This window comes from Primulina tabacum, chromosome 4 (assembly GCF_025594145.1).
Source record: "Primulina tabacum isolate GXHZ01 chromosome 4, ASM2559414v2, whole genome shotgun sequence".
Taxonomy (NCBI): domain Eukaryota; kingdom Viridiplantae; phylum Streptophyta; class Magnoliopsida; order Lamiales; family Gesneriaceae; genus Primulina; species Primulina tabacum.
This window is the reverse complement of record NC_134553.1, coordinates 638,405-699,352: the sequence shown is the minus strand read 5'-3', so window position 1 is coordinate 699,352 and position 60,948 is coordinate 638,405. Positions and strand designations below refer to the sequence as shown.

The 60,948-nt window shown below is 39.1% G+C and overlaps 8 protein-coding genes and 1 pseudogene across 17 annotated transcripts in view; 4 read left to right on the top strand and 5 right to left on the bottom strand.

Annotated features, from left to right (window-relative positions):
- Positions 1–1,851: 1,851 nt before the first annotated feature.
- Positions 1,852–3,975, top strand: LOC142542140 (protein SIEVE ELEMENT OCCLUSION A-like). Its single transcript, XM_075648609.1, has 3 exons — positions 1,852–2,093; positions 2,177–2,656; positions 3,258–3,975. Exon 3 carries the CDS (start codon positions 3,369–3,371, stop codon positions 3,885–3,887), a length of 519 nt encoding a protein of 172 aa, XP_075504724.1. The 5' UTR covers positions 1,852–2,093; positions 2,177–2,656; positions 3,258–3,368; the 3' UTR covers positions 3,888–3,975.
- Positions 3,976–4,367: 392 nt separating this feature from the next.
- On the bottom strand, positions 4,368–9,496 carry LOC142542135 (ABC transporter B family member 15-like). Its single transcript, XM_075648601.1, has 7 exons — positions 8,833–9,496; positions 8,665–8,719; positions 8,332–8,516; positions 7,783–8,240; positions 7,123–7,663; positions 5,109–7,042; positions 4,368–4,980 (listed from the first exon to the last, which is right to left on the bottom strand). The coding sequence occupies exons 1-7, from the start codon at positions 9,022–9,024 to the stop codon at positions 4,608–4,610; spliced, it is 3,738 nt and encodes a 1,245-aa protein (XP_075504716.1). The 5' UTR covers positions 9,025–9,496; the 3' UTR covers positions 4,368–4,607.
- A 104-nt stretch (positions 9,497–9,600) lies between these two features.
- Positions 9,601–12,651, bottom strand: LOC142542136 (D-cysteine desulfhydrase 2, mitochondrial). Of its 4 annotated transcripts, XM_075648603.1 has the most exons (8): positions 12,492–12,651; positions 11,760–12,080; positions 11,344–11,386; positions 10,908–11,252; positions 10,596–10,725; positions 10,283–10,462; positions 9,977–10,203; positions 9,601–9,765 (listed from the first exon to the last, which is right to left on the bottom strand). In XM_075648603.1, exons 1-8 carry the CDS (start codon positions 12,519–12,521, stop codon positions 9,749–9,751), a joined length of 1,293 nt encoding a protein of 430 aa, XP_075504718.1. In that variant the 5' UTR covers positions 12,522–12,651; the 3' UTR covers positions 9,601–9,748. The 4 variants fall into 4 exon arrangements, with proteins under 4 accessions (XP_075504718.1, XP_075504717.1, XP_075504719.1 ...); XM_075648602.1 differs by lacking the exon at positions 9,601–9,765 and having other exon boundaries at positions 9,826–10,203; XM_075648604.1 differs by lacking the exon at positions 9,601–9,765 and having other exon boundaries at positions 9,826–10,203; positions 10,908–11,237.
- A 7,927-nt stretch (positions 12,652–20,578) lies between these two features.
- LOC142541302 (protein ANTAGONIST OF LIKE HETEROCHROMATIN PROTEIN 1-like) lies at positions 20,579–21,611 on the top strand (annotated as a pseudogene).
- A 3,235-nt stretch (positions 21,612–24,846) lies between these two features.
- LOC142542134 (two-component response regulator ORR26-like) lies at positions 24,847–28,183 on the top strand. 4 transcript variants are annotated; one of them, XM_075648599.1, is made up of 5 exons: positions 24,847–25,159; positions 26,297–26,449; positions 26,623–26,979; positions 27,082–27,158; positions 27,274–28,183. In XM_075648599.1, the coding sequence occupies exons 1-5, from the start codon at positions 25,027–25,029 to the stop codon at positions 28,129–28,131; spliced, it is 1,578 nt and encodes a 525-aa protein (XP_075504714.1). In that variant the 5' UTR covers positions 24,847–25,026; the 3' UTR covers positions 28,132–28,183. The 4 variants fall into 4 exon arrangements, with proteins under 4 accessions (XP_075504714.1, XP_075504715.1, XP_075504713.1 ...); XM_075648600.1 differs by having other exon boundaries at positions 25,023–25,231; XM_075648598.1 differs by having other exon boundaries at positions 25,023–26,449; positions 27,085–27,158.
- Positions 28,184–28,442: 259 nt separating this feature from the next.
- Positions 28,443–31,331, top strand: LOC142542132 (protection of telomeres protein 1b-like). 4 transcript variants are annotated; one of them, XR_012819475.1, is made up of 11 exons: positions 28,444–28,682; positions 28,757–28,893; positions 28,971–29,157; positions 29,555–29,622; positions 29,720–29,808; positions 29,971–30,252; positions 30,342–30,415; positions 30,552–30,610; positions 30,718–30,755; positions 30,845–30,908; positions 31,009–31,063. XR_012819475.1 is itself a non-coding variant. In XM_075648592.1 (10 exons), the coding sequence occupies exons 1-10, from the start codon at positions 28,553–28,555 to the stop codon at positions 31,192–31,194; spliced, it is 1,365 nt and encodes a 454-aa protein (XP_075504707.1). In that variant the 5' UTR covers positions 28,447–28,552; the 3' UTR covers positions 31,195–31,331. The 4 variants fall into 4 exon arrangements, 3 of the variants coding, with proteins under 3 accessions (XP_075504710.1, XP_075504707.1, XP_075504708.1); XM_075648592.1 differs by lacking the exon at positions 30,718–30,755 and having other exon boundaries at positions 28,447–28,682; positions 30,756–30,908; positions 31,009–31,331; XM_075648593.1 differs by lacking the exon at positions 30,718–30,755 and having other exon boundaries at positions 28,558–28,691; positions 28,830–28,893; positions 30,756–30,908; positions 31,009–31,331.
- Positions 31,332–31,412: 81 nt separating this feature from the next.
- On the bottom strand, positions 31,413–32,971 carry LOC142542133 (protein HHL1, chloroplastic-like). The gene is made up of 6 exons (XM_075648596.1): positions 32,629–32,971; positions 32,223–32,360; positions 32,059–32,145; positions 31,906–31,953; positions 31,662–31,813; positions 31,413–31,571 (listed from the first exon to the last, which is right to left on the bottom strand). The coding sequence occupies exons 1-6, from the start codon at positions 32,890–32,892 to the stop codon at positions 31,556–31,558; spliced, it is 705 nt and encodes a 234-aa protein (XP_075504711.1). The 5' UTR covers positions 32,893–32,971; the 3' UTR covers positions 31,413–31,555.
- A 7,124-nt stretch (positions 32,972–40,095) lies between these two features.
- LOC142541301 (uncharacterized) lies at positions 40,096–41,649 on the bottom strand. Its single transcript, XM_075647859.1, has one exon. It carries the CDS (start codon positions 41,647–41,649, stop codon positions 40,096–40,098), a length of 1,554 nt encoding a protein of 517 aa, XP_075503974.1.
- Positions 41,650–46,524: 4,875 nt separating this feature from the next.
- Positions 46,525–60,948, bottom strand: part of LOC142542131 (lipoxygenase 6, chloroplastic) — a 20,194-nt gene continuing 5,770 nt past the window's right edge. The window contains exons 7-9 of the mRNA XM_075648591.1: positions 48,133–48,434; positions 47,731–47,997; positions 46,525–47,453 (exon numbers count right to left, since the gene is read on the bottom strand). Coding sequence (XP_075504706.1) covers positions 46,694–47,453; positions 47,731–47,997; positions 48,133–48,434 — 1,329 coding nt within the window. The 3' untranslated portion in view covers positions 46,525–46,693. The remainder of the gene's footprint in view (positions 47,454–47,730; positions 47,998–48,132; positions 48,435–60,948) is intronic.

The window sequence follows — 60,948 nt, the reverse complement described above, 5'->3', positions numbered from 1 at the left end:
GAATTTGATATGTGATTATACATTTGATGTATATTATGATAATGAAATTGAGAAATGAATATTGTATAGGAATTGACGTTGTAAGAGCTCGATTGGAAAGGCCGGACGCCAATATAGTACAAAACTAAATAATTGTACAGAACGAGTGGCGCCCGGGCGGTAGAAAATGACCCCCCGAGCGCCAATGTAGAAATTTTGAGTCTTCGGACAGAACATGCCGCGCCCGAGCGGTAGTTTTTGACCGCCCGAGCGCGGTGCATTTGAAAGTCGGGGGCAGAATGTCTCGCGCTCGGGCGCGAGAATTCTACCGCCCGAGCGCCGAAGCGGTGGAAGATAAGAATGCTTTCTTTCTTCTTTTCCTTCGTCATTTCATTTCAGCAACTTCGAGGGAAAGTTAGAGAATTCGATTTCTTTCGTCCGAATCGACTTCGAAACGCTGTCTAAACGCGAAACAAATTATATATTTGTGATCTTCGCGTCGAGGGCTTCTAACTGAGGTAATTTTCTTCTAGTTCCAGCAGCTTGAAAGATCAAAGTGCTGGAATAGCATGTATTTGAAGTTGAATTTCTTATATGTAGTAGAATAACCGACAAGAAACTCATATTCGAAGTCGGAATTGAATTATGATATGATTTGAATTTGATATGAATTATTGAAGTTTCAAATGATATTTGAAACTCATATTAATGATTTTGGAGTATGTTATTGATTGGAATGAGTATGTTATTGATGTAGATAAAGTATTATACTAATATCTTCAAGCTACATCGACTGGAACGAAGAATTGAGGTATGTTGCGACCGGGTAACATACGACAGGTATCTGTATTATATGATATATGTTGGATTGATTGGATTGAGAATATGTGTCTATATGCCTACTTGTTGATTAATGTGACATACATGACATGGAGAATTGAATATCGATGTATAAAATAAATGTTTTGTTAACACACATCATTTTATGCATACATCGATACATGACATGCACGTTGAGCTATGATCCTTGGATACCCTGATATGATTGGATTGGATTCCGGGGTTGGTGAACACAATGCTATGTTTGGTATTACATGACCCTTAAAACATAGACATTTGTGGCCCCATATGATTGGATATGAGATGTGGGATTGATGGCGCTTCGTCGACGCTATCATACGTGTATTCCCATATCGGCCGGTGTGCCAGCTCGAGCATTGATTTGATTTGATAGCGATTCGATTGATTCTGACATGTGCTCAGTGGATGGGCATTTGACCTGATACCTCCACGACATACATGCATTGCATACCATATATCATTGTTTAGATATCTGTGGTATATATGATTGGTTGTTCCATACGGAGCTTTGCTCACCCCCAAGGGGGGCTGTTGTTGTCTTTGTGTGTGGACAATTGCAGGTACTCCAGGATTTCAGGAGGCCAGAGATGGTACTTCTGGAGGGAGCCACAGCTTGGGCTGAGGTTTTTGGTTTATGTCTTGTTCCCAGTATATATGTATATGTATCTATATACTGGGGCATGTCCCGAGGATATGAGATGTTTGTATGTGATTGGTTGTGATTACGTATGGGCGTGTTTTATGATTTAAGATTAAATACTATTTTTAGTATTATAAATCTAGAAGAGATGTTTTGGGCTCGTCGTAAAAGAAATTTTAAATCCGTTTTCCGCTGTGATTAATTAAACCCTAATCAAATTGTGTTGTAAAAACGATTAGGTGCTAAGGGCCCCACACAAGGGCGATAGGATAGAAATATTTTTGTTCACCCTCGAATTCACACATCCGGTAGAACTCGAACCCACAATGTATGTCCTTAAAAAGTCCTTAAAAACCAAGGCTTGAGTATTTGGTTGGTCTCTAACACACCAGAATGATGAAATACTTCAAACTGCACAAAAACGTAGTGTGATACCCACGTCGCATCGATCATATTGTCATGTATGCGCAGTTAGGAAGAAGTCTGAAGATTCGTACACTGCATTCAAGAGAGTTATGGAGACTACTCATATTGACAATATGAAAGTACTCAAGGGGATGATTCGTGCCCAGATGAACAAAGGCCACTATATGATGGTTCTAAAAGATCTAATGTTGGTTCTTTACTTTTACCTGATAAAATTTCAAGATATCTACAACTTAAAACTCTGAGAAGCTAAAGTTCTTTGTGTTACAGGAAAGGATCGATGGACTGAAAGCGAAGTATGTACTACTGCTGATTTCAGATCTCGACCTGCCTCACGAAGAGCTAAACATCCTTCATATGATCTACAACCAACAACAAATGAGGCATGAGTACGAGGTTTTATGGCTTCCCATTGTCAACCGAACTAACTCACTTTCCCAATCACAGGAACTACAATTTAAGGAACTGAAGATCTATAGTATGCCATGGTATTCGGTGGACCACCCTTCATTGATTGAACAGGCAGCCATCAGATACATCCAAGAGGTCTGGAAATTTGTTCACATGCCGATGCTCGTAGTATTGGATCCCCAGGGGAAACCATCCAATCTTGATGCTTTACCTATGATGTGAATTTGGGGCAGTTTAGCTTTCCCCTTCACTAAAGCCAGGGAGACGGCTCTCTGGTCAGAAAACACCTGGAACATCGAACTGTTAGCAGATTCCATTGATCAACGAATTCCCGACTGGGTATGTGATCATATGTCTATATCATGCTATCATATGTCTATATTTTCCACGACATGTCAATGAATGCGATATTCACAAACAACACTCAGAACAAATCCTACTGATGTAGCTAAAAATGATGATTATCCAAACTATTCTGCTGGTTCGTAAACGAGTCCAAGTAGCTGGTGGAGAGAATTTTTGTGGGCTATCACCTACGTCAGAAACGAAACGTCAGAGGCGTCGGGGTGGATACTCCGACGCTCAACAAGTAATTGAGAGCCAAAAGGTTTTCGTATCCAAAAGTCTTCCTCCTTCTAAATAATGAGAATACTCTCCTATTTATAGATTTTTTTTGGAAAGTATATAGTGAGTTTGGGCTTTTATAATTAATAATAATTGTGGGCTTGGGCTTTTATACTTGATTTGAGCCTCATTACCCATCACCTACATAAGAATCAAAGAAATGTGTGTGTTCTCCTATTCAACACCCCGAAACATCGGTAACTGCACCGCCCCTGTTACATTTTAAAAAAACATTTGTTCAGTAAGACAAGTACGTAATACCAACCCAACTGGTACTGCACGAAGCTGATCACGGAGATTTATTTTGGTCTGACAGATCAGGGACAACAGAGTGATATGCTTGTACGGTGGGGAGGACATTGACTGGATCCGTAAGTTTACTGTGTCAACCAGAGCAGTTGCAAGTGCCCTAAACGTACCTCTGGAAATGCTCTATGTGGGCAAGCGCAATCCAAAGGATAAAGTCCGACGGTGCCATGAAGTAATTGATCGGGAGAAACTGAGCCACATCTTCTCACTCAAGGAATATTACGACTATGTCTGGTACTTCTGGGTGAGGCTGTGGAGCATGTGGAACTCCAAGAAAAACACTGCCTTAAACGTGGACAACGACCATGTGATGCAGCAGATCACGGAAGTGCTGGCATTTGACAGCAGTGACGAAGGGTGGGCAGTTTTCAGCCGGGGAAACAATGAGATGACCAAGGGAAAAGGAGACATATTGCTGCCTGTTTTAGATGACTACATTAGTTGGCGGTACAAGGTGGATCATCCCGACAAGTTTGTCACCGTGCTGGATGAGGCGATACGTGGTATACACCGTGAACACCACTGTAACCGCTTGATCCTGCCGGGGCATGCTGGATACATCCCTGAGCAGGTGGTTTGCTCAGAGTGTGGCAAGATCATGGATAAGTACGTCATGTACAGATGCTGCACCGACTAAGGAACCATGATACATCCCTTTTGCTAGGAGAACTTGCTCCGGTTCTTCTACTTGTCCAGAATGATGACAAATCTTCTACTTTAATAACTTGTGAGACGATACATTTCACACTTTTTTTTAATGTGTTTTGCGTGCTTTTTAATTTACTCTCTTGTTAAGGAAACAAATCTGGCGTGTGCTTGTAATAAGGCAATGCCAATTATATCATTCAATAAAACTGCATGTATTTGTAAGTTGCCAAGTAAATAAAAGAATCCTCCGACTCCCAATAAAATAGTCAACATAAAAATTAGTTCCTTTCAATTCACTCAATTCTGGTGCGATACGTCGGGTCAATCTAATTAAAGGAAGAGTAAAATAAAATAAGTATTAAAAAATTTGGCAAGCTTCCCCCAACAGCCCCTATAGCTCATTGGTAGAGCGTCAGTCTTGTAAACTGAAGGTCTGTAGTTCGATCCTGCATTTTTCATTCACTATTTTCTGTCCTCTCCTTTTGCCTTGAATCCCAAAATCAAGAATCTTTTCTAGACCCTCGACCACGCTTAGAGAGATGAATGTACTCTAATATCGTCTTTTTAAAAAATATAACCCGCTGAAACCGTCATATAGATAATATGTATTTATTACGAGATTTGTTTATCATAAGCATGGATTCGATGTGACTTGAATATATGTTAATGCCAATGAGCAAGATTTAACCTCCGCGTCTTACTACCCCTTCTAAGGAGTGTAACAATATTGTTGCAACTTGACTAGGTCAAAATATGAGCCTTTGTCTCCAAGAGCAAGTAGCTCAGAATGCGATCCTTCTTCCACAATTCTACCATTCTTGATCACTGCAATGGAATCAGACATTTGTATAGTCGATAACCTATGCGCGATGACCACACAAGTTCTTCCCACCATCATTTTCTCCAATGCTTCTTGCACTAGATTCTCGGACAAACTGTCCAGTGCACTTGTCGCCTCATCTAAAAGCAAGATTGACGGATTCTTCAAGATTGCTCGTGCAAGTGCTATCCTTTGCTTCTGTCCTCCCGAAAGTTGAACTCCTCGTTCGCCGCAGAATGTTTCGTATCCATCCTTCATTGAACTGCACGTGAGGGAGAGATAGGGATGATTTAGAGTGCCGATTCATGCATATTACTTCCCATATTGGTATCTTACCAACTAGAATAAAATGTGTGTGAATGTGACTGATAAATGGAGGTTGAAAAATACCATATGAATTCATCAGCGTTAGCAAGTGCAGCAGCTTCTCTGATTTCAGCTTCTGTGGCATTATCTTTCCCATAAACTATGTTTTCTAGTACGGTTCCCGCGAAAAGAGCCGGTTCTTGACTCACTAATGCAATGCATGATCTTAAGTCTCTCAAACTGTAATTTCTGATATCTTTTTCATCTATCAGAATTGTCCCTTTTACGGGATCGTAGAATCTTTCTATCAGTCCAATCACGGTGGATTTTCCAGAGCCACTCTCTCCAACAAGTGCCATTGTTTTTCCTGCGTCAATCTTGAGACTAAGGCCATGAAAGATGAACTGTTCAGGTCTTGATGGATAATGAAAGTAAACACTGTCAAGTTCTATAGTTCCTTTCAGATTTTTTGTAGCTTCTAGACCTTCAATTTTGTCAGGTTCAATCTCACTTTTTCTGTCTAGAGTTGCGAAAACTGATCTCACAGCACTACTACCTTTTAACAGATCAGATGTCATAGTTCCTGCATCTGCTATCGTTTTACCGGTACTCATCAAGATAAAAAAAGTTAGAAAGAGCTGTTTTACACTAAGTAACCCCTTGTTCATGAGTGTCCCACCGTACCAAAATGTCATAGCTACAGCACCTATGGCTAGGAACTGGGAAATAAAAAGTCCTAAACCAGAAATCCATGACTGTCTCGTGCTTTCTTTTCGAGGGTTTTTCAGCGTTTCTTCGAATAGTTCAATGATTCTTTTCTGAGATGAAAATGCGGTTATAGTTCTGTGGTTCAATACTGCTTCACTTGCCAGCTGGCTTCCTGAATTCTGTGTGTCTTTGGCATTTTCAGACATTTGTTCCATCAAAACGGTTTTGTAATAAAAACTGGCTATAATAAAAGGTTGTATTGCAATCATCACTATGGCGACTTTCCAGGCAATGACTAGTCCAAGAACGAAAGATAGCAAAGCGTTTGTGAATACCTGAACCAGTAATGATATCCTGTCTCCAACTAGAGACCTAACCCTGCTCGCTTCGCTAGAGAGACGAGAACAGATGGCAGCACTCGTGTTCTCTTCCTGATCGAACCAGCCAACCTCGAAAGTTAGAATATTTTTCAAAACCCTTTCGCGAACCTTTTTGGTTAACCGTTCTCCCATGATTCCAAAGTTGTAATGCTGGAGCAGGTTAGAAAAGAAGGTGACGACAGCTATATTTAAAAAGATGATACTGTAGAATCTTGTGTCGGACTTTATTTTTGAGTTTTGGTTAGTGAAGTAAGCGGAAACAAGAGCACCCATGTAGTATGCATTCACTGGCTGAACAGCCCCAAATAAAACAGCTCCTATAGAGCCAAGAAACGCCCTCTTCCACTCTGGTGCATTCATTTCTAGTAATCTGTATAGTGAAGGATTAGGGTAAGAAGTCTCTGGTTCTTCATCCCTTTCGAAATGGGAACTAAACGAGGAAGCCGGGCTATTCTGAATTGAAGAAGGAACTAAACTCAAAATCAGTGGTGGTGTGAATCCAGAAGCAGAACTATTCAACGAGCTAGATCTGATATAATGAGGCGATATAGGGCTATGCCTATGAGGTGTTTTTTTAGCCTCATTTAGCACTACCGATTTCTGTAATCTCACCATTTGACTGTAGATTCCACCTTCTCCGCTATTCATTTGCATCAGCTCATCGTGCGACCCTGATTCAACGACCCTCCCCGACTCCAGTACCATAATTTTATCAACATTTCGTATAGTAGAAAGGCGATGGGCAATGGCAATCGTTGTCCTGCCTTGTGAAGCTTGGTCAATCGCTTCCTGTACCATGCTCTCAGATTGTGCATCTAAAGCACTAGTAGCTTCATCAAGCAAAAGAATCCTTGGATCTCTGAGCAGTGCTCTTGCTATAGCAATACGTTGCTTTTGACCACCTGATAACTGAACACCTAGCTGACCAACCTGAAATTTCGAAACAATACGATCTGTTATGTTGAAATAAACAACCTACTAATCACATTTCAGCATATGAAATAACTTACTTGAGTGTCGTATCCATCTGGGAATTTGACTATGAAATTGTGGGCATTTGCTGATTTAGCAGCATTTAATACCAGTTCCATTGAAGCATCCTCCTTTCCAAATAGTATATTTTGCTTAATGGATGTGGCAAACAGAATTGGATCTTGATTCACCAATCCAATCTGAGATCTAAACCATTGGACTTGGAGTCGTTTTATTCTGTGTCCATCAAGCAGAATATCTCCTTTTATGGGGTCATAAAATCGTTCGATCAAAGAAACAATTGTCGATTTTCCAGAACCACTTCCACCTACAAGGCCAACTTTTTTACCAGGTTTCACCTTAAGATTTAGCCCTTGAAGGATCGGTTCATCCTTTCTTGATGGATAGCTGAAATGAACTTCTCTGAACTCGATTTGTCCCTTTACAGTAGCCAAAATTTTCCCATTCTCGTTTTCAGAGTCTATGTGAGGAATACGTTCAATCATCTCAAAAATACGCTTTGCAGCAGCCGATGCCTCTACTATAAATGGTACATTAGGAAGAGAGGACATACAGGACCTGATGAAATATCAAGACCGTGAATCAACTTGCAAGAGTATATAAACAAAATCTAAATCAGGAGTATATATATAGATTCAAATAATCTAATGCGTAGATTCAAGAAAAAGAGGACTTACAGTCCTCCAAGAATGATACAAATGCCTGCTATAAAAACATGGCCGCCACTTTCGCCCTTTTCGGTTACTAAAAGGCCACCAACCCAAGCTTGAAATGCCCAAGTCACAAAAATCATTCCCATGCTACCTATCATCAAACCCTTCATTAATCCTTGTTTTATTCCAAGATTAGTGCTTTTCTGGAGTGAATGGCTGAACCTTTCAACAGTTTTTAGCTCTCCCACGTAAGAATAAACAGTTCTTATATTTGATATTGCTTGTTCGACAATTCCACCTGCGACCCCATAAGCATCCTTACTCTGGACTCCTGTGTTAATCATTAGCTTTCCGAATCCAACCCCCGGGGCTATAAATCCAATAGCAAATGGAACAGAAGCCAATGCCAGTCGCCAAGAAAGTAGGAATGCAACTAAAAGACCAAATACGAGTGAACAGAGTTGAGCTAGAGAGTTGGGAATCTGCAGCAGAAGAAAATCCTGATTCAACTTTCGTAATATACAATTTAAGATCCAAAAAGCTGAGGACGACAAAGTTTGAATGAATCGTGACCTTGGAAGCTATAACGTCTTGAATGGAATGCGCATCAGTGGAGATATTTGAGACAGCTTGGAAGCTGGAGAAAGAGTCATCTTGGTTGTCAAAGAAACCGACTTCTTGTCTAAGTATCGACTGCAGGTATTCCATTCTTATTCGAGATGTCTGCCTCTCAGCAGTTTTTGTCCAGCAAAGTCCTTCTGCAAATATAGATTGCAAGACAAAAATAACCGCAAGTCAAATACCACCAAAGTTAGCTAGTTCCTCAGGCCAACGATGATTTCAACTTTCTATATAACCAAAGTATATTTTGCCGACAATTTATCATTTGCGGAGGATCAAATATACCGATAAAACAAGCAAATCCGATCCCAATAGCAACATAAAGTAGCCTCAGCCCATACTGCAAAGGAAAAAAAATGGCAGAAGCTTCAAACTGTGCTGTTTTCCTACATCTCAGTAAACTGTAATTCCAAATTCTTGTATTAGAAGGTGAAATGTATTATACATGGTTACCTTGTTCACCGCCCCATTTGTAATAGCCCGATCAGCCTTCCCGAATTCATCTATCGCTCCACTCAACGTATACATGGTAATGGGAGAAGCAAAACCTTCTGCAATACTACCCAAAATGCCAAGAAACATCAGTAACTTGTCGACACCATCAGCAAACCGAAAAATCCCCCCTTTCCTCCCCATTTTTTCCATTTGTAAGCCACGAAAATCCCAATTATGACTGATTCTGTTACTTCCCTTTTGTCCCACGGTATGTAAAACAATTTGAACTTTTTCAAGAAGCTCAACTAGCTTTGTTTGTTTCCAATTATACCTACTTGATATCTTCGTTTCTTTAAATCGATCAGATGGCTCCAGGTTCTGTCCTAGAGCAATTTGTCTTCGATGGGATATTTGATAGGTGTGTTTTTTATGTAAACGGCTTGGTACACGGACAAGGCTACACCTAATATGCAGACATCATATCGCTATTGGCCTAGATTCGTGACAAGAGAATCAAAGTAAAAAAAATAGAATCTGAAATTGTCTTAAAATGGCCGGCCACATCACTGCCACTGCCCCACGAGAAAAATGCTTCGAAATTATATATATAATTTCATCCGACACTAAAACTGAGTTCTTTACATGGGTTAACTTGGAATAAGCTGGCCGGCTGTGCTGTACACCGAAGATAATAATAATCCAAAAATCAAAAGAATTCGAGAAGGAACATGTAGTAGATGTAAGCGCCTGTCTCTTCTCATTTTAAATTCGTAGGGGAAACCATTGGATCCAAATTGAATATCACGAGGGAGCCTAAATTTTTTTCGTCAGGAAGAGCTGGGCGGCCCAAGTCACACTGGAGGGGCAAAATGATCTATAATGTGCTAAAGTCTTTTCACTTTAATATAAATTTAGACAGTCTCAGTTTGCCCTATTACACAATTCCTTTACCTGACAAAATACAAAACACAGATAAAATGTGTTAAGGACCATCCTTATTGGGTAAATATGTATGAGCGATCGAAAGTTTGTATATAAAATTCAATGCTGTAAGACTTGGTCCGCCTTCACTCAGGCAGAAAAAATTACAAATCTTGGAATGTGATAAATTCGTTTCGGGAAAGGTCATGGCTTCAAAAGTTTGGACTTGTACTATTGACACCTTTATCTGGCATTTTAAAGTGAGACTTGCACCGCTGCGCCACTCCAAACATTCCCAACGTCCCTCCAGTGTGAAGCAATACCACTTTTGCATCGTCTTCCCCGTTCTCAGAAAGTTGTGTAGCAAGATCCCAAGCCGATAGAGTATATATAGGATCTACAAGAATACCGGTTTGCTGTGCTATTCTTTGGCATTCTTGAACTTCCCCTTCTAATATCTTGCCAAACCTGCAAGGACGCCACAAGTGTGTTGTCATTTGGAGCCATATTTTGGGGACTAGAATAACTGAAAGAAAGACTCGATTACTTTCTTGGTAAGCTCCGTTCCACCCAGTTTACGATTACAAAATCTACTCCACTTCCGGGGGGGTAGTCACCAAGGTAAGACATAAAGCATGCAAAAAATTCAGATATCAAGTTTCGCTCCATTTTTCTGTATCCGTCAATATCATCAGCCAGCATTATGGCAATAATCTCCCATGGAAGCCTGGTTCTCAAAAATGGCAACCAAAAAAGAATCTCGATAAGCTGCTTGTTCTCAACAAATTTGAGTAAAAAATTAACATAATTCGGATAAAGATATAACTTAAATGGTATTAAAAAATAAGGTGGTCAATCACCCTAAACATAAAACGCCAAGACCCAAACCAATAGCTGTAGTCCCGCTGCCAGCATCTACAACAATTTTTAGAGCTTGCTTTTTTCCAAACAAATGGTCCTGGGACAAGTACCGAACCAAACGTACAAGTCCTATAAGGAACAACGTTTTAATGACATCTCAGCAAAGCGTCTGATAAAATAAGAATGCACTAGAGGACATGTAAAACTTTTGTGCACGCAACTAGGGGAAATTTTTAAATCAACCTGAAAGATATGCTCATTTCTTAAAAAGAAAAAAAAATCAATAATTGCTCCGAAAAACAATTGGATACCAAGCAATGCTATGGCATCTCCTGCGCCTTCATTGATAATAATAACTTTCCTTGTTTTTTCATGATATTCAACAGCATCTTCTTCTGAGGACTTGTAATTACTCGCCAGATGATATAAGGAGAGATCCTTAAGAAAATCCCTGAGCCAATAAGTAGAGCCATTACAGCCAAGAACCAGCTCAGCATGCCTTGTTAGCATTTCTTCTCTCTTAGCGTACATAGATCTTGGAACATAAACAACATTTCCATACAATTTAGAAACCAGATTGTAGCCCGTTAGAATTTCAGGTTCTTCTCCTCTGAGTAACAAGTGGGATTTTAATCCTCTCTCTGCACATGAAACAGCTGCATGTTCATGAAACAAAAGGTTACGACTGTATCATATATGGTTCCAGAAAAACAGCAAAGGACTTAAAAATAAAAGCATGGGACATACCTACAGCTGCTGTGTGCGCACTTTGGCAACCACCACAGGTGACCTAAAAGAATCCATTCTGGCATTATCCAATTTTTACAAGTATTTTAAGAAACTGACTTTTTCGGGTGTTTTTAGTTTATTACCAGCAAAATACTCAAGTCACCAAATGATTATTTCATAAATAGTCGTCTGCAGCAAAACAAGGAAACAAATGGAAAGCGAAAATTGTCATTAAGTCAATGTGAGTGACCAAAAAAGCCACATAACTTTTGTTGCTGTTTTTTTTTTATACACTTTTGTTGCCGTTTAAGATTATAACATTAAAATTTACAGATACATAGGCCATTCCAGCAAGATTTATAACCAAAATTCACAACTTAAGGCAGAAAGAGAATAAGAGAGCCACATGGAACTTCAAAAGATCGTGATCTCACCACATCAGTTGCAGCATTATCTTCAAGGACTGGAAGTATTGCGTCTAATTTCCTGGCCTTGTTACCATTCACCAATGGATGTAACAAGTCGTCTCTCACAACATAAAATGATGGAAAAAGGTGACTCTTTTGCATCATCCCTTCACCAAGACAAGGATTTTTGATGTTCTTGAAAGAATTGTTCCCATATAATCCACCTTCTTTTCGATACAAAGTCATTACTTGGTTGATTTTCGTGTCTGGGCTGCTTAAGGCCCACCTTCTTTCAAGCAATTTAGATACAAACTCGTCATTACCCAGATTATGCTTCAAGAAAACACCCTGAATCAAAGGTGCCAAATTTGATTGAGATTATCCTCAAAACTACTCAGCATATAAAATAGACAAGTACGTGCTGATTGCTAAATTTTAACAATAGACTCGGCTTGTTAAAGAACAAAAATTACAAATGAAATCCGTAGATACTCTCACATGGGAGAGTGAGAGTGAATCTCGCAATTATTTTTATAAATACAAATACTAATATTTCACCATTTAACTCTAACAACTAAGGCACCGTAAATTGCAAAAGAAAATTTAAAATGTTTAGGATAAAACTCTTCAAGAAAGATCCCATCGACCAATAATTATAACTTAAAAACAAAAACAAAAACAAAAACAAAAAAGAAAAAGAAAATGCTTCACATAACCAATTCTAATATTTATACAAAGAAGATTAACAACAGGACTTACAGGATATCTGGGCAGCATCTGAAGTCTCATACTTGGCGTCCGAACATCAATCAAGCGAACGCTGTGTATGAAGACCGAAGAGCCGGGCTTCGGCCTTTCTCTAAAGATAAGAGGGACCGTAGTTTCTAATCACGGTGCCTAGCCGGAAAATATATTTTTATATATATTTTTTGGAAAAAAAAATAAATAAGGGCCCGCCCCACCCCGCCCCACTAGGCACGTTTTTTTGGTAACATGTATAAAATAATTTTGACAAAATCTTCTGTGAGACGGTTTCAGTGAGACAGATTTCTTATTTGAGTCATTCATGAAAAAAATATTACTTTTTATGTTAAGAGTATTATTTTTTATTGTGAATATCGATAGGGTTAACCCGTGTCACAAATAAAGATTCGTGAGACCATTTCACAAGAGACCTACTCAACATTTAGGGTGTATTCAATCCAGAGTTTTGATGACTTTTAATGACTTTTTCAAATGATAGACTTTTATGGATTTGATAGATTTTTATTAACTTTTACAGAATCTCACATATTTATAAACACATTTAAGTGGATTTATGTAGACTTTTTTACAAGATTTTTATAGACTTTTGTGGACTTTGTTTTATAGAATTTTATAGATTTTGTACTTAATCATAACATATTATTCTTTTATTAATTTATTTGAACCAATAATTAATTGACATATATAACATATTCAGTTTGAAATTATTTTTCAATATTTATATTAATAAATAAATTTACTTATTTAAAAGTTAAATCATTTAATCATTACATGTGTATGTATATATGTGGGTTTGTATGCATGTTTGGAAATTTTTTAAAATACATCAATTGATTAATCTGTAACCTTGTTTTTAAATTGATAGTATACATGTGAAAAGAATATTATTATTATTGTGTGAATATAATTTTGTGTAAAAATATCATAGCTTACATATTAATTGAAAATGCTAAAATGAATTAAAAAATCATGGTTGTTACGAGACTATTCAATTATTAAAAATTAAGCAACATTTTTTTGGATAATCTTTTATTATTATCGAATATTACATTAATTTGTATAAATAATAATTAAAAATCACAGAATCAATTCTACAATTCAAAATTTCCTGTGATATTAAAATAAAAAATTATGACTGAACAATCAACCAAAAATGAAAATTTTGAAAAGGAAAGATAAAAATATATATAGATATACACTTCGAAAATTTGATAGAGTGATAGAGATATATGAGAGAAGAGAATATAAGAAGAGATGTGATGTCAATCGACAGAGAGAAAAATAAATAGCTTGTGTATGAGTTAAAAGTTTTAAAAATTCATCCAAATCTTTGGGTTGAACCAAATACAATTTTTTACAATTTATAGTTGTACCTTAGGCTTTAATGTTTGTATGTTAACGAATTCCATGAAGTTATTAAAAGTCTATGAAAAATTTGAATACCTATAGACTTTTATAGAGTTTTTAGAAGTCAATGTTGAATATCACTTGACTTTTTAAAAGTCTATGAAAGTATATTTTGAATACCACTAGACTTCTATAGAGTATGTAAAAGTCTTAATTGAATACATCTAGACTTTTAAAATTTACATAAGTAATTAAAAGTCAATAAATTTCCTAAATTGAATACACCCTAAATGTCTGTTTAGTTGGGTTATAAAACTTGATAGGATTTTATAAATATATAATATTATCATTATTAAAATATTTGAGTAGGTTGAATGAAATTATAACATTTTCCATTTGATTGATTAAATTTTGAATAAAATGACATATTTATTATAAAAGTTCAAAAACCTACCAGAAAAAGGTATAACGAAATTATTCTTCCTAAATAAGGTTTCGACTTATTGTAGCCGGATATGTAATTTGCACGTTCTGACTATCTTTTGTACAAGCTAAAATAGTCCTTGTAGATGAGCCGGCTCCACACATGAGTTGTTACAAAATGGTGCCGAGTAAACAAATATGTAAGAAAAGGCAATAGGAAACAAGACCCAAACGCGCTCTCGGATGACTCGTCAGAGCTCGACTACCGGATATCATGAATCAACGACCAGTAGGCATTATGATGATGAGACAAGTACATGAGTAAAGAGGTCAAATAAAAGAGTTAAATAAACCAAAAATGAACACATCGATGGATAATCACATGGGACCTATGAAATTTTAGCTACTTTCGAATGTCACAGTATATTCCAACAATACAACGTCCCTAGTATCTATGCTTCACATGGTCAGCGCTTTTCAAAAAATGAAACGCATCATCTTTTCTAGTTATGTCATTACCAAAATCCATCGATTCGATTTGCTGTTATTCTCCATGGTCTGGGAATTAGACCAGATGTATTCAGGGACTTGAAATGTGACCTGCAAAGCCATGCTTAATGTTTGTCCGCAGGTGCCTTAAAATGTATAAAACTTCCCAAACATTTATTCACCTTTGTCTTCATCGGACTCATTACTGGTTATCCACTGTTCAGACTCAGCATCGATATTGATAGCAAGATGATCACTTGAACCCTTTCTCGTAGTCCTTGCATGAGCAGCAGATGGAACAAGAGGAATGGTGTTACTCGTACCACGAGCTCCCTGAAAGTTTAGAAGCAACTATCATACACCAATTCACAAAACTGTTTATAAGTTGATGAGTAAAATAGCACGATTAGATTATGTTAGCAAAAAATTGTTGGATCTGGGTTTTCTACACGCCCAAACGCGGCGGAAGTTTTAAAATTTTATTTATTTTGACAATCAAAATATGTTTTGCTTTGGGCGCTCGTATGATTTTATCATAAACATTCATAGGATGTTAGGATTATACCTTTAGTGAATTAATTCACTTGGCTCCAACTACTCCGGTATTATCGGACGTAGCTCTTGTTGTAAATCCCTACGAACATACGTCTGAGGTGGTGGGCACCGGCAATGTAGTACTGAAGATGACATCGGGTTTGGAAGTAACCCTTGTTGATGCACTTCATGTACCGGACATAAGAAAGAACCTCGTGTCGGGGTCTCTGTTGGTCAAACATGGGTTTAGACTAGTATTTGAGTCTAACAAAGTTGTATTGATCAAGAATGGTCATTTTATTGGAAAAGGATATCTCGATGAGAACCTTTTCAAGTTGAATGTAATGGCTATACGCCAAAGTGTTGTTGAAAGTAATAAAGGCAAAAAGTTCTATTTACTTGCTTGAGTGTTCTCATTTATGGCATGTTCGTTTAGGACACGTAAATTTTAATACCTTGCAACGTTTAATGAAACTTGAATTATTGCCTAAACACAACGTCGATCCAACACAAAAATGCGAGATATGTGTTGAAGCAAAAATGACCAAAGCGCCTTACCACTCGATTGAAATATGTACGACTCCTCTAGAATCAATACACACCGATCTTGGTGATTTAAAATTTGTACAAACCAGAGGAGGGAAAAGATACTACGTGACATTCATTGATGATAATACAAGATAATGTTACGTATATCTTTTGAGGTCGAAAGATGAAGCTCTTGAAGCATTCAAATGTTATAAGACCGAAGTTGAGAATCAACTAGGCAAACAAATAAAAAGAGTTCGAAGCGATAGAGGGGGCGAATACGGAGCACCGTTTGATGAATTCTGCACATCTGTGGGTATAATTCATGAAACGACTGCTCCTTATTCACCACAATCGAATGGAATTGCCGAAAAAAAGAATCGAACTCTGAAAGATATGATGAATGCTATGTTAATAAGTTCAGGACTACCCCAAAACTTATGGGGGGAAGCAATACTATCGGCTAATCACATCCTGAACAAGATACCCCACAAGAAAAATGACAAGTCACCTTATGAATTGTGGAAAGGTCACAAACATTCCTACAAGTACCTTAAAGTGTGGGGGTGTCTAGCTAAGGTTGAAATACCAAAGCCTAAACAAGAGCGGATTGGACCAAAGACGGTCGACTGCATATTCATCGGATATGCACATAATAGTAGTGCCTATAGGTTTATAGTGCACAAATCTGAAAATGCAGAAATGAATACGGGCATGACAATTGAGTCAAGAAATGCAGTATTTTTTGAAAATATATTTCCTTGTAAAGAGAGGAAAGAAAATGGTTCTAGCAAGAGGAAACTTGAGACGGAGAATGAAGGTCAAGTACCTACACGTGATCCAACTCTAAATGAAAATGCTATACCATTGGAAGGTTCTTCAAAAGAGCAAGAGGCAAGAAGAAGCAAAAGGGCTAGAATCTCAGAGTCCTTTGGTCCAGACTTCCATACTTTTATGTTGGAGAATGAACCAAAGAACATACAAGATGCTCTGGCTAGCCCTGAAGCTCCTTATTGGAAAGAAGCCATCAACTCTGAAATGGATTCTATTTTGCAAAACCATACTTGGAACTAGTGGATCTTCCACCAGGTACCAAGCCATTGGGATGCAAATGGATAATGAAAAAGAAAATGAGAGTTGATGGAAGTATTGAAAAATACAAAGTCAGGCTTGTGGCCAAAGGCTATAGACAAAGAGAATGTCATGATTTCTTCGACACGTATTCACCAGTTTCAAGAATAACATCCATTCGTGTGCTCATTGCTATTGCAGCTTTGCATAACCTTGAGATACATCAAATGGATGTCAAAACGACATTCTTAAATGGTGAACTTGAAGAAGAAATATATATGGAGCAACCTGAAGGCTTCATAGTTAAAAGACAAGAAAGAAAGGTCTATCGTTTAATTAAGTCGATATACGGACTTAAACAAGCGCCCAAGCAGTGGCGCGAAAAATTTGACAACGTAGTATTGTCAAATGGTTTTAAGATTAATGAGTGTGACAAATGTGTTTACATTAAAGGCACTCAAGAATCTTATGTGATGGTATGTCTATATGTGGATGACATGCTAATAATGGGGAATAACCAAGAGTTGATTAAGGGTACAAAGAAAATGTTGACAAAACATTTTGACATGAAAGATATGAGTATTGCTGATGTAATTCTAGGGATTAAAATCTTTAGAACTCCAGAATCAATAGTCTTATCTCAATCTCATTATGTAGAAACAGTGTTAAAGAAGTTTAACGCTTATGACTCTACCCCAGTAAAAACGCCTTTAGACGTAAATGTTCATTTGGCAAAGAATCGTGGAGAACCAGTTTCCCAACTGGAATATTCCAAAATTATTGGAAGCCTTATGTACATCACTAATTGTACTAGACCTGACATCGCTTGTGCAGTTAACAATCTAAGTCGGTTTACAAGTAATCCTAGTGATGCACACTGGAAGGCATTGACAAGGGTGCTTAGATATTTAAAGCACACGTCAGAATATGGACTAAATTACACAAGGTATCCTGCAGTGCTTGAAGGATACTGTGATGCAAATTAGATTTCTGATATCAATGACTCCAAATCCACAAGTGGCTATGTATTTAGCATTGGTGGAGGAGCAGTCTCTTGGAGGTCATCGAAACAAACTTGCATTGCTAGGTCTACTATGGAATCGGAGTTCATAGCGCTAGATAAAGCTGCAGAAGAAGCTGAATGGCTTCGCAACTTTCTAGAGGACATTCCATGTTGGACAAGTCCAGTGCCAGCAATCTTGATACATTGCGACAGTCAGTCGGCAATTGCAAGGGCACAAAACAGTATGTACAATGGCAAGTCTCGACACATTCGTCGAAGACATAATACTGTGCGACAGTTGATCTCTAATGGAGTTATATCTGTTGATTATATCAAATCAAAGGATAACTTAGCGGATCCGCTTACAAAAGCATTAAATAGAGATCAAATGTACTGTCTGTCAAGAGGAATAGACTTAAAACCTACTAAATAAAGTTTTCATAGTGACAACCCAACCTTGTAGATTGGAGATCCCAAGATCTTGGTTCAATGGGACAATTAAATTATGAGAACTTGTGGAATCACTCCTCATTCCTAAGACGATGAGTGAAGTTCCCTACAAAGGTAGTGAGGTTAAGTTCTGTACTTTTAATGATTCCGTAGCTTGCAAAAGCGGGGTAAGTAGGATACACCCTTTATACAAGGAGATCACCTATGTACGTGTGAGGACGGGCCGCCTCAATGAAACACGTATGAAGCCAAGATGTGTTCCATGGCCAAAACGGACACAACCGATAAAACAAAATGGAAATGGAAGAAAGGTTATCATGTGTGTACAGTTGTCTGGTTTTACATGAACAGCCAAGAAGTTCAAGACGTCAAGTTCACTTCGTGGCCTAGTAAATCCGATTGTATTCCACTAGGGAAGGTTCAAAGCCAAAAGCTACCTCTCCTGATGTGATAATTTTTCGTATATACTCTCTCTTATGCATCACGAGCATTCATGCATTAATTTCATTCATGTGGGGGATTGTTGGATAAATTTGTTGCTTAATGAATGAAAATTAAGCAAATTAATCAATATGTTTGATTGGAAAAATTCGAAACGAAGAACGATGCTTAATGAACGAATATTAAGTTCGGTGGTTCTGAAATAAACTCGAAACGAGTTCATCGAATGTTGAATGAACTTCAACGAATAGTCGGAACATGTAAGGGACGGAAAACGAATTGAATGAAAAAAAAAAAATAATTGTGCGCGTGAACAGTAACTGGCGCGTGGCCGCGCGCAGAACAGCGCGCGACCGCGCGGCCGAGCCTGCCGAGGGCAGGAGCTGGCGCGCGGCCGCGCGCAGGCGCGCGCTAGCGCCTGCCGAGACAGAGGCTGGCGCGCAGCTGCGCTGGTCTGGGCGCAGCCGCGCGCACCTGCCGAGCGCTCTCGGCAGGAGCGGCCGAGCGCTCTCGGCAGTGCTGCACTGCCGAGAGCGCTCGGCAGCCCGGGTGCGCGCGCACAGATGCGCACCAGACGCGTCCCTTCGGATTTTTCTGACTTTTTTTGACATTTTTTCATTTCTTTGGCATTGTTTGATGGTTGTGATCAGTTACAATGGCCAAAGGACACCCCATGAATGAAACATCATGTCTTTCTACATGAAAAACAAAAAATGTTGATTTATTTGAAAATCAAAAACACATTCAAACTCATACAAGCATTAGCATATTCTCCTTCTTCCTTTCTTCAACAAGAGAAGTTCATACGTTTCCTTGTGAAAGAACTTGAATATTTGAGTGCTCATTATTCTAGTGTTGTAGTTGTATCTTGGGAGAAGATTGCCACAAACTCTAGCACATTGTGAGGGCAAATTCTTCTTAAGAACAAAGTATTCAACACTTGCCTCTACAAAGCCATTTTCATTGTTTTCTTCTTGTTTTCCCTCAAGTTTTTGATACCCCAAAACAACAACAAAAACCAATCAGAATTCATAAAAAAAATCTTGAACTAATGTGCAAACACACACACCTACACACTGATACACATGCATGCATACAAGATAAAACCAGGAAAAAAAACGAATGAAAACCAAATTAAGTAGAATAACAGATTTTACTTTGGAATTGTTAATGGGTTTTAGTTGAAGAAGAGTTACAAGGTCCCTCGGATTTTGCAGCGGCGCATAACACTGTAAAGATTGTGCATTTATTCAGTTACTCTACCAGCCTTCACAGGGAACACAAGCTGACCGTGATTAATTTGCTCATACGATGTCGCATTTGTGAAGCCAAACAATTTGTTTTGTCTTTTCTTCAATAATAAGGACACCCACAATGGGGTGTTAAATGGGTGTCCTCTCCATTGTGAGTGGGCGTTATAGAGGGTATGAGGCGTTCAATTCTTTGAACGCCCCTGTGTCAGTTTATTTTTTTAAAAAAATTGGACAATTAGCCGCTGATTTGCTGACACGCGGGCCCCACGTGTTTTGAATTATTTTAATTATATTTTATATTTTATGAACGCCCCTCTGTCCGGTTATTTTTTTAATAAAATTGGACATTTAGAGACGGTTTTGAAAAATTCCACAACCCGTCGCTAAACGTTGTTTCCTTATTTAATGTTATTTAATGTATTGGTTTAAAGTATGCGTTGGAATATAGCCGTTGCAAAGTAGCCGGGCATGCGAGGCTCTTCAATGATTATTTCTCCACAAATCCAGTGTATCCAGATAAAATATTTCGAAGACGATTTCGCATGCGAAGAGAGTTATTCTTTCGAATAGTGAATGCACTTGAAGATCGTTCACCGTATTTCCAGGAAAGGGACGATGCTGCGAGAAGAAAAGGCTTGTCACCACTACAAAAATGCACGACTGCAATTCGTCAATTGGCGTATGGAGTCCCGGCCGACCATCTTGACGAGTACCTACGCATGGGTGAATCAACTGCCATCAAGTGTCTTTTCAAGTTCTGCGGATATGTGGTTGAACTATTTAGTGATCGATATTTGAGAAGGCCAAATGCTGATGATGTTCAACGTCTTCTTCAAATGCATGATGAAAGGCACGGGTTCCCTGGAATGTTGGGCAGTCTTGATTGCATGCACTGGGAATGGAAAAATTGCCCAGTTGCTTGGAAAGGCCAGTTTACAAGAGGCCATGGGTCACCGACAATCGTGCTTGAAGCGGTCGCGTCTCAAGACTTGTGGATATGGCATACATTCTTTGGTGTCGCCGGTTCACGTAATGATCTTAACGTGTTGTACGAATCTCTCATATTCAATAACGTCTTGCAAGGAAATGCACCAGAGATTAATTTCATGGTCAACGAGACTCAATATACGAAGGGGTATTATTTAACAGATAGAATATATCCGGAATGAGCCACTTTCGTTAAGGTTTTTCCTTGCCCGGAGGATCCAAAGAGGAGGCTTTTTAAGGAAAGACAAGAGTCTGCAAGAAAAGATGTTGAACGAGCATTTGGGGTGCTCCAAGCTCGATGTGCAATTGTCAGAGGTCCAGCTCGTTATTGGTACAGAAAAAAAGTTAAAATATATTATGTTAGCATGCATTATTTTACATAACATGATTGTCGAAGATGAGGGGGTTCACGTGACAAATTGGTACAACGATGAAGGTAACGAACCCGCACAACCCGTCCAGGGCTCAAACCGAGGATTTCATGAATATCTCCGAATAAATTCCGAAATACGTGACACTCATGTGCATCACCAACTTCATGCCGACTTAGTTGAACATATTTGGTCACAATACAACAACAATCCTTGAATTAGTATTTTGCATCTTCTCTTAAGTTTAATTTATTTTCTTTTATTTTTATGCAAGTATTATTTATTATTATATGTTGTACCGTTTTATTTTAGGTTTATAATAAATTTCTAATTTTAAATAAGTGACACTCATAAAATTAAATTATTTTACGTACTAAATATATAAAAACATATTATTATTAATATAAAATAATAATAATTTAAATATCTTAAAAAATTTGAAATTGAATTTATTTAATTTAAAGTAAGAATAAGATGAATGAGTGGACAGCGGGACCTACAAATAATGAGTGTGAATGTTAAAATGAATGTGGGAGAATAGATGTGTTAATGTAATGTGTATGTGGACCCTACAATTTTTGATGACGTCGGGTGCTCTAATGACATCCTGTGAACAAAAAATCAATGGACCCGATCCGTATGTAGGATGTGGGTCAGAGTTACACACTAAATTGGTTACTTGGCAACATTTATATAAGTTTTGGGCTAACAAGGCTGACTACTCGTCAGTGTTGGATAATAGTTTACTTAATTAAATGGAAAAATATTAATTTTAATAAAAAATATATTTTCATAATCATCTACTTTCAAAATCATATCATAATACTCTTCTTACATGACTATCCACACAGCAACTAATTCGTTGAATTTTTCATTTGACAGGATGATTACTTGAAACTTCATGAAGAGTCAGGTGTTGTATCGTTAAAACATTGACAATAAAACCGAGTGAGAAAAATTTAAGCGAAGGAAAAAATAGTATAACAATAAATAATTCTCTTCGTATATTCTCTTGACGATGGACGCATCTCATTAAAATATTACTAGGAAAAATCCGATAAGACAAAAACCCGATGAAGTAAAATAGTATGACATCTCTTACTTCTTGCTAACCGCCTCATTAAAACCTCGTTAGAAAAAATCACTTGGGAATATTGATCAACAAATAATAATGCGTATAGTTTGGATTATCTTAATCCTCGTAGTGCCTTTTGTTATTTTATTGAAAACATAATATTTGAGGTAAAATCTAATTTCATTTGATAATTCAAAACATTCAAGAAATATTTTTTTTATATCACTGTTTAGTCGCACACATCCATAACAAGTGAGAACATTTTCTCATAATCGACACGCATGCATATATGATGAATTTTATTTGATTAGTCAATATAATGAATATTATTTAATTATGTTTTTTTGTAAATATATATGTATAATGAGAATTTTATATATTGATACCATTAACATGATATATGCATGGGTGAAACAAAATGACTTTTTACGTAGTTAAATTTAAAATAATAAATAATTAATCTATACATATCTAAATTAATAAAATCTCATGGTCTCGAACATTATTATTTTATAACGGTTTTACTTTATGAGAATGTAATTTATAAGCCACGTCTATCGCTTAGATTTACTTTAAAAAATTATAAATAAGGATATAAGTTAAAGGCATCTTCAATGTCGTTAATTGAATGGTTAAACGAGCAATAATCAGCATGTACTTTTGAGTAGAGAATAAGAAGATTTTGGTGAAATTCTTGCTTTTGAATAAACAAATGAAAAGGGGCATTCGACTTTTGGGAAATTGTAATTATATTTCGGAAAGGTGGAGAAAACATTTATATTGTGATATTTTTCAATAAATCAAATATCATAAAAAAATTAATAATAGTCTGTCTAAATCAACTTATATCAAAATAAACATATATACATGTTATTTATATGTCAGTGTGTGATAAATCATCCAAATGAAAGATCGACCTATGTGGGCCGATAGAGGATTTGATTTCAAATTATTAAGCAAATAACTAAGAATAACATGTGAGAAATATCGTATCCATATACTTGAACATCAAGGTAAGTTGAATTTTTTGAAAGTATTTCGTTTCAGACCTCTCCATCCAAATACAACCTGAGATTTTGTGTTTATGCCAAGAGTCTTATCTCTATCAAAATTATGTTTTTTCTTCCCCAAAAAAGGAACATATTAGTGGGCAAACCCCCTTTTTTCAGCCATTTTCTTTAGAAATCCTATTTCTACCCCCAACTTGCAAAAGCTAGGCATTAAATAACTAATCTCGAAACAAAAAGTGAGGAGGGATGGAAGGAAAATATAGTAAAGTAGATCATTCTTGATTTCCAAAACCCGTGAAAATTTATATATATATATATATATATATAAATTAAAATTACAGATCTTAAATCTTAGAGGTTATGGTTCGTATTGGCGATATTAGTCTATTCATGAACATGATTTTTGAATAATAAAATCAGTTAGGAAAAAAATAGCAATATTTCAATCCTCGATGAACCACAACGGACACTTGTCCTTGGTGTAGCAAAGTGAAATCACCATGTTTCAAATTCAGAGAGGATTTAGTGCTACCCGATCATGAATTAATTAATTAGTCATCATTTTTTAATATAGAATATGGCTTTGCCATGTTCAAGAAGAAGATTCTTAATTTATGTTCGTCTCAAATCTATATTTAGATTTATTTCTCAGTAATATTAAGAAAACACAAATAGACCGACCCATACATATGAGACGAGGGAGGATAATTTAACTAAATTTATTTATTAAAAAATAGAATTAAATTTGTATCATGTTGGAGGAAAAAAATAATGTGTTGTCCTATTTACAGTCCAACATGAAGACAACTAGGGACGTGTTGTCCTATGTCGTAAGATATTTGTAAATTTAATGGTACACTAAAGTATATTTATGCATTAACCACACCAAGTACACTAAAAGGGGCTTTATTGGAATTAAACAGAAAAGAAATGATCTTTAGAGTGAATGATTGACCTTTTTTGCAAGTTAATTAATTATTTATTTATATTAGTGTCTGTCGAAAAAGCAAGGAATTGCTAAAAGTGCTCAACAAATTGTTTGTCAAAGTCTTGAATAATTTTAATTGTTGTCACGAAATCATAAGCAACTAATATTAGATTTTCAAGGAAAAGAATTGAAAGCATACAAAAAAAAATCAAATAAATTATAAAAAATATTGTATCACGCGTGCATCGGTAAATTAATACTGATTATTGATTGTCATGTTATGTTAATCTAATTGTTTAACTGCTTTTCTAATTTAAAACCTTAAAAGAAAACTGACTGACTGTCTATCAAAAAAGAGTTAATTATTAATGTAATATGGAATACGAAATTTTGTTTGGTACTTGTTGAAATACAAAATCATTTTAGAAAAGCAAAAGTGCGGTGTGCTCATAGACCGTTAACTCTAGCCGGCGCCATATATTCTTTGTTCGCTTCTTTCTTCCCTTAAAAAAATCCACTATAAACATTTAATACATCCATTATTGTGTTTACAAACGGGAACACACCTTGTGCGCGGTTTCAGTACTGATCAGTCTTTTGTCTCAATATCCCAACTTTAATGATGGATTTAAATGGATTCTCTTCGCCGAAGCCTAATAGTTTTCCTGCGGGTCTTCGCGTTCTTGTTGTGGACGATGATCCCACTTGGTTGAAGATTCTTGAAAAGATGCTTAAAAAGTGCAGTTATGAAGGTTTCTTCTCATGCAGATACGCAATTGCTCTTTTCTGTTTGTGTTGAACGTTTTGGGGGAATGATTTTGTTGGTAAAAATTGTTTCTTTTTGGCTGTGATGCATCAGATGTTGCTTTTGATTATATGTTGGGATTGTTGTTTACTATTTTCTTCCCTTCTACTAAAAAAAAAGTTGTGGGTCGAATTGTTTTTAAAGCTGCTCTCTGTTGGAAAGGTGGAGGTGAATGAGTTGAGTTTTCCGAGTGTAGCCAGGTGATGAAAAATTTTAAGTGTATTTGCCGCTGAGAATTCAAAGTTCAGACTATATACTCGTTGCATTATTGGATTTTAGATTATGGGAGATGGCAGCTTGTTGGATCTTGAAAAATTATGCATATTTTTTATTTAAAAAAATCGTTTGAGCGTGAGTACCATGCACTAAAGTTCATGTAATATTTTCTACAGTATGATGATTCCTAGTCAACTGCAGTCAAAAAATCAAGAAGCCTTTGAATTTGAAACTCAAGCTTTGTTGATTTAATTGTCATCCAGGTTAATTTTCTATAGAAACTCTACAAAATCAACTAGAGGTGGAAACTGTAATAGTCCCAAATTTTCCTTTCATTTCACTGTTTATTTTTTTATGTAATGGGAATCTATTCTCCTTTAAAATCATCACCCATTTAAAATGCAGTTATAACTTTGATGAGACTCGTTTCAAATTTAATTTGGCATCTTGAACTGTAAGGTTTGCTACTTTTGAGTGGAATATGTTTGATTCTGTTTGAGATATCAAATCATGCTACATGTGTTGGGTTGGGCCGTTGGGGTAGATTTTGATTATCTATGAGTTGGGAAGAGAGTAAACTTCAAAGGTACTACTCAGAGATTAAATCCTAGTTCAACAAGAGCTTAAGTTGCCATGGTTGAACTTGTCCAGAATAATCCTACCTGTCCCTAATTTTTAACAAACTTTATTCGGAGTTCGCATACTACCCTTTCCCTGCTCATGTTCTGCATGGTTAAGACCTTTCCAGAAGGCTTTGGGTTTAATCGTATCTACATTGTACTTGGCAGCCGTTTCTCCTTGATTGCGAAAATCTCCAATACTTCTTCTGACCCTTCTCCAATTTCTTTTTCTTTTTTTGGAGTTTCAGTGATGACTTGTAACTTAGCCAGAGAGGCTCTGGACTTGCTACGAGAAAGAAAGAACGGTTTTGACATCGTAATCAGTGATGTCAACATGCCTGACATGGATGGTTTCAAGCTTCTGGAGCACGTTGGCCTGGAGATGGATCTTCCTGTTATAAGTAAGCTACTTATCTCCTATTAATGCTTACAAATCAGTAAAGTCTTCCTATTTTGTCCAATTGTTTGATATGTTGGTATCAGAAGTGAGAGATTGGCTCGTTACGACTTTTCTCCAAAGTTCGAGCTCATGGATTTTACATTTTAACAAGACTTAATCTATGATCATACACAGTGATGTCCGTTGATGGAGAAACAAGCAGGGTGATGAAGGGGGTTCAACATGGCGCCTGCGATTATCTTCTGAAGCCAATAAGGATGAAAGAGCTTAGAAACATATGGCAGCATGTTTTGAGGAAACGGATGCATGAGGTGAGAGATATGGAAGGACACGAAAGTGTAACTGAGCAATTTGATGATGTCTACTTGTTTGGTGGAGATCTGATTTCAGGAAAGAAAAGAAAAGATGTTGATAACAAGCACGATGGAAGAGCATGTGATGACCCTTTATCCGTGAAGAAAGTAAGGGTCCTTTGGACCGTTGATCTTCATCAGAAGTTTGTGACAGCAGTGAATCAGATTGGACTTAGCAGTAAGTTACGATCATTCTTGTTTCTCATCTGTAAAATAAAGTCTTTTTCCATCAATTTTTTGTGAATCAAATCAAATGTTCGAATGTTGAACTGTGTGACAGAAGTTGGCCCAAAGAAAATACTCGACTTGATGGGAGTGCCATGGTTAACGAGAGAGAACGTAGCTAGCCACTTGCAGGTAAACGTAAGAAAGGGATGGTGGTAATTTTAAAAATATGCAGTTAAATCTTTGTCGGATAAAGAAGGAATTTTTTAAGGGTTTTGAAAATCCTCTGAAATTTTATGCTTTACAGAAGTACAGGCTCTACTTGAGCCGGTTACAGAAAGAAAATGAGCTGAAAATAACGTTTGGTGGGGTGAAAAACTCAGCCATCACTTCAAAAGGCCCTACTGAAAATGTTTGTCTTGAAAACTCAAATCCTCAAATACATAAGAATCTGACGCCAAACAGTGATGCCGAATTTTGTGATGTAAACGGGAAAGGGATTCTTTCAATGCCAGTGGCAGATTGCAAGAACTCTCTCTTTGGAGACATCAAAGATTCTACGAAAAGCGCTCCCGCTCCCTCGAGGATTAGTTGTGATTCTGACGTAAAATCTGAACACAAGATCCAAGTCCAATACGCGTCGCTTCAATTCAAACAAGAACATAATCCACAATTCCAGCCAGAGAAAGGGTTTGATCACATGATGTCTCCAATTCAAGTGGATTCTTTGGAAAGCATTTTCAATCATAATCGTATACCAAGAGAAGATCAGAACGAGAGCAGAGGTAAAGGCACTGGAAAAGTCACAAAAGTTGAAAGTATAGGTGCCTTGTTTTCTGTTCAACCCGAGAGATCGATTGCATGTTCTACATTGAACATCAAGAGCCACAAAACGGGACAGAGCCCATTTGATAACACAGAATGTCACCAAAGAAATTTGATTCTTGAAACCGGATCGACGGCTTTCAGGTTGTGGGATGAGGTGTTCCATGGTTATTCCAAGGAACTTGGGAATGCAGAATCTTTCGGTCCCAGTGATCAAGAACTCATTTATGATGTTCCACCACATTTGTATGGTTCATTGGAGGTCGAATACGGGTACGGGAGTGACACTCTGGAACACCCTGTAATAGGCCGAGGTCTGTATATTGCACAACAATCCTAAACTAATTATCAGGAGTGTAATGTTTGTTGGGTGTGTGTGTATTGAATGGAAAAAAAAAGAAGAAGAATATTTCCGTACTTTTGGTTGAATCAACACAAAAGCACTGCAAGCAAGCAATCAGTTTTTGGTGAAGATAGGTTCCCAAATGTCATTTGGATAATTTTCTAATCACGCATCGACTCGATTTAATATACTTTGATCCTAAGAAATTAATATATTTACTACATAGTAACATGTTTAATTCTTGTAGTAGAAAAACCATATCATCATCAATTATAAAACTATGGACTCCAAAAGCTTCCTAACTATTAATTGAATAATATCTAAGTTTATTCGTTAAAAATCACAATTTTGAATTCATATATATATAACACTAGGCTGCCTTTTTCTTTTTCACTTTAGTTTATCGTGAGCCTCAGAGATGAATCGACGGCGACTTGGGGCTGGGAACTGGGTGACGGTGGCTGAAGCACCGCATCATTTGAAGAAAACGGTTGATATGCTGGGTATTGTGGTTGAGGCCGGCGTTCCGCATAAGAGCAGAGGCCCTGGTATGTAATGTATGTGAGAGCTACTAAACCCTAGTTACTGCTTGTTCATACTTCTTCTACTTTTTTTCTCGCAGATTACTGTGTCATTCTCAAGATCATAGACGATTCTGGCACCGATCGCGAGTTGACCGTAAATTTTTTCAACAGGACCATCGATGGTTTGCCTCATCTACGTGGTCATCTGGACATCATTCTTCTCCGCGATGTCCGGGTACGAGTTTTCCTTTTCTTTTCTGCTGGTGCCATAATAATTGCCGCTTTTAATTTTAATTTTTTTATTTTTTGCAGATTGGCATCCATAACCAGAGTCCATGTGCTTCTTTCTTTAAAACTAGCTATTTTGCTCTCTTCGATGGCCGAGATGTTCCCGACTGTACACCGTATCAACTTTCTCCAGGAATTCGTGGCCTGCAAAGCGCTGAAAATTTTGTTCGCGACTTGCGGCTTTGGTCATCTACGACCAGATTTGATGCGGGTTAATCATCTCTACTTCAAGCTCCACCATTGTGCTTTTACTTGTTATTACTCCTGTCTGATTCATTATTTGTCTTCACATTTGTTTGGAAATTGAGCACTAAGATCAATCATCCAAATTATGTACAGACAAACGTGGAAAAAACGTCTTTTAATTGTGATTTCAATGTGAGATACAGAGATATAAATAAAACTTCTGTCAATTTCCACATTGAAATATAAAACATGTGCATTTTTCCGGATCTTGTAAAAATGCATAATAATTTTGACCTTCTTCAACACTTGGTGAACGACACTCTTCTGGATGTTGGTTACAAAATGCTATGATAAGCTGTGACTTCCTTGAGCTTATGATTTATTTTTTCCGTCACCTCCAAAGTTGCAATTTATCTATGCAGGCGTTAGCAATTATGCATTGCGGTTGGCAGACATAAATACAATGGACTTTTTCGATCTAGTGTGTAAGGTATTCATGTTATCTATGTTGTGCTTCACAATTAAATGTGTTTAATATATTCATTTTGGCGAACTATTAATAAATTGAGATGTTCATGTGAGTGAAGGTTCTCCATGTTTCTGAAGTATCTGATGGCAACTGGATGCTTTTTGTATGGGATGGGACTGATGCTCCCCCTATAAGCTTGAGTACCGAGTATGTGATTATTCTTTTGCAGTCTTGACACAATGATAATAGCTTTTGTTCTCTTGCTGTCTTGACATGATCATAATAGCTTTTAAAATGTTGAATATATGTGATGTAGGAATTTTATCTTCTGATGACCAAAACCCCCTCTCCGAATGAACTTTGTTGTAGGATTGCAGATGAAGAGTGGAACTCACTACCACTTCATATTGAGCCAGTTTCCTTGCCTCGACATGTTCTGCACGAGTTTCCTCGTGTTGGGACCATATTGAGAGTTCTAGTAGATGAAAAATATGAGTCATTCGGTTTTCATTTTCAACATGGAGATAAGTGGGTAAGACTGCGCAATCTAATGTGTAAAACTGAATCAGGGTTGTGGAAGGGAATATTTACTTTGGAAACCAAATTTCGACTATTGTCAGAGCAGGACAACAGTGTCAAAGATAGATTAAGGTATCCACCTTTGCTTGGTTTCTTTTGCCCCAAATGAGTTGAGAGTTGTGTAGGTGAAATTTTCATGGATCACAATTTATGTTTGCTAGGGTCGGTCATGATAGATTATCTGAACAAGGTCGGATTCCTTCTGCTGTGATTCCTGGACACGATGTTTTAACTGGTAATTTATCTGTAGTCGCCCATTTTCAGTTTTTCACCGTAAAGAAAGTTTTTGCAATATCGTAATGGCATGCGAAAAGACTAATGATTCTACTGGAATTCCAGTTTATTTACATTTCTGCATTTTGTAATTTCAGTGGTGGGTAACGAGGACGCTGATTTCACTACGCTATTGGATCTTCTCTGTTCTCCCCTGGTATATTTTACTCAACACTTTTGAATTGAGATTTCTTTAAAAGTTTTATCATCACTTGATTGGATTCATTCGATTGCACATGAAACTGGTTCTTTTTTGGGCCTCAGAACATGTGAGATTGCAAAGTCTTTCTCTCCTCTTACAGGTTTCTGGTGGATTTAAATGTATCGTACGTGTAGTAGCTACTTATCCTTCACGGGCCAAAGATTTTCTCACACCAGAAGGACTTTATAGGCTACGACTTACTTTAGAGGATCCAACTGCAAGGATACATGCTTATTTGTCCCACGAAGATGCGGTAAGATAAGATATTTTCTATAAGTATGATATTAATTGAAGGGGAGTAGTTAAAATCATTTTAGAAAAAATAATTCTACTTTACTTTGATTATCTTATAGGTTTTTCTTTTTGGAGGAGACCTAGAAGATTATGCGGTTTCTGATAAGATGAAAAAGTTGCTTGGAGTAGATGAATATGGGGAGAAGTCTTCAAAGAATCCACCATGGGTGCAATGTTGTATAGGTTTCAATTCTTCGGGTCCAAGCAAGCAGTTTCACATATGTAAAACCGCATTTGCTGCGTAGCTTTTTCTAAATTAGATTTGCTGTGTTTTGTATATATTCGCAGCAGTGTATAATATGCACATGTAATGCATGTTGTGCGAACTAATTTTGTTCCACGCTAACCAGAAAGATTTATTTATAATACAAATACTTGCATATGTTCTATGTCAAAAACTAAATGGGAAATTATTAGTCATTCAAAATTGTTACCATATTGTGTGTGGGTGTGAAATTTGTAGTTGTCATTTCCGTTTGCGCATGATGTATTGTCAATAGATAGCAAGTAACCACAGAGATGATTAAAAATCTATGAACAAATGTTGTGTACACAACCGGAGCTCTAGCGGCAACTGAATTCCTTGTCTCATAATTATGATGATCATCATCGGCTCTTTGCCCTATCGATTAATTTTCACTTGTCAACTCAAAAAGGCAAACACTCAATTTAAAAAATGTGCAGGAAAATCTGTAAAGTTCATCGTACTAACGTTGATTTTTCCTTGGTTTTTTCTTCAGTATCATCTTTTGATGTTTCTGCTTCTGAGTTTAAGAATGTCATCTTCCCGAATGACTCTTTGGCATCCCCGAAAAAGTCCTTCACCTTATCAAGCACAGTTTTGAGCTCTTCCTGTGATGGGAGCTGGAAACGTCGAAAGAAAATCAGATGCCATTGTCGAACTCGAGGGGATTGTTTGCCAATAAGCAAAATCCAAAATCATACATTATCCTTACCTCAATTACATCATTTGCAGCTAGCGCAGCCCGCAGATTGTTGTTTTCCTGTATGTTAAAAGTACAAAGTAGAAAATGAGCCTCGGATATTTATTAACAATATCAAATTCTGAAATTTAAAAACAGTAAGAAAGCAGAGGATGAAAAAATTACAACAAGCTTGTAGCCATATTTAAACTCAGTAGCAGACCGCAAGACACGAAACTGTTTCATAGCCATCTTCTGCATTTCCTTTTCATCCTGTTTCAATGTAAGATGCAAATATATCATGGGATTGCAATGAACCGGATACGAAATTACACTGATAAGGAACTCACTTTATAAATAACAGCTGCAAGATTTCTAGTTAGTGTATCTTTGTAAATATATTTTCCCAGAAAATTGTCTTTTGCAGCCACCATGATTTTCGCAGTCGTCCCCCCTGTCACGATAGTAAGAGGGTACCAAAGGTAAACCTGAGCAAGAAGAAAAACAAGCCAACAGTCATAGACTCATAGTTAGGACATCAAAATCTTCAGAAACAGAAAGCCTTTCTTACATCATGAAAGGTCACCAATTTCAAACAAAAGCATCAGAAAAGTGACAAAGAAAGAGACTTTAGAAGATCTTGGTGGGAACAGGTACGGGGATCGATGAATTAATATATAAAGCTTGAACTTTTTCTGCATTCCACCAAATCAAAGTTGTGTCAAAAAGCAAAAAATACAGAGTCAAAAAACTAACAGTAGCCATGCGAATAAATATCACAAATTTTGGGTTGCCATCATCTTCAAGCTTTGGCAATGGAGGAGGAGCCTGCCGCTGGTACTGCCTCGCCGCCATTCCTTTCTTGCTTTTAGCTTCAACCACCATCGGAAGTTTTAGCTTTTGCTGGCATGGCTTAAGGGTTCTGCTCGTAGAAAACAGGGAGTGCCTGATAAGTGGAACTTCACGCCTGGTTCTTCCATTGGAGGATAAGGGTAGCCTCACCAATTGATTCAAAGACATGCCTAACCTGTGAAAGTCACTGCGAGGTGGGTGGGTGGGCTTTGGCTGAATCTTATCCGCAATTTTTTCTTTTTAAATATCATAATATAATATGGGTTTACTCGACCTTACCCCTGCTGGCAGTGTCCGCAAGGGTCGATCCAACGGCTCGAATTTTTCCGAGTCAATTTTTTTTTATATGGAGGAGTGATCCGGGCCGTTCATTGCCTGCACGCCTGCACGGGCAGGGTGAAACAATCCAATAATATGTTATGTGATTTGTTATACAATATACTTTTTCCCTTATCTATTCTTTGAATGGGTTCAAAAGAGGATTGGGGGATCTATTTCATTGGATGATAACAGTGACTCATTTATAGAGTTCTAATGGTTTGTAATGATTTTGATGATACCAACTTTTCCCTGGGTCCGGTCTGGTGAGCTTGAGCTTCAGATCAACAATGTTTGAACCGGAGCGGATAGAGCACCACCGGTTTATACAGACTAATGGGTACTGGAAGGTGTCGAAAATTTTTCCGACACGACCACTCCGACCTTTTGATCGGATTTAGGAACAGAGAGATGGGAAGATGTGATAGGTGAAAGTTAATATCTTCTTTTTTTTAACCATGAAACATATATGGGTATTTATAGTGGTTGAGAGAACTTCTTCCCATACCGTGCCAAAGTCTATTTTAGGTAAATCTCCTTATAAAATTAAATTCTTCTCCCATCACTGCCAGTCCGGGCCGGATTCCTCGTCACATCTAATCATACGGCGAGATTCTAGCCTATTTAAAGATTATTCACGCTTTTGACATGTGACAAAGTTCTTAGGATAGGAACAAGCTCGGGCCTGAGATTCATGTCACAAGCATCTGTGCTTGACAGAACCCTACTCTGAGCGCTGATTGGGCTCGGATACGTGTGATTCGGCTACCCGGGCTCGGACGAGCACAAGGGCTCGGCCACAGGGGCTTGGCCGAGCACTACCCTGGTGCTCGGCCGAGCACTACCCTGGTGCTCGGCCGAGCTCTACCTCGGGCTCGGCCGAGCCCTACACTGGTGACAGTGCTCGACCGAGCCTCAGGGCTCGGTCCTCAGGGGTGCGGCTGGGCTTGGTGCTCGACCGATGTGTTCAAGAAGAACGGCTGAGCTCGTTTATAGATGGTATCGAATTCGGACAAGTCGTGCTCGACGGGTTACGTTTAAGGTCCTCGGGATGAAAACTCAAGCGCGGTGGAATATTTTGGGGGCATCAGTAGTAACCCCCCTTGTGGTCTAAAAGAAGTATTGAATTTTAGATCAGTGAATTGCTATGATTGATCTTGAAGCCCTTGAGTTCAACATTGGTTGCGAGAAGATCTAAACCGTTCAAGTCATTTGCAAGATTTTGGCTGGCTAGGATCAGACGGTGGTGCGGTTCCCGAGGCATTTGAACAGGCATGATCCTAGCCGTCTATTCTTGATTTAATCGGACGGCTCTCCTTCGTCTGACCTTCTTATAAATAGGGCCTTCATTTCATTCTAAAATCTCACCATTCTCTCATTTTCTCTCCAAGTTACAAAGCGTCTTCGGCCCTTTCGACGTTCTCAGTTCGGCCGACTGTCTTGAGTTCGGTAAACTCTCGCTCCCAACTCTGTTCTTCTTGACCACTTTGGTAAGTTCTTCTTCCTGTGTTAATTGTAATACTTTGGTTAAGGCATTGATGAAGCTATATGCACTTCTTTCCCCTCTCCTTCGAAGACTTTGGTGGAGCCTCCTTGGTACGAAATTAAGGCTTCGGTCCTAGGGTATGATGATGTCCCTAGGAATAGAGAGTTATCGGGATTACCTTCGGCTATTGATATTCATATCCCCGAGATTACAGATAGGGCTCATCTCCCCTCCGTCGGATATCTGGAGATGGGTCTTCAGTTTCCTATCCCCAGGATAGTTCAGTGCCTTTGTGATCACTATCTTATATGCCCTAGTCAACTAGCTCCCAATTCCTTTAGCACGCTTCTGGCTTTAGGAATATTGCTTAGGTATTTTGATATACCCCTCTCCGTAGCCTTCATAGATCGCTTTGTGAAAATCAAAAGAAAAGAACTTGGTCGGTTTTACCTATCACCCCAGCCCGGGTGTGATTTTCTGGGCGGGAACCCTTCATCCCACAAAGGTTGGATGAACATATATTTTTATGTAGAGTCTGAGCCTCTTCCTTGGCACTGCGATATGGCTTGGGCCGAGCAGTTAACCCTTAGAGATCTTCCCGTACCTAGGCGTTCCATCGACCTGACCCGCTTCCTCGCTGGTATCTCGGGAAGATGTTTTGACGTCAAGAGCCTAGTCCAAGATGATCTTCTTTGTGAATTTAGGTTCTGCAGAAAAGGAGTCGAAGTGGAGGGGGACATAGGTATATTTTCCTCAGCCTTTCCACTTTTCCATTGAAAACCAATATTATGCTGACTCCATGTTTCTTTTGCTTTTTATGTCTCCCCTTCTCCCAACATCTTCATTTTCTTCTCTTTTTTTTTTTAAACAGACGAAAGGATCATGAAGTCGGAAATGCTTCAGAACATGAAGAGGAGAAAAGCTGAGATAGGAGCCTCTTCAAAATCCTCCACTGCTAAGGCCAAAGGGAAACAAAAAAAAGTGTCCATGGAGTCTGATAGCCAGCCAATGAAGAAGATTCTCATGACCACTGCTTCATTCCCGACCCCCCAAGGCTCTGGGAAGAGGACACACAGTCCTTCCCCCGTTCATGACCATCATGATTCCGAAGAGGTTGAGCTGGAGGCACCCCACGACCATGGGACTTCTTTCATAGCCCATCCTTCCGGACCGGAAGCCCTAAGTTTTGTTCGGAATTTGGTATCCTCTGAAGATCTTGCCATCGTGAAGGCTGCCACCGACCTTCAAGCCTCGTCCCTTAACTTTATGCAGGTAACTAGTTTTTTTTTCTTTCGAATCAATAATTTTTTTTTTTTTTTGAACATGTGCCTTCGCTTCGCAGGCTCTGGTTTGGGGAGCCGAAGTCAGTGGTCGGATATGTGGAGCTCGGGAGATGGCTAGTTCCTCCCAAAAATCAATGAATGACGTCCTCAGTCGACATGGGGAACTTATGAAGCGGATGGAGGATCTTCACACGAAAAATGAGGCAGAGAAGGTGGCTTTCCTAGCCGAAATCGAAGCTGTCCGAGCCCATGCACAGGTCTTGGAGGACAATGCGGCTTGGGCTGAGCAGAGGACACTTCAATTCGAGGAACAATTGCAGAAAAAAGACAATGAAGCCGAGGCCATGTGGCTTCAGAAGAAGGAAGAGTTCATCCACTCTTCGGAATTTGATTCGCTGAGCTCGGACAAAGCCACTTCTTACTTCGAGTATGGGTTTAATGGAGGTATCGCTCAAATACGGGCCAACGGGTATTCCGAAGCCGAACACCCTTTTTCCTTCCTTGATGTGTTTAAAGCCTTGGAAGACATGCCCGAGGAGGAAGGGATGGGCAACAGAGAATGAAGGCCCAGGCATCCGGGAGGAAGTGAGGGGGTCCGCCGAACAACGCCTTTTATTTCTCACGCTCTACTTGCTCAATACATTTGTATTTCTCGCGTTCTATGTCTTTTCATAAGGTTTCCCAATATTTGAAACTATATCTTTGATTTCAAGTGACTAAGTGTTTCGGTTTCCTTTATATCTCACTGTCAAATGCGGTATCGAATTTTTCTCTTGTTTTCGAGCTCGGAGCCGAGCTTTAAATCGTGCCGAGCACGAGGTCGGACTTTCGTCCCATTGTCGAGCTCGAGGTTGGGTTTTTAATCGTGCCGAACGTGAGGTCGGACGTTCTTTTTATTGCCGAGCGCGAGGTCAGACTTTTATTCGTGCCGAACGCGAGGTCGGATGTTCTTTTTATTGCCGAGCGCGAGGTCGGACTTTTATTCGTGCCGAACGCGAGGTCGGACGTTCTTTTTATTGCCGAGCGCGGGGTCGGACTTTTATTCGTGCCGAACGCGAGATCGGACGTTCTTTTTATTGCCGAGCGCGAGGTCGGACTTTTATTCGTGCCGAGCGCGAGGTCGGACTTTTATTCGTGCCGAACGCGAGGTCGGACGTTTTTTTTATTGCCGAGCGCGGGGTCGGACTTTTATAGGTTTATTTCGATTAAGAAAGATGATATATCAACACCCAATCTTATTCATGTTTTCGAAAATAAAGACATAATTTCATAACATAAAGACAAAACTAACATGATGGGTTGAGACTATGACTAAGCATAATATTTCTTCAAGTGTTGGACGTTCCACGGGCGCTTGGTTTTCTTTCCCTCAGCATCTTCTAAATAGTAAGCTGCAATTCCCGCTTTCCCAACAACTTTGTAGGGTCCCTCATATTTCGGGTCTAATTTTCCTCTCTCTCCCTGAAACTGGATTCTCTTCATGACCAGATCCCCTGTTTCGAACGATCGGGGCCGCACCCTTTTGTTGTATGCTCGAGCCATCCTCTTCTGGTAAGCAGCCATCCGAACAGCTGCTCCATTTCTCTTTTCCTCTATTAGGTCCAAATCCATGGCCCTCCATTCATCGTTATTTGGTCCATATCCTATCACCCGAGCACTTTCTTGTCCGATTTCTGCTGGCAGGACAGCCTCAGTACCATACACTAAGTTATACGGTGTTTCTCCAGTTCCGATCCGAGCCGTTGTTCGGTAAGCCCACAATACACTAGGTAGTTCCTCAACCCATTTCCCCTTAGCAGAGTCAAGACGTGTTTTAAGAGCGTGCACAATGGATCTATTAGTGATCTCGACCTGTCCATTGCTCTGGGGATAAGTCACCGATGTAAATATCTGCTCTATCTTCATCTCCTTACACCATTCCCGAACTTTAGAGTCACAAAATTGTCTCCCATTGTCAGATATAAGCCTCCTTGGTATCCCAAAGCGACACACCAGGTTCTTCCATAAAAATTTTAAGATCTCCCCTTCAGTGATTTTAGCCAATGGTTCGGCTTCCGCCCATTTAGAGAAATAATCTACTGCTACTAATAAGAATTTCCTTTGACCTGTGCTTATGGGAAATGGTCCCACAATGTCTATGCCCCATTGATCGAAAGGGCAAGGGGAGACAACTGACCTCATAAGTTCGGCTGGTTGCCATTGTAAATTAGCATGATTTTGACAATTATAACAGGATCTTACCATCATTAGCGCATCTTTTTTCATGGTTGGCCAGAAGAAGCCTGCCATGAAAGCCTTCCGAGCCAAAGCTACACTCCCGAGGTGATTACCACAACACCCTTCATGGATCTCTCGAAGGACGTAACCAGCTTCTTCTGGACCCAAACACTTCAAGAGAGGTCTTGAAAAAGATCTCTTATACAATATTCCATCCAGGAGCGAGAAGCGGAGTGCCCTCCTCTTGACTTCTCGAGCTCTTTTTGATTCAGCCGGGACTTTCCCATGACATAAGTATTGCTGAATCTCGTATCTCCAATCTTCTTCCAACATATCTACTTTCTCAGCTTGGAGATGATCAATTTGCGAGACAAGCTCTTGTCCGACTAGCTCTGGTTCCGGGGGATGATCAAGAGAACTGGCCATTTTGGCCAGCCTATCTGCCGCTTCGTTCTCAGCTCGAGAGATTTGTTTCATGATTAACTCTGAGAAGTCCTCTTTAGCTTTTTCCATAGCTTGGGCGTATCTGACCATTCTCTCATTTTTCACCTCGAACTTACCCTTACTTTGCTGTATTACCAATTGAGAATCAGAATAGAGGACGGCCCGAGTAATACCCATGCTTCGAGCAGCCCTTAGCCCGACCAAAAGTGCTTCGTACTCGGCCTCGTTATTGGAGGCTCGGAAGTTCAGCCTCACCGCAACCTTGGTCTCTTCCCCCCAAGGAGATATCATTACGATTCCGACCCCACTTCCTGTTTGACAAGAAGAACCATCCACGAAGATCTTCCATTGTTCTTCCTCCGCTACTTGAACAGTCTCCGCCAGAAAGTCAGCTAAAGCCTGGGCTTTAATAGCAGTTCTGGGCTCGAACTTGATATCGTATTCACTGAGCTCGGTAACCCACTTAATCAATCTTCCCGAGGTATCTGGATGTGAGACAATCTTCCCCAGGACGCTGTTAGTGAGGACCGTGATAGGATGTGATAAGAAATAAGGCCTCAATTTTCTGGCCATGATGACGAGGGCCAAGGCCAACTTTTCCTGAGTAGTATAATTGAGCTCTGCCCCCTTTAAAGCGTGACTCACAAAATAGACTGGCTGATGGACTGCATCATCTCTTCTGACTAGAACAGAACTCGCAGCCTGAGGAATGACTGCCAAGTACACAAAGAGCTTCTCTCCCGGGACGGGTTTGTTCAGGATAGGGAGTTCCCTAAGATAAGTTTTCAGCTCCTGCAGTGCTTTCTCACTCTGATCATTCAATTCAAAATTTTTAGTTTTCCGAAGTACCTTAAAGAATGGGAAACTTCGATCTGCGGATCGAGATATGAATCGGGCTAGAGCGGCGATCCTTCCTGTCAATCGCTGCACTTCTTGGATGTTTCGAGGAGAACCCATAGAGGATAGTGCTTGCACTTTTTCTGGATTAGCCTCAATGCCTCTGCGAGTCACCATGTACCCCAAAAACTTCCCCGTCTGAACCCCGAACACACACTTGCTAGGGTTCAGCTTCAACCTGTATTCCCGCAGAGTCTGAAAAGTTTCATCCAGATCCATCACAAACTGGTCGACGACCTTGGACTTGATCAATATATCATCCACATAAACTTCAACGTTCCTCCCAATCTATTTTTTGAAGACCTTATCCATAAGCCTCTGATAGGTAGCGCCAGCATTCTTTAGCCCAAATGGAAGTACTACATAACAGAATGTCCCATCGGATGTGATAAAACTGACCTTGCTTCTGTCCTTTTCCGCCAAGGGAATTTGGTGATATCCTTGATATGCATCGAGGAAACAAAGGAGCTCGTGCCCTGCCGTGGAATCGACCAATTGATCTATCCTCGGGAGAGGATAACAGTCTTTAGGGCAGGCCCGGTTCAAGTCGCGGAAGTCCACACACATCCGCCATTTTCCAGCCGACTTAGGAACCAAGACCACATTAGATAACCATGTCGGGAAATAGATTTCTTGAATGTGTCCCGCTCTTAATAAATCTTGCACTTGTTCCTTGATGATAGCGTCTTTCTCGGGACCGAAATGTCTCTTCTTTTGTATCACAGGTCAGCATTCGTTCGAGACATTCAACTTATGCTCCATCACCTCCCTCCTAACCCCTTGGAGTTCGGCCGGACACCAAGCAAATACATCTTTATTTTTCTCCAAACACTGGACCAATTGTTCTTTCAAGGGCTCTTCCAAGGTCCGAGCTATCCTCACGACTTCGAATGGGGGATTTAGGATAAGCTCTTCACACACGTCTTCCGAAATAACCTCCCCTGCTTCTTCGATTAGATGTAGTTGATCGAGTCCCCTGGATTCAGGTCGACTTGGATGTTCAATTTTAACCGATTTCTGCTCAACCCTTACTTCTTCCACATCACATTTTCGAGAATTCTTCTGATCTCCCTTAACCTCTCCTACCGCTTCTCCGACAGGAAACTTGATTTTTTGGTGCAGTGCCGAGGCAATTTCCATGAAAGCGGCCACGGCTGGTCTCCCCATAATAACATTGTACGACGAAGGGGCATCAACTATCACAAAGTTGATAATTGGGGTCTTTCTAGTATCCCCACTTCCTAAAGAGAGAGGGAGATTGACGACTCCAAGGGGGTGTATTGCATGCCCCGTGATTCCAAACAAAGCCGTGGAGATAGGCTCTACCGTGTACTCGCCCAAGTCCATCTGATCCATTGCTTCTTTAAACAGAACGTTGACAGAACTTCCGGAGTCCACAAAGATACGAGCGACCTCGTAATTGGCGATCATAGCTCGGATAACCAATGCATCATTATGTGGGTCGGCCACCCCCTTCATGTCCTCGGGTCCAAAAGTGATCATTGGTCCTGAGCGTGTTCTAGTGCTGCTAATCTCCATGTTCTCCAATCTTCTGCTGCTAGCTTTCCTGGCCCGGTTGGAGTCTCCGTCTGTAGGCCCACCCGATATCATATTAATTACCCCTCGCGGGGGTGGTTTTTCCCGAGGCTCTGCCCTCCGCATATTTGGGTTAGCATTTTGAAAGTTTTTCCTTCGATTCGGAGCCATTCTCCTTTCAGGATGACTTTCCTCCCGAGTTCTCTTAGGGGGTCGGTGCCCACCACTTGGACTGGCTAGAATCGCTTTCATTTCTGGATCTCTCTGGATGATCCGTTCTATTTCTTGATTCAAATGATGACATTCATCGGTAGTATGACCATAATCCTTGTGAAATCCGCAATACTTTTCTGACCTGGGGTTACGAGGTCCTCTGTCACTACTCCGAGGTCTTCGAATGAGTTGTCGTTCATCACATAGTTCCAATGCTCGAGTTTTGTTGACTTTCAAAGGTGTGTAAGCGACGAATTGCCCAAGAAACGTGGGTGGTTCGAAACGTCCGACCCTTGGCGTGAGGTCGGTGGATCGGATGTCTCGTGTAGCTTTGGCCGAGATCTTTGGTTCACTCTTCCTAGCCATTTGTACTTCTTCCACGTTCATATACTTCTCTGCCCTCGCCAAGAGTTCTTCGAAAGTAGCCGGGGGCTTTTTTACTAACGACTTGAAGAAATCACCACCTCTTAGCCCTTGTGTAAAGGCACTAATCAGTATATCCGGGGTAGCCGAGGGAACATCAATGAACATCTTGTTGAACCTCTTAACAAAATCTCATAGGCTCTCTTGTTCTTGTTGTTTAACATTGAATAAACTCAGAGCCGTCAAGGGATGTTTCTTGCTGCTTGCAAACTGGTGGAGAAAAGCTCTTCCGAAATCTTGAAAAGTTTTGATGGTCCCTGGCCTAAGCAAATTGAACCACTGTTGGGATGATCTGACCAAAGTGGTTAGGAAGACCCTACACTTGATCGGGTCTGAGTACTGGTGCAGTAACGCCACGTTCTCAAATCGGGATAGATGCTCTTCCGGATCCCCCGAGCCGTCGTATTCTCCGACGTTAGGGAATCTGAAATTTTGAGGCAGCAGCCAATATCTCGGCCGAGAAAGGGATCCCCCGAGCCAGAAGGGGTGGAGGAGGGGGTGCATTCTTCTCTTCTCTAAGATGTTCCATCTCCTCCCTTAATCTTTGTATCTCTTGTCTCTGAGCTTCACGATCCTCTCCTAGAGGAGGATTGTTGTCTGGTCTTTGGGCCAAGACCTGTTCGACAGTCGTTGTGATCAGTCGGACGAGTTCTGCCATGTTGGACGTTGGTTGATTGTCCTCTCCCGATCGACTCCTGGTACTTGCCATCTTATCTCTCTTTCAACTTTCCCACAGACCGCGCCAATTGATGATACCAACTTTTCCCTGGGTCCGGTCTGGTGAGCTTGAGCTTCAGATCAACAATGTTTGAACCGGAGCGGATAGAGCACCACCGGTTTATACAGACTAATGGGTACTGGAAGGTGTCGAAAATTTTTCCGACACGACCACTTCGACCTTTTGATCGGATTTAGGAATAGAGAGATGGGAAGATGTGATAGGTGAAAGTTAATATCTTCTTTTTTTTAACCATGAAACATATATGGGTATTTATAGTGGTTGAGAGAACTTCTTCCCATACCGTGCCGAAGTCTATTTTAGGTAAATTTCCTTATAAAATTAAATTCTTCTCCCATCACTGCAGTCCGGGCCGGATTTCTCGTCACATCTAATCATACGGCGAGATTCTAGCCTATTTAAAGATTATTCACGCTTTTGACATGTGACAAAGTTCTTAAGATAGGAACAAGCTCGGGCCTGAGATTCATGTCACAAGCATCTGTGCTTGACAGAACCCTGCTCTGAGCGATGATTGGCCTCGGATACGTGTGATTCGGCTACCCGGGCTCGGACGAGCGCCAGGGCTCGGCCACAGGGGCTTGGCCGAGTCCTACCCTGGTGCTCGGCCACTAGTGCTCGGCCGAGCACTAGGGCTCGGCCGAGCACTACCCTGGTGCTCGACCGAGCTCTACCTCGGGCTCGGCCGAGCCCTACACTGGTGACAGTGCTCGACCGAGCATCAGGGCTCGGTCCTCAGGGGTGCGGCTGGGCTTGGTGCTCGACCGATGTGTTCAAGAAGAACGGCTGAGCTCGTTTATAGATGGTATCGAATTCGAACAAGTCGTGCTCGACGGGTTACGTTTAAGGTCCTCGGGATGAAAACTCAAGCACGGTGGAATATTTTGGGGGCATCAGATTTGTTGGAATATTTGGAATGCAAGAAAGTTTGATGTGTTCCAAGAAAAAATCGATATTGTATTGAACTGTTTGTCAGAACAAAAAGAATGAGTGACTTATATTACTTATGTTCTCTAAATATTTTATTGAAGTGCTTGTCAGAAAAAAAAGAAAAGAATGAGTAACTTATATCACTTATGTTCTCAATCAGCGCTTAATATTGAGTTAAAACTGGATGACATTTAATATTGATAATCATCACCTCCATGAATAATCAAAGTGAATGTTGATGCATTTGTTATTACTAATTTGGATTAATTTGGAATGAGAATTGTGGGAAGGGATAGTTGTGGAGCAGTGATATTTGCTGAATGATAGACTCTTGAAGGCGGTTTTATTTCCCATCTGGCTGAGTAAATTGTCATTAAGTTTATTTTTGTGAGTGCCATAGAATTGAGTTGGGACAAAATTATCATTGAATCAGATGCCTTTCTAGCAGTCCAAGCAATAGATCAGTTTCATCATTCTTCGATGGAACCTCCTGTGATAGATTACATCCGCATTCTAAATTCGAATATGGAGAATGCTTCGATCAAGCACTGTCCTCGTAGCGCCAATCATGTAACACACAAATTGGCTCGAAGAAGTATTCTTTCTCGTCAGAAATGTGTTTTTTGATATGAGATACTTTTGTATCGCTAATCATCTGTAAAGAGATTTGCGGATTTCATTCATAAAAAAATATTTTAAAATATTTATATTTTCAAATTGAAACCCACTATCTTTGTCGGATCACTTATGATCCAAACCAGACTAGCGATGGATTTCTATATATCTTGTGTGAAGAGAGGGAGGTAAATAAGGAATTAATATGCATAAGAGGCAGTGAATGGCTTGCAATTTTTCATTTTCAAAAGGTAAAAATTTATGTGAGACGGTCTCACGGATCGTATTTTGTGAGACGCATATCTTATTTGAGTCATCCATGAAAAAATATTACTTTTTATGCTAAGAGTTTTATTTTTTATTGTGAATATCAGTAAGGTTTATCCGTCTCACAGATAAAGATTCGTGAGACCGTCTCACAAGAGATACTTTTTTCAAAGATACTGTAAGGGAGACTTAAAAGGTAAATACAATAATATGAAAATTTTACATTCTTTTGAGACTCTCGTTAAAATCAGCCTACAATTCATTGATGATGATAGTTGGATGTCATCGTTATTGAGCTAAAAAATTCGGTAGTTCCTTTTGTTTTGATATTAGGATCTCATTATTATATTACATCATTTGCCATCTCAAAATGCGGTGAATCAAATTTGACAACATCTTCACGCTTACTACATGAATGACATGGAAGCAAGTGATGTTAGGATTCGGTGCGAAAATTACAATGATACTAAAATGGGGTGGCAACATGACTTTTGAAAAATAGAAATATTTATAATCTGGTACTGTCCATGTATTTCAAACCAGACTGAATCAATCAGCATGACCCAGTAAGAAAAACTCCTCAAAGACGTGAATATCGGCAACATTAACCGAATATTTCCAATATCTATACAACCTAATACTCATTTTTTTATGATCTGAAATCATTTTGAAAGTGCTGTCTGTAACACCTGATAGCAAAAACATTGAGTTTCCCTTTTCGGAAGGGGATAACTACAAGATTCAAATTCTCCTAGCAGCAATAAAAATTAATGACCTGATGGAACCATCGGAAAAAGCTTTAAAAATATTATGCGCTCTCAGACTTCTGTTCCCATAACAGGCTTGTATCCTCAAAAGTAACAAAAATGATTGCAAGTTGCAAAAGTTGGCAACAAACTTGAACAACTGTATCCACATAATGAATGAGCATGTTGTTGAAAGAGAGAGCTTGTTATCATACCTTGTCTAGTGGAACTAAAGCAACTGCATCGTAAACTTCTTTAGATTTTGCACGAGTTTGATGCTCAAGATTATTTTGGTTTTAAAAAAATTTATACATTTTATCCCAACATCCTCGTAAAATGAAATGATTAATATAGAAATTATAAAAAGAATGATGGAATAGATAATGATAAAATAATATTATGTTTGGTATGATTGTTAAGAATATAATAATTAATAATATTTTGATGAATCGACAAAATTGTTCTTCCACTTTTGCGACGGTTGTGGTCGGCCGACGGTGTGATTGCCGGCCGGAGGCATGAGCAGGGGGTGGGTTTTATGCAATATACAAAAATTCTTTCCCGATGCTTTCAAGAGCAAGATTGGGTTCTTTACTAACTCGAGTGGTAGACTGAGGTGAATGTGATCACTATCGTCTTCCCCATAACGAAGGTGGCTAATGATAGTCCTGTGAATTTTTAGGCCTGTGAAATTTAACAGCCAGGAAGTTAATAGTGAACCTGTGAATTTTGACGAGGGAGTGAATTTACTGAAGCAGTAGGATTGATAGGTTTGGATATAACTACTGACTTTAATGTCAAAGGATTTCAAATGACAATCGTTACCAGAAATCCCAAACATCCCAAAAAACAGCCTTCAGAAGTATTGGTTAGAAAGATTTGCGGCCAAACATACACGATGTAGTTGAATGACAAATTTTAAATCCATCAATTTAAATGCAACCCACTGGGGCAAAACTTCCGATCTATAAAAACTATTTAGTTGCTAAAAGTGCAAACGGCACACGTTCTTTTTAGAGAGGCTCAAAGCGTACTCCATACATAATTGCCTTCAAAAGTCTTGGTTTCTACCTGAGAAAAAAATTTCATATATACATGTACAATTTTATGCACCGGTATGATAAAGACACTCAGGAGAAAAACACATAAAATATGGAGAAATTTTCTTTTGAAGGAGATTTCTGCTACTCAACCTCCCACTGAATTTGCCCCCTGGAATTCGAAAGATCTACAAATCCAAGTATTCAAGAATCGAAGAGGCTTGTAGTTTAAAAGGTGGGGTATTTGTATATTTTAATATAATTATTAATTATTGTATCCTTTATGGAAGGTGTTTGTACCCTTACTTTCATGTTATATCTATCACCTATATTTATCTGTTGATTTATTTAGCACCAGATTGCAGATGTATAATAAAATATATAAATATTATGTGATGTATAATATACTTTAATCTATTGTTTACTATTTTTTACCGAAAAAGATTTTCAAATATTTGATTTAGTTATGATTTTTTTACCTTTTAAAGTGATGTGTAAAGAGTTGTTGAGAAAAATATTGAAAAAACATTAACGAGAGATAGATGTGAGAAATTACAAATAAATCCATGGACTGAAATTTGCAATAACTGATTAATGATTTAACCATCGAATGTCCATTTCCAGATTATGATAAAAGTTTAGCAAATGCCAAATCTTTGCCGATACACAAAATAAAAGAGACCATTGCACATCATCGAAAGTTTTCTTTCTCCTCCAACATAACAACCGATCAAGGAATCTACCCAACGGAACAGGGAAAAAACCATATTGTACACTCCATCTAGAATGAAAGAAAATCGAGTGAAAAGATTTCCTTAGATGGAAATGCTGTTAGGAATACCTCGACCAGTTACTCCAGGAGTTGAAGAAGGCAAAAACAACTCGTACGGGGGAACACCAGCACCACATCTGTTCTTCAAATTTACGTTCTTGTTTCTTTGATGGATAATCCTTTCAATCTCCCCCAGTTTCACATGGAATGCTTCAAAAAGTTTTTGAACTTCAGGATCAATATGAGGGAGGCTGTGAATATGGTGCAACTCATTGATGTACTCTTCGTCTGGAGAATGAGTTGATAATGTGTCCTGTACTGCCATAACTTTAGTTGCCTGAAGTTGAGTTGGCAATGAGGTCATGAACGTATATTCAGGATCTTTCAGGAATTTTTCATACTCAGAATCTCCTACTTGAGGGATAAGTTTTCGCATGAGTGTGGGACGGTTAGGAGGGTACCCTCCGAATGGATATTGTCCAAAGTTTACTGCTGCATGCTGACCAGAAGCAGTCCAAATCATGGTTGAAAGTATCCCCGAAAGGTCATCTTGAGTGATTAGATTTGGCCACCAGGGCTCGGTTTTTTTATTGGGGTGTCCCTCGTTCTTGATCTCATCCCACCATGCTTGAAGCTCGATGTCAGATGTGATAGAATTTGGCTCAGAATAGTAGTGTTCAACGTAAGATTCCACCATTTCTTTAATGGCAGACCAAATAAGAAGTCCATCGGCTGCGTAAGGATAGTCTTCAATCACAAGTTTGACACCACCAGGTACTGATGGATCCTCAACAGCCATACCCCTTCAAAAATTTCGACAAACTTTAAATTTCAAAGGCGTTTTCTCTATCATATAATTATAAATCAAAATAAATATTGTATAATTAATAGGGGAGTGTCATTCCGCTACAAAAATTGTTTCTCACACTCCACTTTTATTATTTATTATTGTCTTGACTTATTAATTATCCCCCACAACTTAATTATTCATCTTTTTTTATTAGACATTTTCATTGAAAAATTATATTATAGCATCCAAAATTTGGAGATTATTTTGAACAGATATGAAGAAAGTTTTACCTTCCAAGTAAATCTGCTGGTAATGATTCCATGTCAAACCGCCACAAACTCTTATAGGCGGCTGAGCTTATTTCCATGGCATATTTTCCAGGGCTGAAACAAGCTTCTATTACTCCACCCCCATTTATTAAATTTTGCCTCGCAAGGGCGTTTATTTCCATGGTGTATCGCATATGGGGATGAAGCAATTTATACACTGGATGCATTGAGCTAAGCTGCCTATGGGTAGCAATTATATAAGGTTCCACACAAGCGTGAGTCTTTAGCCTGAAAAAATCTCATTCCAGTATAAAAGAACTCCCCTAAGTTAATTGATATGTCAAAAAGAAGTGAAGTTTTGTGTATCGTCTAGAGATCCAAAAGAATCTTATATTCAAACGATCATGAAAATACCAGTCTTACCAGTGATAAACTAGTTGATGGACTCCTGCATCATTAGAACAAACATGTGCTTTGGCTAGCTTCCAAATCCAGTGAGAAGTAGCATCGTGTCCATGAGTAAAAACAGACTTGTTCCTCGGCGATGAAGCTGTAGGAGGAAGTGAAAGCTCGATGACAATTGGATTGAGAATGCCATCGGGGGTATAGTAGAATACTGTTCTCGACGCGTAAGCTTTTCTATCTGGTAACGAGTTTATCTTCTCTATGAATGGCAAAAGCATATCATGATAATCAAGTATAAACAGTTTCTTGTTCTTGATAGCCTGCATTAGAGAAAAAGGGAGAGACGGGCCAAAAAGTGAAGACGAGCTAAAGAATCGGGAAAAATAAGAACAATACTATATTCAATTTTGAAGAGCAATTACCCTGGACATTTACTCAGCCACCAACAATCGTAGAAAAAGTGTTTATCACTATCCCACCTGAAAGGAATTTTATTCCTTGATATATTTTCCTTTTAATATCTTTAATATTTTGTCTTTCTAGACATGAGAAGTTGATGATATGATCTCGTGTAGATTTAATATTTGATATGAGACTATCATTAAGATATGATATCATAATATCTTTAAGATATGATATCCTTGTTTTAAAAAGAGTTTGTTTTCCTAATGAAATGTTTTTTCTATGTTTTAATAGGACTCAAAGGAGAAGAAAAAGGGAGAGACCGAGAGCATAAAAATCCTGGAGAGACGAATTCATACAAAGAGTTTTCGAGATCGAAGTAATCTCGTGCCATTGTTAAAGTGTTGCTGTGAAGTGCTGATAACATTTGAAGACAATGCCTAATCACTGTTTAGATTAGTGTGTTGATTTTTGAAGACTTTTCACTTCTCAGTTGATGCATCCTCTGTATAGTGGTTATACGGTTTGTTAGAGGTTTAGGATGCAATTGTTTTTTTACTCGCCTTAATTAGGGAGTTGCTTTATTCTTTCACTAGTATTGGTTTTTGTAAACTTACAAGTTTTTCTAGTGAATTATTTTGCCCTGAGGCACCGCGCAAGTATTTTATACTTGTGCATAATTTATATCTCGTCTCTCGTATTGTTATCATTCCAGTTGCGTGTTAATGTGTTAAACTATAATTTCCGCTGCATGTTGTCGTGGGTGTTACAACACCTACGCACAACACCTACATTCTGATACACACAACACTCACCCTCATCACATTTACACTGTGGAAACGAAACTTTCAATTGGTATCAGAGCCTCCACTTGACGCTACTAAGTGAGATCCTGTTTTGTTTTGTTTTCACATGTGAAAAAGGATTATGGAAGCATCAACAAACACTGTTTTTAGACCTCCCGTGTTGGATGGATCAAACTATGCATTGTGGAAAGTAAAGATGAGGGCTTTTATTAAATCCATTGAAGAAAGAGCTTGGCAACGTGTACTTGATGGTTGGAGTCCTCCAAAGATTGAGGATGCCGATGGAGACACTCGGCTCAAACCTGAAAGTACATGGACAATCGATGAAGTGCAAACTTCAAATTTTAATTCCAAGGCTCTCAATGCTATATTTTCGTCTGTTGACACAAGGATGTTCAATCTAATCACCAATTGTGTATGTGCCAAAGAAGCTTGTGATATACTTCAGAAACATCGTGAAGGATCCGAGAGTGTGCGCAAAACTAGACTAAGGATGGTGGCATCAAAATTTGAAAGCTTGAGAATGGAGGACAAGGAGTCTATTCTTGAGTATGATAGCCGTTTGAGACAACTTTCTAATGAAGCTCACAGTCTTGGAGATCCCATGTCCAATGAAAGATTGGTGAACAAAGTTTTAAGATCTCTTCCTGAGAGATTTAATGTCAAAGTTTGTGCAATTGAAGAATCTAAAGACACTTCAACAATCAACCTGGATGAATTAATGAGTTTTCTCAGAACTTTTGAGATGAATCTTGATTTACAAAAGAAGGATAAAGGGAAGACAATAGCCCTTGAAGTTTCAACCGACTCTTATGATGAAATCCTTCAAATATCTAAAGAGGTGAATGAGTCTGATTTAGATGAAGATTCTATCTCTCTAATTACTAAGAAATTTGGTGATTACTTGAAGAAAATGAGAGAGAAGAAGAAAATTGGACAAAAATCTGTATTGCCCAATATCACCACTTCTGCAAAAGCTCAAAAGTTTACTCCTATGAAAGGACAATTTCGACCAAGAAATGAATTGCAAATCCAATCAAATGTTAGAAATCTGGATTCAGTGCAATGTAGAGAGTGTTCTGGATTTGGACACTATGCCAATGAGTGTGCCAATCGACTTCGGAGAAACAAAGGCATGGCTATCACTTTGAGTGATGAAGAGTCTGATGATGATCAAGGATCAAATGAATCTGAAAATCACACATCGTTGTCTGCTGTGATCAAGGAGAAACGTTTAATGCAAATCAATCCTTTGGGTGTTGCCACAGGTGTTGCAATACCTGGTCGCAACATCTCTTCAAATTCAGTGTGTCTTAATTCTACAACCCTTGGTGAATCAAGTCAGTCTGAAACCCAAGAAGTAGATGATGATGAAGTCACTCTGGAAAGTGTGCAGACAATGTATGAAGAATTGTATGAAGACTGGATCAAAAGAAATAAAGTGAATGCAATTCTCTCCAAAGAGAACACAGAGCTGAAGTCACAAGTATCACGACTTGAAGTAATCTTAAGCAAGAAAGATCTGGAATTATGCAAAGTCAAGGAGGAGCTTGGAGAAGCAACTCAAATTCTTGCTAAGCTTAATTCAAGTTCATCCAAACTTGATTCACTCTTGATGATTGGAAAGAATGACAAAGCTGGACTTGGTTATACGAATAACCTGTTTGAAACTGGAGAATCTTCCAATACTGAAAGAAAACCAAATGTCTTTGTCAAAGAAAGTGCTGAAATCTCTAATGCTACACACACTGAAAAAGGTGTCTCATCAAAAAGGCAAATATCTACCAAGAAGTCCAAGTCCAGGAAACGCCACTTTATCTGCCACTATTGTTTTAGACCTGGACATATCAAACCCTACTGTTTTAAACTGAGAGATGACTACAAGAGATGGGAATCTGAACAGGTGTTGCCTCAGGTATTGTACAACACCCGGCACAACACTGCCAATAGGAAACCATCGGTAAAAAGGGTTTGGGTGCCAAAGGCTAACATTCAATGTTCTGTTATCTACACTTCATTAAAGACTAACATTGCAGGAATATGTTACTTTGACAGTGGCTGTTCACGCCACATGACAGGTTCGAAAGACCATTTGATTGACTATGTTGAACTGAGGAATGATCATGTGACGTATGATGGTGGTGCTAAAGGAAGAATTGCTGGCAAAAGGACCTTGAATATTGATGGATTGCCTAACCTACACAATGTGCTTCATGTCGAGGGACTTAACTCAAACTTAATAAGCATAAGTCAACTTTGTGATGATGGTTTACATGTTAAGTTTGATAAAGACAATTGTGAAGTTTTTGATAACACTAATACTTGTATTTTGACAGGTACAAGGTCTGCTGACAACTGTTATCAACTTGGAGAGGACCTTGTGTGCAATCATTCAAAGATGAGTGAATTAAACTTGTGGCATCAAAAATTGGGTCATGCAAACTTCAAGACATTAAAGAACCTTGGTAAGTACGATGCTGTGAGAGGTATGCCTAATTTATCCTCTGGAATTCCTTATGTTTGTGGTGCATGTCAAAAGGGTAAGCAAACACGTGTTCCCCATCAAGTATTGCAACACTTTGGGACAACACGGTGTCTTGAACTTTTGCACATGGATCTTATGGGTCCAATGGAAGTGGAAAGCCTTGGAGGTAAGAAGTATTCATTTGTTTGTGTGAATGATTTCTCTCGTTTTACATGGGTGAGTTTTCTTAGAGAAAAATCCGACACATTTGCTGCTTTTAAGAAATTACATGCTAAGATTACTAATCTACATGATTTAAGGGTTGGTAAAATAAGGACCGACCATGGTAAGGAATTTGAAAATTCACACTTTACATCATTCTGTGAAAAGAGGGGGATATATCATTAATTTTCTGCCCCTAAGACTCCTCAACAAAATGGAATAGCCGAAAGGAAGAATAGGACATTGCAAGAAATGGCTAGGGTCATGTTGAGTTCAAAGAATATTTCAAAACGATTTTGGGCCGAGACCTTAAACACAGCATGTCATATTTCAAATCGTGTGTACCTAAGGAGTGGTTTTACTATGACATTCTATGAAATTATCATGGGAAAGAGGCCAAACCTAAAGTACTTTCATGTTTTTGGGTGTGTATGTTATGTTTTAAATGACCGAGACCATCTTGCAAAGTTTGATTCAAAAAGTGATAAGTGTTTATTCCTTGGTTATTTATCCAATAGTCGTGTATATCGCATGTATAATCTTAGAACAAGAACGACTATGGAATCTATTAACGTTGTTTTTGATGATCTTGCAGATCTAACAGGAAAAACAATCGAGGATGAAGTTGATGGGCTACTGAACATAAGTGAGACACTGCCTAACACAGATGTTGTACCCGGTGTTGTAACACCTGAGACAACACCTGCCACTGGCAGAATCAAATGATGAACCAGGAGAGAATGCTGTAAATGATGACGATTTAACCAATGAAGGGATTGATATTCCCAGTAAGATTCAGAAAAATCATCCATCATTTCAGAACATAGGAGAAGCATTTGAAGGAATGCAAACTAGAAGAAAGGAGAAAGTAGATTATCGAAAAATGATTGGTCTAGTATGCATGACTTCCGTGTACTCTCAAGTAAGTCATTCTTGTTTTGTTTCATTCATTGAACCCAAAAATATAAATGAAGCCTTAAAAGATGAATTTTGGGTCAATGCGATGCATGAGGAACTTGAACAATTTGTTAGGAATGATGTGTGGGATTTGGTTCCTAAACCTAATAATGTGAATGTTATTGAAACCAAATGGATTTTTAAGAACAAAACTGCTGAATCTGAATATGTTGCAGCTGCTAGTTGCTGCTCACAACTCTTGTGGATGAATCAAATGATTAAAGATTATGGTTTCAACAGTGACACCTTAATTGTATACTGTGACAATTCAAGTGCAATTGATATTTCAAAAAATTCAGTACTGTTAGAATTATTTGTTTATTCCTGTCTATTATTCTTTCCTTATCCGTTTATTCTTTTCTGTTTTGTTCCTTGATTTCCTCCCTGATTGTTAGGAGGATTGTTAGCTATTAAGTTTGTTCCTTTTTTGGTGCTAGGTTTAGGGTTTCTACAGTAATATATATACTAGTTCTGATGATCAATAAACTAGAGAATTTTATTCCAAAAACGTGCATGGTATCAGAGCCACGGCTCGAACCTTTCATGACTGCCAACCAAGGAATAATTTTTGGCTCGATTGGGCTAACCTCTGAATCAGAGGTAACCTCTGGAAATTCCCCTTCATCCTCGGTGCACAACATGACATCCACCTCGATTCAAATTACTGTTCACCGTCTAAATGGGCAGAATTTCTTGGAGTGGTCACAGTCCGTAAAACTTGCAATTGATGGACGTGGGAAATTGGGGTACCTGACTGGAGAGGCAGCGAAACCTGATGAGACAGAGTCAACATACAAGACATGGAGATCAGAAAACTCTCTTGTGATGGCGTGGCTTCTGAACTCCATGGACCCCTCAATCGCCAGACCACATATGTTTATGAAGACTGCGAAAGACGTGTGGGACTCTGTGAAAGAGACATACTCAGATTCCGAGAATTCATCCCAGATATTCGAGTTGAAAGCAAAACTCTGGAACCTGAAACAGGGTGATCATGAGGTAACCATCTACTACAATGAGATGGCGACCTTGTGGCAGGAGCTGGATCAACACTACGATGATGTCTGGGACAGCAAGGATGATTACGCAAGACAAAAAAAGAGAGAGGAGAATGATCGGGTATACATGTTCTTGGCTGGAATGAATCAAAATCTTGATGAAGTTAAAGGACGAATACTTGGAAGAAAACCACTTCCGTCTATCAGAGAAGTCTTCTCTGAAATTCGCCAAGAAGAGAGCAGGAAGAAGGTGATGCATAGCCAGGCCGAAAACAACATTGGCTCCATGAGTGATAATTCAGCCCTGGTGTCTCGAAACCCGGACACAACTCCGAATGCAGATAGGAAGAAGAAGCCCTGGTGTGACCACTGCCAGAAAGCCTGGCATACCCGAGAAACTTGCTGGAAACTTCACGGAAAGCCACCAGGTTGGAAGAAACGATCTGAGAAGGCACTACAAACAGTGACTGAGATTTCCCAAGGAACTCCAATCAACTCTGGACAGCTTCCATTCACTCAGGACCAAATAGATCAAATTGTTAGGTTACTTCGAACTTCAAATCCAACTCCATCCTCCACCAACTGTTCTGTCGCACAAAATGGTAAACCTGCCACTGTTTCCCTCATGTGTTCTAAACCTAAATGTACCTGGGTCATCGATTCAGGTGCAACCGATCACATGACTGGTTCGTCTTCCTTTTTCTCCTCTTACAAACCGTGTGCAGGTAATAGAAGAGTTAGGATTGCAGATGGATCTTTCAACTCGATTGCTGGAATAGGAGACATCAAACTCTCGCTCACTATTACTCTTTCAAATGTCCTCCATGTTCCTAAACTGTCTTGTAACCTTATATCTATTAGCAAACTAACTCAAGACCTTAAGTGTCAAGCTAAATTTTCAAACTCTTATTGTGTTTTTCAGGAGGTGAACTCGGGGAAGATGATTGGCAATGCTAGGGAATATGGTGGACTCTACTTCCTTGATGGGGAAATTGAATCTTGTAAAGTTGCCCAAGCATTTTCTGGTTTGGAGACTACCTCTATTGATCTGAATAATGAAGTCTATTTATGGCATTATCGTCTAGGACACCCAAGTTTCTTTTATATGCAAAAGTTGTTTCCCAAGTTGTTTCTGAATAAAAATCCTTCGTTGTTTACGTGTGAAATTTGTGCTCTAGCTAAACATCATAGATTTGTGTATCAACCAAAAATGTATCAACCTAGTAGACCCTTCTCACTAATCCATAGTGATGTTTGGGGCCCTTCTAGAGTTGCTGATCTTCTCGACAAAAAATGGTTTGTCACTTTCATAGATGATCACTCACGGGCTTGTTGGGTTTTTTTATTAAAAGCAAAATCTGAGGTTGAACCGATCTTTAAAACCTTCCACAACATGATTGTCAATCAATTTCAAGCAAATATTCAAATGATAAGAAATGACAATGGAGGGGAATATTTTAAAGAGACTCTAAGCAAATATTTTAGGGAACATGGTATCCTCCAACAAAGCTCCTGCCCTGATACTCCACAACAAAATGGTGTGGATGAGAGAAAAAATAGGCACATATTAGAGATCACCCGAGCGCTTATGTTCTCTACTCACGTCCCGAAATACTTGTGGAGTGAAGCAGTTCTTACAGCAGTCTATTTAATTAATAGATTACCGTCTAAAGTCCTCAATTTTAAAACTCCACTGGATATTCTCAAAGACACCTTCCCAAACTCGAAAGTGTTCTCCTCTTCTCTACCTTTGCGAACGTTTGGATGTACTGTTTTTGTGAGAAATCTTGATCGAAACATGAGTAAACTAGATCCCAGGTCTAAAAAATGTGTGTTTGTTGGCTACGGATCCACTAAAAAGGGGTACAAATGTTTTGATCCAACTTCAAAAAAATTGTATATATCTTTTGACGTTTCTTTTTTTGAAGAAAAACCATTCTTTGGTTCTCATCCTCGGGGGGGGATAAGTGAAGATGATGATGGTGGTCTAGGTTTTTTATCACCTAATTCGGGTTCTAACAATCAAGGAGATATTTCTATTGAATTAACTTCCAAAAATAAAGACACTATCCCTGGATTACATGAGGACTTGGTTGTAATACCAGCAAGTCCTAAAATTGTGGGAAACATTGACCACATAAATGTGGACCACTCAAAAATTTCGCATAACAAAGAATCTAGTCCAACTAGCCTGAGTATTCCTCAATCCTCACCAATTGATACAGGTAGTACCCAAAGAGGAAAATTCTATGAGCATGTCTACCAGAGAAGGGTTCCACATCAAGGACGGAAAGACATCATATCTCAACTTGACCATGAGTCCAACTCAGAGCCATCTTCTGAAGGTAAGTTCCCAACTTCTCTGGATCTCCCAATTGCCCTACGAAAAGAAAGAAGATCATGTGCCAAATACCCTATATCTAACTCTGTCTCCTATTCTAGATTGTCTCCACAATTTTCAATGTTCTCAGGTAATGTCTCCTCTGTCCATATTCCAAGAAATATTCAAGAAGCTCTAGAGAGTCCTGAGTGGAAAAAAGCAGTTCACGAGGAACTTGGTGCACTTGAGAAAAATCAGACTTGGGTTCTTGAGGAGCTGCCTGTGGGGAAGTCTACTGTTGGGTGTAAATGGGTATTTACACCGAAATTTAATGCAGAGGGGATACTTGAAAGATACAAGGCACGCCTTGTGGCAAAGGGCTTCACACAAACATACGGCATCGATTATTCAGAGACATTTGCACCTGTTGCGATGATGAATATTGTCCAGGTGCTGCTGTCCATTGCTGTAAATTTGGACTGGCCTCTTCAACAACTCGATGTGAAAAACGCTTTCCTAAATGGAATGTTAGAGGAAGAAGTCTTCATGGATCCTCCTCCTGGGTTTGAAGGTACATGTGGTGAGAAAGTTTGTAGGTTGAAGAAGGCTCTATACGGCCTCAAACAGTCTCCTAGAGCCTGGTTTGGAAGATTTACCCAATTTGTGTTGAAACAAGGCTATGTGCAGGGGCAATCCGATCATACTATGTTTACAAAATTCTCAGAATCGAGAGTCTCGGTTTTGATTGTCTATGTGGATGACATTATTCTCACAGGTGATGATATTGAGGAGATGCGCTTGTTAAAAGAAAAACTATCGAAGGAATTCGAGATCAAAGATCTAGGTGGGCTTCGGTATTTTCTGGCTATGGAGTTTGCTCGGTCGAGCAAGGGACTGGCGGTTTCTCAGCGCAAATACATCATGGATTTACTAGAAGAGACAGGTATGAGCGATTGTAAACCAGCTGAAACCCCAATAGATGCAAATAAAAAACTCGGGGAGACAACCACTCAAAATGCCGCAGATGTACACCAGTATCAGAGACTTGTAGGTAAATTGATTTATCTATCTCACACTCGACCAGACATAGCATTCGCTGTGAGCCTAGTGAGTCAGTTTATGCATGCTCCCTCTAGAGACCATCTTGAAGCGGTTAACAGAATCCTAAGGTACCTAAAGGGGTGTCCTGGAAAGGGCTTATGCTTCAAGAAGAATGAGAGCAAGAAGTTGGAAGTTTATACAGATGCTGATTGGGCTGGGTCCATTACTGACAGGAAATCAACCTCAGGCTACTGTACCTTCTTGTGGGGGAACCTAGTCACATGGAGAAGCAAGAAACAGAACGTTGTAGCGCGTAGCAGTGCTGAGGCTGAGTTTAGGGCAATGGCTAATGGGATATGTGAGGCTATTTGGGTTCAACGAGTGTTACAGGACCTGAGAATTGAAGCTGCTCTTCCGATTAGACTGTATTGTGACAATAAGGCAGCGATTAGCATAGCTCATAATCCGGTTCAGCACGATCGGACTAAACACATTGAAGTGGATCGACATTTCATAAAGCAAAAACTAGATAATGGTATGTTTTGTACTCCATATGTTCCATCATCCGAGCAAGCTGCTGACATTCTCACCAAGGGATTATTTAGACCAGTGTTTGAGAGTTGTATAAGCAAGTTGGGCATGATAGACATTTATGCTCCAACTTGAGGGGGAGTGTTAGAATTATTTGTTTATTCATGTCTATTATTATTTCCTTATCCGTTTATTCTTTTCTGTTTTGTTCCTTGATTTCCTCCCTGATTGTTAGGAGGATTGTTAGCTATTAAGTTTGTTCCTTTTTTGGTGCTAGGTTTAGGGTTTCTACTGTAATATATATACTAGTTCTGATGATCAATAAACTAGAGAATTTTATTCCAAAAACGTGCATCACTCTCGAACAAAACACATAGACATTAGACATCATTTTATTCGAGATTTGGTTGAGAAGGGTACAATTCGAATGGAATTTGTTGGAACTGAGAACCAACTGGCTGATATTTTTACAAAACCATTGGATTTTGAGAGATTTTCCAATCTTAGGAAGTCTCTCAGCTTGTGTGCACAATGATCACTCACGGATGTTGTCCTGGATGTTACAACACCTGTGGACAACACTCAGCATGCATGTGCATTTTATTTTTAGTATGCTAGACATATTGCATTCATCCTGTTTTGTGTGAAGCTTGTATAAGTGAAGGATACTGAATGGTGTGCTCTCAGTTGAGAATCAAACTTTCTCTCAAAATTTTCTAAAGTGTGGATTATGCTCAATCTAAGTCATTAAGTAGTTGAGGATGTTCGTGTATCACATGATCTTGTCCGTCCAATATGGAAAATGACTTGGAAAAATATTGAGCAATAAGGTGAAAAATAGAAAAGAGGAGAAAAATAGAATAAAAATATATATATATATTTAGAAGAAAATGGAAAAAACTACCTAGAGGAGTCCAATGAAGACCGTTCTTCTAGTGTGGGAGCTACCACTTCTAAGTCAAAATACAGATGGAAAAAGCTATCTAGAGGAGTCCAATGAAGACCGTTCTTCTAGAGTGGGAGCTACCATGTCTGAATTAAAAATGTTCAAGAAAGTTTGAGTCCAAATTGTGAGTGTTGCCAGGAGGTGTTGCCAACACCCAAGTACAGACAGATCACAGTTTGATCACATGCTTGCGTATTTCATCTTTGATCATATTTTAGGCATAAATTTAAGTCATTCATTCTGATGTTATGTGAATTCATCAAGTCCAGTGGGCTATCAGATTTTAATTCATGAAATACGAAGAAAACACTAACCAACTTTATTTTTAAATATCTTGATCTCTAGCTGTTTGTGGGGTTAATTCGACGTGGTGTTTTATCCTGACTGATTTCTTGAAATAATGATTGCACTGTTTCAGAAAGTTACCGTTGGGTGAAAGTAAAAATTGGTTTGGAAAGGTGCTGAAGTTGCGGCTCAATAGAATGTTACCGTTGGAGGGTTGTGCTTAAATAATTAGGAATGGTTGAGGAATAACTTTACCGTTTATTATTTTCCCTCACATTCTAAAATTTCTCCTACACTCACTATTCATTTTTTTTTGGCGCAAATTATCTCTGTTCTTCGCGATTTTCTGTGTTCTTCGAACTACTCTACTTCTTTTGTTCTTGATTTCGCAGATGGCTGGCTTTGATCCTCAGGACATTAGGAGTGAAATGGTTGCGAGCATGCGTGAAGAGGTACCTGACACAACACCCACCACCGAAGCCAATGTTGAGGGCCTGGAAATTGTGGGTGTGCCAGAAGAACCAACTCCGCTGGAAATATCGCCCCTGGTGAAACTGGGAACGAGATCAACGTTGAGAATCCACCGGACTTTGAAGCCCTGAATAAAGCTTTTCCCACTGCTCCTATGCCCCGAAGGTCAAAGAGACAAGCATGGTTCGATCCTGACTTTGTTCCAACCAAGAAGCCTCGGGCATCTACCTCCTCAAATCTTCTGGACCCTGATTTCTCATCTGGAGATGACTCCGATGATGATGATTTTGAGTTGGTGGCTCTCCCCAAACCAACTGTTGCTACAAAGGAACCCAGTTCTACTTCTGATGTTCAAGAGCAAAACCCCGTCACAGATCCACAAAATGTTGTAGAAGAAAGATTTCCTGCTGAGCCTGAAGAAGATGAACAATCTCGGGCCGAGTTTCTTGCTCAACTTAAAGAAGAAAAGGCTACCAAGAAACAAATTTCTAAGGATGATCAACCTGATTCAGAAATGATGAGGGAATTTGAGGAAAACCGGCCTGGAGCTTCTGATGATTCCTCTTCATCCTCTGTGTCTGATTTTGAATCTGAGAAACAAAATGATGCTGAATCTGAAGATATTGGCTCTGAAGGAAGTGAGTCTTCTGAAGATGTTGCTGCTACTGCTGCCGGTGTTGAGGTGGATGTTGACAGCACCGAGCACAACATTGACTCTGCTGACTATGATTTAAGTAAGCCTTTTTCCCTCAAGTTTTATTCTGAGGAGGCCTTGGCATTGTGGCCCCTGTTCATTGAGAGAGAGCTGATTGAGGAGAAAAATATTGATGTTCATGCTCTCCACTGTCACTACTGTTATGTCCTACTGCCGCCGTGTTGTGTTGGAATTCTACTGCAATCTCCTGGGCAGTGTTGGAGATGAGGAATCGGTGAAGTATGGGAGAGTGTTTGTTCGTGATCGTATCTACAAGTTCTCACCTTCTGTGATCAATGCATTCTACAACACTCCTAATGTTGAGGAAGTTGAAGAGAATTTGGACATAAATGTTGTAACCTCTGTGCTCACTGGAGGCCTGATCAAAGTGTTTCCTGACCATCCCAAGAAGTTGAGTGCTGCCAATCTCACTTCGTTTTTCTCTGTGCTGCACAAGACCTCAATTTGGAATTGGACACCGTCAACCAATTCTACTACCGTGACTAGATCTCAGGCCCTGGTGTTGTTTTCTATTGGTACTGAACGTGCCTTTAACTTTGGGAAGCTGGTGTTTAAGACAGCATTGCAATATGCTGAAGGAGACTTCAAGAAAACCAAGCTGCCTTACCCTTCACTGATTTATGGAATCTTGGAATCTCAAGGTTTCATTAGGGATATTGATGAAGATCACTGTCCT

Bases quoted from the DNA above. Each gene is read 5' to 3' on its own strand.
- LOC142542136 (XM_075648602.1), bottom strand. From the start codon at position 12,521: ATGAGACTTCAGATGCTGCCCAGATATCCT. The intron at 10,463-10,595 runs GTGATTGACCAC...TTTGAGAACCAG, and splicing joins CTTGGCGTTTTATGTTTAGG to GCTTCCATGGGAGATTATTG. The intron at 10,204-10,282 runs GTAATCGAGTCT...GCGTCCTTGCAG, and splicing joins GAACGGAGCTTACCAAGAAA to GTTTGGCAAGATATTAGAAG.
- LOC142542133 (XM_075648596.1), bottom strand. From the start codon at position 32,892: ATGTCTTTGAATCAATTGGTGAGGCTACCCTTATCCTCCAATGGAAGA. The intron at 32,361-32,628 runs GTTAGTTTTTTG...CTTCTTGCTCAG, and splicing joins TATTTATTCGCATGGCTACT to GTTTACCTTTGGTACCCTCT. The intron at 31,814-31,905 runs GTAAGGATAATG...CGACGTTTCCAG, and splicing joins CTGCAAATGATGTAATTGAG to CTCCCATCACAGGAAGAGCT.
- LOC142542135 (XM_075648601.1), bottom strand. From the start codon at position 9,024: ATGGAAAAAATGGGGAGGAAAGGGGGGATTTTTCGGTTTGCTGATGGT. The intron at 8,720-8,832 runs GTAACCATGTAT...TTTCCTTTGCAG, and splicing joins CAAATGGGGCGGTGAACAAG to TATGGGCTGAGGCTACTTTA. The intron at 8,517-8,664 runs GTATATTTGATC...CTATATTTGCAG, and splicing joins CGGATTTGCTTGTTTTATCG to AAGGACTTTGCTGGACAAAA.
- LOC142542134 (XM_075648597.1), top strand. From the start codon at position 26,149: ATGTTCTGCATGGTTAAGACCTTTCCAGAAGGCTTTGGGTTTAATCGT. The intron at 26,980-27,081 runs GTAAGTTACGAT...ACTGTGTGACAG, and splicing joins GAATCAGATTGGACTTAGCA to AAGTTGGCCCAAAGAAAATA. The intron at 27,159-27,273 runs GTAAACGTAAGA...TATGCTTTACAG, and splicing joins ACGTAGCTAGCCACTTGCAG to AAGTACAGGCTCTACTTGAG.
- LOC142541301 (XM_075647859.1), bottom strand. From the start codon at position 41,649: ATGTTCATTGATGTTCCCTCGGCTACCCCGGATATACTGATTAGTGCC.
- LOC142542140 (XM_075648609.1), top strand. From the start codon at position 3,369: ATGCTCTATGTGGGCAAGCGCAATCCAAAGGATAAAGTCCGACGGTGC.
- LOC142542132 (XM_075648592.1), top strand. From the start codon at position 28,553: ATGAATCGACGGCGACTTGGGGCTGGGAACTGGGTGACGGTGGCTGAA. The intron at 30,253-30,341 runs GTATCCACCTTT...TATGTTTGCTAG, and splicing joins AGTGTCAAAGATAGATTAAG to GGTCGGTCATGATAGATTAT. The intron at 30,611-30,755 runs GTATATTTTACT...CTCCTCTTACAG, and splicing joins ATCTTCTCTGTTCTCCCCTG to GTTTCTGGTGGATTTAAATG.